The sequence below is a fragment of the Fistularia commersonii genome, chromosome 1, assembly GCF_037954325.1.
Source record: "Fistularia commersonii isolate RoL2024-O1a breed Wild chromosome 1, RoL_Fcom_v1.0, whole genome shotgun sequence".
NCBI classification, from domain to species: domain Eukaryota; kingdom Metazoa; phylum Chordata; class Actinopteri; order Syngnathiformes; family Fistulariidae; genus Fistularia; species Fistularia commersonii.
In genome coordinates, this window is record NC_141284.1 from 10585864 (window position 1) to 10657952 (window position 72089).

Here is a 72089-nt window from a genome sequence, read left to right on the forward strand (position 1 = left end):
TTGGAATGGGTGGAGAAAAGTTTCAGGGGTACTATGCCATACAAGACTATCAGCCATGCTGGAATTTGAGCTACCAGGCAGGAACTCTAGCGGAAGAAAAGAGAGAGACCAAGAGAAGATTTATAGACATAGTGAGAGGATATGAAGTTAGGTGGTGTTAGAGAGGAGGATACAGAGAATCGGGTTAGATTATTGCCTCTTTTACATATTTATATAAACAAACAAATAGCAGTTTCTATTCATGGTAACAACTTACTCAGTGCGAGCAGCTCTGGGTCCAGTGTCTGATTTAACACATCAAACTTCTGATGAACCAGGCAACACTCGTACCCATTAATCCAGTGGCAAAAATGGCTCGGCTGCGTAGTGTTTGTCTCAGTTTTTCAAGTGTTACTTGCTAGAACATATGCAAATTAGAGGAGAGTATTATTTAACAGAAAAGCTGATTATCCATCCATTATCTACCATATCTACCTTATCTACCGGACTCACTGTGGACCAGTTACCAGTTGATTGTAGGACCATATTTGGAGACTTACAGCCACTTACACATCTGGGCAATTTATTCAATTTTACCTCATGCATGTTTTGGGACTGTGGGAGGAAAACAGAGGACCTGGATGCAGACATAGGCAGGACATGCTAACGCCACACAGAAAGGCCCCCAGGGTCCTTCGTGCTGTGAGGCAGAAGTGTAGGCCATTGAGCCACTGTGATTATACCTAATGAATGCAAATGAAACTGTACATGTTAGCGTTAGTGCGCTACTAATTTGAATCAAATATTTGTTATCAAAAAAAATCTTTCAAAAAGCATTTGAAAATATTGGATAATGTCTCGTTTTACATGTAATGTTGAGGAGGAATTTTTCGAGTATTGTCACATTAATACACAAGAATTTAGGGCTGTGAACAAAAATAACTGGAATTTTTTACTGTAAGTTGTAAAATTTATGAGAAAGCTTTATTCATTTTGAATGCTGAAATGTGATTTGCTTCAAAGACACATATTAAGAAGTTATTACTCCCAGCAGTCAGCTTGACAAATGTGTTTTGAGTAATAACTCGGATTGTTTTTTTCACTCAATACGTCTTCATGAGCTGCCACCTTACCATGGTGGAGGGGTTTGCGTGTTCCAGTGATCCTGGAAGCCATGTTGTCGGGTGCTTTATGCCCATGGAAGGGTCACTCAAGGCAAACAGGTCCTCAGTGAGGGACCAGACACAGCATGGCTCAGAAGACCCCCATTAAGAAGAAAATCATTGGATCCTGTTTTCCCTTGCCTAGGCGCAAGTCACAGGGTTCCCCCCCGGTCTGTGGACGGGGCTTGGTGGCGAGTCCCTGGTGGACGGGTCTTTACTCATGGGGCTTGGCTGGACACAGCCGTAGGGAACGACATGGGTCCCTCTTCCCCTGGGCTCACCACCCACAGGAAGAGCCAAGGGGGTCGGACGCAGTGTGACCTGGGCGGTAGCCAGAGCGGGGTAACTTGGTGGTCAGACCCTTGGCTGCAGAAGCTGGCTCTTCGGACATGGAATAACACCTCTCTGCCCAAGCTGATGCGTGAGGCTGACAGATTCCGACTAGATATAGTCGGACTCACCTCGACACATATCGTGGGGTCTGGAACCAGGCATCTCAAGAAAGGCTGGACTCTTCTTTTTTTTTGGAGTTGCCCCGGTGAGAGGCGCCAGGCAGGTGTGAGCATTTTGATTATCCCTGTCTCGGCACCTGCACGAGGGGGTTCAACCTAGTGGATAAGAGGTAGCCTCCCTCCGCCTTCAGTTGGGGGGACGGGCTCTGACCCATCTCGGGGAGAACATGGAGACCGACTTCCTGTGGGCTTCGAGGAGATTCTAGTCCACAATCCGGCAGCTCAAGAGGGGGAAGCAGTGCCCCATCAATACTGTGTACAGTGGGAGCGAGGCCCTCCTGACCTCAACTTAAGATGTGACTCGGTGGCAGGAATACCTCAGGAATACCTCCTCAACCCTGTTGAAAGGCCTTCCAATTAAGAAGCAGAGTTGGGGGACTCTGGCATGGACACACCTATTTCTGGGGCTGAAATTGCTGAAGCAGTCAAAAAGCTTTTCAGTAGCAGGGCTCCAGGGCTGGGATAGGTCTGCCTGGTTTCCTCAGGGCTCTAGATGCTGTAGGGCTGTCCTGGCTGACACCCCTCTGCCGCATTGCGTGGATGTCGTGGACAGTGCTGCTGGACTGGCAGACCGGGGTGGTAATACCCCTTTTTAAAACGGGGGATCAGAGGGTGTGCTCCCACTACAGAGGGATCACACTCCTCAGCCTCCCTGGTAAGGTCTATTCAGTGGTGCTGGAGAGGAGGGTGTGTCGGGTCATTGAACCCTCGATCCAGGGGGAGCAGTATGGTCGTGGAACAGTGGCCCAGCTCTATACCCTTGGCAGGGTCCTCGAGGGGGCATGGGAGTTTGCCCAACCAGTCTACATGTGTTTTGTGGACCTGGAGAAAGCATTCGACCATGTCCCGCGGGAAATCCTGTGGGGGGTGCTCCGGGAGTATGAGGTACTGAACCACGTCGTATGGGCTGTTCGGTCCCTGTATGATTGGTATTGGAGCTTGGTCTGCTTGTATGTCGGACCCATTTCCGGGGAGAGTTGGACTCTCTTTGTCCCTTTGGCAGGGCTCCCCTTTGTCACCGATTCTTTTATGAACAGAATTTCTAGGCACAGCCAGGGTGTCGAGGGGATCCAGTTTGGTGGCAACAGGATCGAGTTTTGGCTTTTTGCAGATGATGCGGTTCTGTTGGCTTCACCAGGCAACTGGTCTGTTGTGGTGAAGAGGGAGCTGAGCCAAAAGGCGATTCTCTCAATTTACCAGTCCATCTACGTTCCCACTCTCACCTATGGTCATGAGCTGTGAGTAGTGACCGAAAGAACAAGACCACGGATACAAGTAGCCGAAATGAGTTTCCTCCACAGGGTGGCCGGACTCTCCCTTAGACATAGGGTGAAGAGTTCAGTCATCTGAAGCCGGTTCTCCTCTGCATAGAGAGGAGTCAGATGAGGTGGCTCGGGCATCTAGTCAGGATGCCTCTTGGACGCCTCCCTGGGGAGGTATTCTGGGCATGTCCATCTGGGAGGACACAGAGAAGACCCAGTACACACTGCCGATCGAACCGATCTCGGATCTTCTCGGTCTTGGCTCCTCAGTGGTGGAACGAACTCCTGGAAAAGATAAGAAAAGGTCGCTGCCCATCTTCCGCCGTGAGCTGAAAACATACCTCTTCACCTAGCACTACCCCACTAATCGCAATTTGCCCCTCCCCCCCCCCCCCCCCCCCCACACACACACAAAAAAAAAGAAGAAATTAATGTATGTATGTATGTATGTATGTATGTATATGGTTTTGAGATGGATATTTGGTACAGTGGTGACTTCTGAATAACGACTACTGGTACTTTGGATCTTTGATTATTGAATTGCAATTTTTGTAAGTCGCTTTGGATAAAAATGTCTGCTACATGACTGTAATGTAATGTAATGTAATGTAATGTAATGTAATGTAATGAAGAGAATCCAGGCTGGCCTGGGGACACCTTGGGGTCCCCCCAGAGGACCTGAACCATGTGGCGGGGAAGAGGGAGGTCTGGGCCATACTGCTCCTGCTGCTACCCTCGTGACCTGACTCCGATTAAGTGGGAGAAGATGGATGGATGGATAGTCTTTTATAAAGTGAAGACTTGTGAAGAAGGATGAGAAGGAAATTCTGTCTGAATGTGTGATTATCTTCCTTTGAATTGATTCAAATCAAAGCCCCTCAAGCTCCTATTATCGTGGTGGAGGGGTTTGCATGTCACAGTGATTCCCAGGAGCTATGTTGTCAGGAGCTTCATGCATCTAGTAGGGTCACCCAAGGCAAACAGGTCCTGGGTGAGGGACTAGACAAAGCATGGCTCAAGAAGACCTCAAAGGAGGAAAAAGTTAATTGGACTTGGTTATGACATGCCCAGGCGTGGGAGCCAGGCCTGGGGACGAACGGCTGATGGCTGGGCCTGCATCCATGGGGCTTGGCCGGGCTTGGCTTGACAGGGCAACTTGGGTCCCCCTTCCTTTGGGCCCTAGCAGGGGCCATGGGTATCAGGTGCAATGTCTGTTGGGTGGTGGCCGGAGCGGAGGACCTTGATAGTCCAATCCGTGGTTTGAGAAGCTGGCTCTAAGAACATGGAACATTACCTCTCTGGTAGGGAAGGAGACTGAGTTAGTGCAGGAGGCTGAGTGGTTTCTGGTGGTGACCTCAATCTGATGGTGGGGGAAGATGCTGGTCAGACCTGGCAGGCCCAAAGGCATTGTGAGAGTCCATTGGAAATGTTTGGTAGAGTCCTCTGCCAGAAAGAGTTTTAACTCACACCTCCAGCAGAGGATCCTAGGGAGGCAAGGGACATTGAGTCTGAGTGGGCCATGTTCCGTGCCTCCATTGTTGAGGGGGCAGACCAGAGCTGTGGCCGTAAGGTGGTCAAGGCGGTAATTCCCGAACCTGTTGGTGGACCCCAGTGGTGAGGGAAGCCATCAAGATGAAGAGGGAGTCTTACCGAGCCGTTCTAGCCTGTGGGGCTCTGGGGGCAGCTGACAGATACCAGCAGGCAAAGTGACATGAAGCTGTGGTGGTTGCCGAGGCAAAAAATCATGCGTGGGAGGAGTTTGGTGAGGCCATGGAGAACAAGTGGTCACTGGTTGAGTGGTCACGTCTGACTTTTGACTACTGGTAGTTCGGATCTTCGGTGACTGAATTGCACTTTTCGTAAGTCGCTTTGGATAAAAGCATCTGCCAAATGACTGTCATGTAATGTAATGTAATGTAATGACTTTTGAAAGGCACCAAGGAGAGTCTTGTCCTCATCCGGAAGCTCAGGAAGAGGAAGCAGTACTCCGTCAACACTGTGCACAGTGCCGACGGGTGGGCTACTGCCCTCGACTCAGGATATTGTGGATTGATGGAAAGAATACTTCCAAGGTCTCTTCAGTCCTGATGTCACCTTATCCAACAGGGAAGCAGAGTCAGGAGACTCTGGTATGGACTCTCCAATTTCAACGGCTGAAGGTGCAGGGGTAGTCAGAAAGCGCCTCGCTGGCGGGCCCTGAGGGTGAATGAGATCTTCCCTGGTTTCATTAAGGCTCAGGATTCTGTGGGGTTGTCCTGGTTGACATGCCTCTGCAGCATTGTTTGCAAGGCAGGGGCAGTGCCGCTGGCCTGGCAGACTGGGGGTGGTGATCCCCCTTCTTTAAAAGGGTATCACACTCCTCAGATTCCCTGGAAAAGTCGACTCAAAAGTCCTGGAGAGGAGGGTCCAGTGAGTTGTTTAACCTCAGATCCAGGAGGACCAATGTGGTTATTTTAGTCCTGGCCATGGAACAATGGACAAGCTCCACATCCTCAGCAGGGTCCTTGAGGTTGCATGGGAGTTTGCCAAACCAATCCTATCCTCCAAAGATAGGAGGATAAAGAGTGGAAAGGCAGTTGGTCCTGATGATATACCTGTGGAGGTGTGGAAGTGTCTAGGAGAGGCAGTGGTAGAGTTTCTGACAAGTTTATCAAGCAGGATCTTTGAGAGTGAGAAGATGCCTGAGGAATGGAGACGAAGTGAGATGGTGCCCATTCTTAAAAATAAGGGAGATGTGCAGAATTGCGGCAACTACAGAGGGACAAAGTTGATGGGCCATACCACAAAGTGGTATGGGAAAGAGGTGTTGAAACTAGAGTGAGAGCAGAAGTTAGCATTTGTGAACAGCAGTATAGCCTCATGCCTAGAGAGAGTACGACAGATGCAATATATGCTTTGAGAATGCTAATAGAGAAGTACAGGGAAGGCCGAAGGGAGCTGCATTGTGTTTTTGTAGACCGAGGAAAAGCGTATGACAGGTTGCCAAGTGTAGAGCTCTGGTATTGTATGAGGAAATCTAGAATGGCAGAGAAGTATGTTAGACTAGTGCAGGGCATGTATGCTAGCTGTGAGAAAGTGGTGCGGTGTGCTGTAGGGGTAACAGAGAAGTTCAAAGTGGAGGTAGGACTCCATCAGGGATTAGCTCTGAGCCCCTTCTTGTTTGCAGTTGTGATGGACAGGCTGACAGATGAGGTTCGACAAGAAGCTCCATGGACCACGATGTTTGCAGATGACATTGCGATCTGCAGTGAGAGCAGAGAACAGGTTGAGGAAAATCTAGAGAAGAGGAGGTATACGCTGGAAAGGAGAGGAATGAAAGTTATTTGTAGCAAGACAGAGTATACGTGTGTGAATGAGAGGAACTCGGGTGGAACGGTGAGGCTACAGGGGGTGGAGATCAAGAAGTTGGAGGATTTCAGGTACTTGGGGTCTACAGTCCAGAGCAGTGGAGAGTGTGGAAAAGAGGTGAAGAGACGGGTTCAAGAAGTGTCAGGGGTACTGTGCAATAGAAGACAATCAGCCAGAATGAAAGGAAAGGTGTACAAGACAGTGGTGAGACCAGCGATGGTGTATGGCCTAGAAACAGTTCCAATGACAAGAAGACAGTAGGCAGAGATAGAGGTTGCACAGATGAAAATGCTCAGGTTCTCTTTGGAAGTGGCCAGGATGGATAGGATTAGGAATGAGTCTTTCAGAGGGACAGCTCATGTTAGATGTTTTGGAGAGAAGGTCAGAGAAGCCAGACTGAGATCTTCGGTCATGTACAGAGGAGGGAGAGTGAATGTATTGGGAGACGGAAACTGGCATTAGAGCTGCCAGACAGGAGTTTGCGAGGAAGATCAAGGAGAAGATTTATGGACGTAGTGAGGGAGGATATGAAGGTAGTTGGTGTGAGAGAGGTGGATACAGAGAATAGGGTTGGATGAAGAAGGTTGATTCGCTGTGGCGACCCCTGAAGGGAAAAGCCGAAAGAGGGAGAAGAAGATCATGATTATCAAGATTCAAGATTTTACAAACTTGCCCCTCGTCATGCATCATATCTGTGGTCGCTGTCACTCAGTTATTACTTCAGTGACTTCTCTTTCCAGAAACATTGCACTGGCAGTGGCAGATTGTTCCACACAAACAACCTTTGTCAAGATGTCTGGGTTTCAGCCTGCACAGTGTGTGGCGACATGGAATCCCCACCCCCTCAAGTCCTCTCCATGTGGTTTCCTCAGTCCTCATATTGGCTGGTGCCAATAAATAAATAATGGGCCTGGTGATCACTTCAAATCATGATACTGCATGCTAAAACAGCTGCATCTGGGAGTGCCTAACTTACTAACAATGACACCAACAAGAAGTCAGACACACAACCAAGCACAGAGTAATGCCAAACTAGTAAAAGAGACCTCATTCTCAATACAGCTACATCTTTATACAACATCATCTGGATTCACTGCCCCATTGCTCTTTTTTTTCACACCAAGGTTGTGACAGTTCATAGCGTGCCATACAATACACTGCTATTTTGTTGACTTTTTCCATGGGGGTTGTCAATGCAGGTAGTGCCTGACTGGCCACCAACCTCATCAGATGTTTTTTGGTGAATGTGAGGTTTGATGTCTGGTGATGAAAATATGATGATTCTGAATTTTAGCATAGTTTTGAACTAGAATACTGACATCAGCATACTTTGAAATTTTGCTAGTTTCAATCTGCTTCATCCATTATAAAAATATATTTCTGACTTGACAGAGTAAGAAAACCGGTTCAGTCATGTGCAGCAACACAATCCTCAATTGATCAGAATTTGCATGTATTGATGGTGTAATTGTGATGGAATTAAAGAAAATATGTAATGGGTGTCTGGTGTCAATGCGTACCGATTTGCAATGTATCATGATATATCACAGGAAAACAGTCAAATACTCCCTGACCCACAAGGAGACACACACCCACACACACACACACACACACACACCGTGCATCTGACAGTCAAGTGTCCTTTAAGATTTTTAAAATCACATCGTTTTTTTTCTCATAGATGCCTGAACCCACAAAGGTGACGTTCATCTGCCATGTCACTATTTTGTTAAGTGTAGTATTACCCTAACTTTCCCATTTGTTGGACAGCAAATCGATTGTCTTTCTGATGATACATTTAAATCATTGGTAAAATCAAGAAAGCTATTGATATTAAATGACAAAAAAGAATCATACCCTTCATGCTATCCTTAATTTATAAGTACATTAACATCAAACAAGTATGTCAGATTCTGTAGTAGAAGTGAGACAGAATATGAATAAATGGAGGAATGAGGAAATGGTCAGTTTAGGGTGTGAATGAGTATTTAGGACATTTGACCTGGGGATGGAGCTTAAAATGGACTTCTAGGGCTTATCCTGAAGGCATACAGAACCATGGTGTTTGATTCAATGATGGCCACTTCATTATAAAAGTCTCCTCAAGTCCCACGCAGCATTCCACGTTTATGGGGAACATATGGGGAAGCCTGCAATTTTTAGACCACAAAATAAGCCCCTTCGCAGCTGGACGAACAACCGCATTGGGTCTTTTTTGCCTCCCGAGCCACACCCGAGAGGCGTAGGACCACTGACAGTGATTAAACCACCACAGTTTTCTCAGCAAAACAGGAGTTATATTAAGCTTAAATACAGGGGCTTGATAAACAAGGCCTGGGCACAAGAAAAAAAGAAACGAGTGTCTATATTTCCCCTCACACTCATAGGCAGTGCAGAGGCATGAGATACATTTCAAAACATGAAGCAGATGTGTACCAAGACAGAAAAGAGAAATTGAGGATTGAGAGAAAAAAGCCTTGACTTCACTGTTTTCTTGAGATGTCAAATTTGGATGACAATACAACGGAGCCAGCTCTCATTCTTGCACAATTCTGCGGGACGGTCTTGTGTTTGTTTTGCTTTTCTCATTCCCTCATTGAAAAATCCAGATGCAACATGTGTTTTTTCACAAGCTGACAAAAATAAGTTAACATTAATTTGAAACAGTGTCCCTCAATGAAGACAGCAAGCGACAAAATAGTCATCACTTAAATAAAATCCGAAAAACAATACGACATGAAATTTTACCGGCACAAATAGATAAGTAATCAAAACTGAAACAACCACAAATCCCTCCAGTGTAAAACATTTGAATGGGTGTGCTCTTGAGGATCTCCCTCTCTAAACAAGCTCATGTTAGGCCAGATTAGGCAGAGGACCTGAACTCTGTACCAGCCCTGGAGAAAAAAAGAGTCTTTGCTTATTTAGTTAACCAAAGTTGCAAAACTTCAGGGGTCGTTGTGTTATAAGCTTAAGAATTTACAGAAGCACAAAGTGGCCCTGTCTGTGGCCTGTTTTGAGCAACGTTACCCTTTGGACCTATGTGACAGAAGGTCTTCTTGTTCAACAGAGAAAGAGCTGCAATCTGTCCCTGGGCTGGCAGGCCATAGCGCCGGCCATGTGGAGAGGCAACAGAGGTGTGAGAAGAGGAAGCCTCACTGTGTGTGAGGTTAACTCAGAGGCCATGTGGACAGACTGATAAAAGATCTGGGGCCGCGGCTGTGGCCTCAGCATTCGGCCACACTTGCCAACACGCCATGTCATTTAGCCCATGCTGCCGCCTAACTCCACGGCAACTGCTCATTTGAAGGGCAGTGCGGGCTACCAGGAAGAGCAAAAACCTCTCTCTTACACACACTCAGATCCTGATACTATAGACACATACAAACACATGCTGTGGTCCATGCAACAGATTTGTTCACCAATTAGCAGAGGATGACGTGGGTTTACATCTGTATGCAAAACTATGTGAAAAAATATACAAAATGCAACACAGTTGCAGTTGCACAAGTCAGCGGCTTCCCATGAGTGACCAGACGGCAGTTTGGGTGTATTGTCTGTCCCCAGACATGGTCACAGAGACAGGAGGAAAGGGAGGGGAAGTGGGAATACCACAAATTAAGATGGGCTGATAATTTTGGTATTCTCATATACGCATTGCAAAGGCATATATACCATCAAAGTTCTATATGACTGTAGCAAAGAGTCAGTCGGTCTCAAGGCACACTTGCTCTTTTAATTATTAACCATTGTAAAAGAATACAATTCTGAGGACTTAAAAAATGTGTACAACCAAATTAAAAAAAGGGGAATAACCAATAACATCCATGCCATTGTAATATAAGCAATGCAAGTAGCCATAAATATGTTTTTTAAGTCAACACAGAAAGTGTTAAAGTGTGAAAACCACAATTGGGTTAAATGGTTATGCTTTGGTAGAGAGGGAGGAGATAGTAGGTCAGAGTTTTGTGTCAAACTACATGATGAAAAAAAAATCACGCTTCCACTTCAAAAATACCTGGGGAACAGACAGAGAAGTAGACACAGAATGTACGATGCAAAAGCGAAACAATTAAAATTAAAAAGTAAAAGAGAGATGAAAGAAGAGAATGAGCATTGGGAACTAATTCTTGTCGAAATCTTCTTGTTGTGGCAACTGGACTTTAATTTCTTGACTTGAAGAAATTCAAGTCCAGTTGCCACAAGAAGTTTCGACAAGAATTCACCCTGACCTGGATGACTGAGAACCTACACAGACATTGGGAACCAACAGCCACTGCTACTTCTAATGTGACCAAGATTAAGACACTATTAAATGGTAGGGGAAGTCGGAGGTTTTACTGGCCCCAAACCACCAGGTCCCACAAACACAGAAGAACTGTGACTCAAAATGAACTGAAACACTGGAGCATCCAGAAGACATAAATACACCCTCTAGCCCTTGACTTTTCTAACAGTGGCAACCATCACTACTACATCTCCTTTCCATGAACCTCATCATCTCATTTGCTGCTGTCTTTTAATCACTCCTTTTGTTTTTTTTTTATATGCCTTAATATTTTGCAATACTTCTTAAACTTTTTCTGCAGTTGTTTGAGGGCTCTGTGCAAACCTCAACAAGCCACAGTGGTGTGGGCTGCTGCCTGGTTTGAACTTAAAAGAAATTAAAATGTTTCCAAAAACTTGGACACCCACTGAAAAGTGAGAGTGAAGATGGCCAGATGGGTAAGGAGAGGCAGAAACTAAAACAGAGAAACAAGAAAAAAGCAAAGACGATACCATAGGAAAGGAAACGAGGGAGGGGAGGGAGAGGCCCGGTGACCTCACGTCACATGTGACATGGGCTCCACCACTCACGGAGGGGAGTGTGTGTGCCTCTGTGGAGGATGGCGAGGAGGATGCAGATACACTGTGGCTTTTAGCATTTTAATAGCACCGACGCTCTAGTCAAACCAACACCATTGTGGCAGAGTAAGAGACAAAAAAGACCCCGCTATCAGGCTAGCTTATTGACCTCAGACCCCTTGGCCTGCTGTGTGGCAAAGGACCACAACCTCCCTGCATCTAGCCTCCGTTCTGTGGACACACTCTCATCTACAGCCCTGGTGAGTCCAACTCAACAGTTGGCGAGACATACACTGCTCCCAACATCTTCCTTCTCAAGCGTTTCTTGTTCTTTTTCTTTGCTTTCCTCACTTTGACCTCTTCAAGTATCCTTCGGATCCCTTCTCCTGCATCTGCTCACACATGCCATTCTCTTCGGCTTGTGGCATGGGATTCCTGTGGCGGCTGCAAACCAAAAGATTCTTGGTTGCAAGCCGACTCCTGGAGTTTTGTCGTTTTCTGCTCTTCCTCTTGCTCTTCTGTTTTGTGCACAAAATCTTCTGAGACTTAATCCTCTCTCTCCTCCAAGGTTTGTGGTCATCAGCCAGAGCAAGGCTCCACACATTGCTTTGGCTTCCTTGACATGGCATCTAACAGCATCTTTGACTCCTTCTCCAACTACAGCAGCAGTCTACTCAGAGGTGAGTGCTACACCCCATCCGCCCAACTCACCCCCTGTTTAATTCCCAAGCCTACCACACCCCTTTGCTTTCTCCACATGCTTTGAATATTTAGGTTTGCCAAAGACATGGCAAATATGAATGGATATTAAGATGTTCAAGCGACTCTTTACTGCTTCTTAGAACATGCGTCTGCTTTTGTAACTGTAGCTGTATATAGATTGTGCAGTAGCCATGTTGTTGACTGATGTGGCCCCGAAAGGCCTTTGCTTCTTTGCTCCTGCATCATCTGCAGGCTTGATGGAGTAGCACCATTATGGGATTCTCACCACAGACATTCATTATCAAGTGAAACTCTGCTCTCTGTGAAAATACGTGCTCCATGTGACTGGGCCCTTTACTGGAACTCAGCATTACAATAAAAGAGCAAAGAAAAAACATATTAAGGGCTCGCACTTTGCTTTACTTCCAGGAGGTACTTTTGGTCTTTGTGGTGAGGTGAGTGCACTATATTTGGTGATGCTAAGCACTAACCTCAGTGAAGAACCCATTTGTTACCATGGTAATTCCAATCAAACAGCTTTTATATGCAAAGAAATGAAGCTCCTTTGTGCAGAAAGAAGAAAGAAGTTCTATCCGTTTTTAAACTTTGACCATTTTCTCCTGCATCATTGTAGCCTCTCGCACAACAGCAAAGGCAGCCACCAAGATACAACAGAAAAAAAGACAAAATCTCTTTCCCAATTAAGTCCTGGTTTCAGTTTTAATTAGAGACAGCCACAGGAAAAGCACTACCAGCTCCTAATTGTTTGGAGAGTATATCTTAAAATATCTGGTGCCTCACACGCATACATCCAAATTCCAGTCAGTCATAAAGACACACAGACACACACACATATGTGGCTCACATGAGCCCAATCCACTGATATCCTTAGTGGAACCACAGCGACAGCAGATGACGTTTTGGTGTTCTCACAGCTTCTACCCCCACCCCGACATGTATAACTTCCCGCTGTCAAGTCTCGGATCTTTGTACCATTTTTCTTCCATGAGCAGTAGGTCTGCATCATTATATCTTGTCGCCAGTTGCGGGCCGCTGATTTTGAGTTTCATCTCCACTGTCAATCAGCATTGGAGCCATTTTAACCTCAAACATGATATGCTTTTGAGTGCCTGATGTTGATTTTGAGCTTCACCAGAGCAGCAAGACAGGGAGGGAGACAGTAAAGTAGAAGAGGAGACAAGCATTTAAGCTGTCACCATTTGAAATCATAGGAAATACAGAATATGCAATATCCTTTTTCTATTGGTTCTGTCAGAAGTTTGAAATTTAACTGCAGCGAACAAAGGCCAAGAGTCATAAAATCATCAAGTTCAATCTGAAGCCATCTCAATTTAGGACAACCTCATGTAAATAAATTACCCCAGTGGTTAGTTTAATAACTTGCATTACACAAACAAGGTAATTGGGCAGAGTTTTTTTGCTTTTTGGAGTCATATCAAACTGAAAATATGAGGATCATGAGAGGTCGGACTTTTGCAAATTCGCAATGACATTCAGAGATCTAAGATATTCATTTCTGTAAGGGCAGGTGAAAAATGTGAGCAGCAATTCATTTGTTTGCTTATTGATCTTTGGTTCATTATCAGAGACTTATACTAAGTCATGCCTCTTTTTTTGATTTTCTGCACAATACCAATTTATCATAAATGTATCAGCAAAGTCCAAAAGTGAGTAAATAACATACATGCAAGAATATCTGTAAGTGTAGTGAGCACATGTAAGTATTTGATCAGCAATATCAGACGCGCTTCGCGTGAGAAGCGAGAGGACACCTCACCTCAGAAACCTCAGTCCTCCGATAAAACTCAGGGGCACACAGACATCTGAGCATATGACATGTGCAAGTCACTCAGAGAGCAGACAAAGCAGCTGCTGTTCTCATGGTGATCATCTCAAAGAGCATAAGACAAAGTTTAAAGTCTGACCGTTACTATGTTTTGTGAAAACAAGATGGAAAGTTTTGCACCGAAGAGGCGTTAATCTGATGCATTCTCAGAGTGCTTCTGCAGCTCACTGATAATAACCACAATGAGGCTACACCTGTTAACCCTCACACTGCACTACCACATTTATAATCATAAAGCAACCTTTTTTACTCCCTCACTGTTTTTTGAATCATTGGCTTCCAAAGATGTGAAGTTGAGAGAAAGCTTTCCATTACTCAACATGCAGTTAGGTGGGATACGGACTTTATAATGGGAGTAATTGTCATTGTTTGGGGTTGTTAGCTCAATTTCTGTCCTCGTATTTTTCTCTGCTTGGAAGGGCCACCGTGTTCTTTGCTGGCTGTGTTATACAGTGCTCCGTTTTAGAGTGTTATAGCCAACTCTCTTTGCGACTGACAAAAGAGCTCAGTTTACTAGAGTGGTGAGCATTTCATATATTTGGCTTATTGTACTGCTTGAATTTAAGCAACAGTTTTTGTGAGTTATGCTCTATGCTCGACAGTGGTATATGGGCTATTTAGATCAAGTTGGAAGTTGTTTGGCTTCTTCGACAAGTTTTTCAAAAGATCGAAGTTTGATGTGCCCGTGCACAGTGTGAGAAAAAACACTTCAGCAGCAGAGCTGCAGAGAGGGAACAAAACTCGAATCAATATCAAAGCTTGGAATAACTGACACATAGCAGTTTAAAAACAAGTACAAAAAAAACAAACAGAACAGAACATATAGCTGAGCCAATGTATTTACTGCACAATTACGAATTCCTATCTTAAATTAACATGTCTGATTGGAGACTACACAAAATCGTCTGAGTGTGACGCCCCTGGATGATGCCGAAACATAAAGACTGCATGCGCAAGCTGAAATCTGTAACACGATATTACAAGTTTCAATATTCTAAATTGAAAGCAAATAATAGAAAACTCATGACAGCAACAGAATGGTGAAACCCTGTCTCCAATTTAGCCCTGCGTAATATCTATTTATAAAACTCTGGAGACATAGGATAGAATAAACGTTCTGGACTTGATTAGGTCTGTAAACGTTTTGGAGGTACTTATTTACTTTTTGGTCTGTCTCGCCGTTTTCACCGTCTGTCAACACAACTTCATGGGGAACACTTTCAGGGGTTGCCAACAAGATGGCTTCCAGGTAGAACATGCAGAGCAGCGTGCTGATTATGTGGTTGACTAATCCCGAACTTGTCTCCACTCTTATAGGCTTTTGGCTCAAACCAGTATGTTCAGCATGGAGTTGGTCAAGGTTAAAGTCGTGCTAAGTGTAGTAGTAAATACAATTTTCTGGTGGTCGGCAAGCAACCACAGGGGCCAGATTCTTTGCAGCCAATCTGATAATAAAGATTTATGCTGTAAAGGTTTCTCTGACTGGGGAAACAGTTTTCTGAAGGGTGAACAACTTCTATCAACAAACATCCCTGGAAGGGGCAGCTGGGTGGGATGTGAGGCTGTATGTTTCTGTAATTCGACTGGAAAGTAAACTGGAGGTGCGTCCTGTGAGGAATGAATATGATCTAAGGCTGGTGATGAGCCAAGCAGGCAGGAAGAGTAATCTGCCTGCCTCGTGGCCCCCTTTTAACACAGTTCATTCAGAGTTAGTCTGCATGTAAGGCGAGGTGATATGATTCTGCTTGGCATCTGCAAAAGCAGTGAAGTCAGTCGGTGGATGTATGCAAAACACATTCACTGAGGTCACCCTCGGATGAAACAAAAATATAGCAAAGTGAAGATGTACTACAGTCATACATGATCATGATGCATGCAGAAAATATTTGGATTTAGGGACATGGATGGTGAAATATCAATTGATGATAGAGGAAATTATAATGTCTAGACCAGTTTGAGGAACAAAGTACATGTAGGCAGGAAAATATGCAGACTTCAAAAATGCTTTTATAATTGGATGACAACGTGGAAATTATTACAAAATAAAATTCTTTAGCTTGATTTCTAAAAAGTAAAGCCCGTTCCGGATGGGGCTTTTCTTATTCTATGACTCATTTTCTATGGTTAATTTACTTCACTTACAAGCTGATAATATTTCATGTAAAACCTTACATTAAAGAAATTAAATCCACATCGACATTATTAGACTGTTCATGACCTCATTGCTTGTGCATGGTGGACAACCAAATTAGGGAATTAAGTTTTCTGTGCCTTAATCTGGTTTAAAAACCTACGCCCTTTACCACAGGTCTGCCTCATAGCTTATTACACAGCAGGGCAGGGACTGCAAAAAAACAAGTGTTATTTTAAGATGATTTATGCATTATTAACACAAATGTATGACACATTCATGAATTAGCATTAAGAATTTGTATGCAATTTTTCAAAATCTTAAAAAAGACCCACAATAAAAAATGGTCTTAGTGAGTAAAAAAATTACAATTAAAAAAAGGTACAAGGCAACATTTCAACTACAAATAGAAAGTTTTGACCTGAATTTGACACAGATTAAGGCGTTGTTGAAACCCAAGAGACCCAACCTGTATTTTTAAAAACATGCTAAGGACATCCTCAATTGCAGGATGATAGGGGACTGCAAACTTTGCTATACATAAGCAACGTTAGTGAGTAAAGCACACTTTTGCTTTTAACATTTCAGTAGTATTCCAACCCACAAAGTACTTTAATAGATGGGCATGGGTCTGATCAGCAGCGAATAAAATGATTCAAATTTATGGAGATCCCACGTGTTTAAAAAAAATGAGCTATTACTTTTCTTTTTTAGATGAGACATCTGTGTAAAGTAGTATTTCATATTATCACGTGTGCAAGTTTTGTGACGATCTGAAGCCAAGAGGAAATTATTGTGTCCCCATCAAAGGGCTGAAATCAATTTCTTTCACAGACTAAAAGAAATCTAATCATTCAAGACTGAATGTTCAGTTTATCACAAGTAACTTTAATCAGACTCCAAACATCTTTAAAGTCTGCCCTTATACCCATTTGCAATAAAGTAAAACTTAATTACGGTGGAAGAAAACTGCAGATAATGATAGGATCTGCAAGGCCGCAGGCAATGAACCGTTTTCCTATTCTCTATTTTCCCAGATTTTCAGTTTTTTCCAAGTTTGTTTACATACAGCGAATTGTCACAACAGCAGTAAAACATAATGCTGGGTTACCTCTCTTCCCCCCCCCCAGGCAAAACTTTAACTACGGGTTAAATGAATACTTTTTAGACACAACATTTCAAATATAGAATTTGAAATTGGCTTCTTCATATTAGCATTTATTGTTGTGTTCGACTGTTGAGCATTAGAAGATACATCCATATGCTGTCTATTAGTCCAGTATTATGGAAGGTTTGACCAAAAATAAACTCCAGAAAGCCTGTACTTTCTCTACAGCTGCTCACTTCTGTATTAGCTAAGCAGGACACACCATGTCGGGGATTCCCCATCAGCTGCGCAGCAGAAGTGGGCCCCTCTGTCTGCTCTCTACAGTCTGTCTAGTATGAGGTCACGTTGTCTGTATGGTGTACGGTCTCAGACAGCAAATGTCACATATGTACACAGACGTACTTACACACAGATATTCACAGCCCAGTATTTTTCCCTGTGCCGAGTTGAAGAGGAGCGATGCAAGTCAGCATCATGACTGTGATGTTTTGCCGTCTAACCTGAGGAGGGCTCCACCATTTAAAAGCAAATGGGAAGAAATTAGAATTATATGGAAAGTGAGATTGCATTTCTACAAAAGTGCAGTGCATTCCAGAAGAGCAAATGATAACAGCAGCATCACATATTCCCTCTATAAGTCAAGTTCAGCTATTTCTATGGCTCACATATTCACACTTGTCACCAGATTTGGGATAATTTCTTTTCTTTGAACATAACATGCCAATAGTGCGTTATCTCAATTTATCATGAAATCATTTGTTGAAAGAACTTTTGGACTTTTTGAATTTTTCTTGATGAAATTTTTGCCCATTTGATCACAACATAAATAATGCCGATCAGTCCTTCTTTTCTTTTTGCTACAGACATCTCTATGGAGGATTGTAAAAAAAAAAGGTGAAACTCATGAAGGGCCCACCAGCTTCGGTATAAAATTGTATTTATTCAATTGTTCATTGTTTGTGCGTTTGTTAATTTATTTTTCTGTCTATTTATTTATCTATTCATTCATTTATTTTTTTTTTCAATTTATAAACTGTCCCTTTAAATAAATGCTGACCCTCGGGTTTTCTTCCCCGATCTTTGGACAATGACTGTCATAACATAGCTAACCTGACAAGGAGTGCTGGTGTGCCTCATGGACTAAAACAAACCTTCTCTTCTTTAATCAGCATTATGACATAAGAGACTGTCAGGCAGCCAGTCATCGAGTTGGTTTAGATTTTAATTGACCTAATCACAAAGCAGCCAGGTTCCCAGCTACTGATTGGATTTGCAAACTTTGCTTGTCATCACTGTGTCATTAGGTTTTTGTAAGCCATGGCCCCCCCTTGGAGTAGCGAAGTGCTGGGCCTAAACATTGCAATCAGGGGATTAGTGTGTAGCTCCAGAAAAGCCTCAATCTCCACTTCAGTCCCTGAGTTAGGAGGAAGAGTGTCCCGCCTCACCCACAGGGTGATAAGTGTAGATGAGCTATGCCATTACCGATTAGTGATTGAAATGATGAGAGGAAACATCCAGTCACTTCGAACATATGTTTGGTTTCCCGGACTCCAATTAAACCAAGTTCTTGACTTCTGCAATGATTTAGATGGAGGGGCTCCACTGAAAATAGGTTTTGGACTCACCACATTAGCCCTGCTTAAGAAACTCAGTTGTTTGACACTCACCACAGAGAGCCGTTAAGGCATGTGAAGATGGTTCTTTTTTTTTTTTTTAAATTACATATAACATTCAGATGGAATATATGCCAATAATCACTCACTGTAAAATTTTCAAAATTTGGGGCTTACAGTATTATGTGTTTGATAGCTCTCCTGAGCACCTTGAATTGCAGACTTAGAATTGCCACAACCTTGTTTCCTCACAGTGAAAGGCCACTAAGGTCAGCTGATTCTTTCCAGCATTTGTCTCACATCTGCAGCGGAAAGTTGCATGGACGTTTGTCAGGAAAGCGGTGCTGGGGTTCCTGCTGGAATCTGATTTGACTACAGTGAGTCAGATGGTGCTCTGGAAGTCAAACCCCTCTGAAAGGTGAAATGCATGTAAATTTAGTATTTGGGGTTCTTTGAAGTCCACTTGCACATAAATGAGTGCAACAGAACCTGGAATGATCCCTGTTGAAAGGGTTCCAAAACAGTGATGTGCAGAGTTCAAGAGGACAAGCACTTGTGTTTGTGAATGATTCAGATTCATGTGTTTACGCAAATTGTGAGTTAACCTGTGGATTGGTGCCACATATACACAACAAAAAAAATGTAGATCACATAATTGCTCTATGCAGCAAGGGACAATATAGCTGGACCAGTGGTTCCGTTGCAAAGTCCTCTATGATTCGCGTTTCATGCCATTCATTTCTTGCTTTCAGTACAAAAATAAAACATGTGTCTTTTGTTGCAGAGGGGAATGAACAACAGCATTCCCTGAACAACCACATCAAAGGGCCTCCTCACCATGTGGCTAAATGTGGGCAGATTGTCCAGATTGTCCCCTGTGACAGGCCAGTAATTAACACTAGATCAAAACTAACACTCTTCATTCATTTATGCTGCTGCATCTTCTTTTTTCATCCCACTTCTGCTGCCTGACTACTTGAGTTTTTAAAAGGTTCTCCAAGGTGTATAATTTGGTGTTGCTGGAAATTGAGCACACTTCCTAATATTGAACTCACATGCGATTCCATTTTGACGGAAGGCCATGCGGCAAAGCTTTGCCTTCATGAGAGCGGGACACCTCACAACTTATTTTCTGAACAGACATGCCCCCTTTCCCCCTCCCTGCTATTCACCCCCTCTTTCCCCTCTCTGTTGGCGCTACTATATTTGTGTGGCATCTTGAGCAATGGAAGACTAGACTCAGGCTGAATTGCCAGTCAAATGTGTTTGGGCTGTCAGACTGAATGGCTTCCAGCACTGCGATCTGTCTCCTCTCCTCGTCAGTGAGAGCTGTTTGATCTGACAGAGAAACTCCATTAAAGACACAGGGAAGTTCAACTGCAGGGAGGTTGGCTGGCTTCAGCAGTCAGAGTAGCAGCCTGGCAAGGAAAAGGTTTGCACACACAGTCTGGTTGCAATCTTGGTGTCTGTGCTTTGTATCCATAAACGTCTCTCAGCATTGCTTGTCATCGGTCAAGGTGTGTGGTTACATGTTAAAGAAACCGGTATAGAAAGGACGGTCTGTCATACTTTTGGGCTCAGTGGTGTGTAGTGGATAATAATGCAAACATAGGAAAAAAATAATTTAAAAAAATCATGAATGTGCTGTTAGCCTGTGATTTGTAAGAAGAAAAGAGAGAGAACAGATAGTTTGTTCCTGCAGTGTCATGAGCGGAGCAAACATGGGCATTCTTTAAAACACCATAGTTTTCACCACTGCCTGACAATAGCGTTGACCTCACAAACCTGCACTTAAATCCAATGGTATTTGCTAGTGTCAAAGGGGTGTGAGGGTAGACTTTGGTTTTATAAATATGTATCAATGGTTGAGCCGCAGACCATCACTACACTTAGTACATTTAACGCGTCTGCGATTTTCACAAATTTAAGAGAACAAATTATGAAATACTCCGACATGTTTTTTTTATAAGGAATGTTACAAATAGATTACTATAAAGAATGGGGGTAGTTTTATCTCTTCCCACTCTTGTCATATTACAACACCTAGTAAAGACATACAATCTGAAAGTTTGGCTGCCCGGCAGTTAAACTACTGCGAGTTTTACTTTTTTTGCAGATGGTGAATACAGCATGATAGCAGTACAGGATTGTGAGTAACACTTACCATTGCCAGATTTACACAAAATAAGGCAGATGATTGTCTGTGCTACTATATGTGACCCTCAGCAGCCATTGAAAGGAGTCATTTCAAAAGTTTGAGCTGGACACAAAATCATCATGAGTCAGGATATTGATATTGTTTGTGTGAGTGTGTGTGTGTGTGTGTGTGTGTGTGTGTGTGTGTGTGTGTGTGTGTGTGTGTGTGTGTGCATGTGTTTGCATCTGTGTGTGTGTTTAAATGTTGGGGGCAGGGGTGCTGTCACTTTGGCAACGCAAATGCACATATTGCAGCGATTACCACAGCGGAAAAATGTTTTTCTGCAACATGCAATTACTACAGATTACAGATTGCCTTCCTTGCATCAGAAGCTCTTGCCAGTTAAGAAGGAACACTGCATCTGTGTGTGTACATGTGTATGTGTGCGCACACACATTTGTGTCTGTTGCTGTGTAACGATTTATGCGTGTGTCATTACTCACAAATAGACAGACAGACACAGAGACAAAGAAAGACGAGAAATGATTATAGGTCACATTAAAAACCACAACTGAAAAAGGGGGAGTTGACATATTTATGGGACTCATTTAGATTTAGAATTTATATTGACTTACAGGGGTAAATAAAGACCTCAGAGAAGATGAGCAGGGGTTATTTTGCAGGCATACATCCATCATCAGTGTGGAGAAAATGTCCTCATGGAGAAAACATCCAAAAATGCCACAAGTCATACAAATTTTTGACTTTTCTTCCATGTTACAAATCACCCTCAATATCACAACGCTTTCTTCAGGTCACACTAAACAATATTACTTGCGGTTGTACCCCGCAGCAAAGCAGGGCCTTATTTACAAACCCACCAGATCAAAACTCAACCCAAAGAGTTCCGATAATAGCACTAGGGCCTTTTGGTGAGCTTACCATCCAATGCTACTTTTAGTGGGTTTCCAAAGAATAAACAGGCCTGGGAACCACATCATAGGCTGTTGACTGTCATCTTTGGGTGAGTGTACCGGACGGATGATGTGAGGGTGGAGCGACCATAACATCGGGGTTTACTATGAGTGTGTGCCACTGAACTGCCTCAGAAAAGTCTCACAATGTGCCTATCATAACCTCTTTTGTAAACACAAATGGTGGAGTACGGTGAATTGGGAGTCATCAGGAGGTAGAAAGCCATCATTTGATCTTGAAATAAAGCTGAAACAATGCATTACATGTGTCGTTATCCGTGGCAGGTTTATTCAGATTCAAATAACTGTAAATTAAATGAGCTGAGACCTGATGCTGCTACTAACATAATCTGGCTGACGGAGTAATGACGATGTTTAACCATAATGCACATCTCATCATGCCAGTTGCTCGCCAGTTACGAACGTGTGCTCTATGTATGTGCATGTCTGTACAAGCCCTTTCAAAAATAATGCATTATTATTATTGTTATCTTTGCCAGATAGCCTTTATAGACCATGTAACTGTGATAATGTACCTTTTAATTATCAGTTTCACCTGAGTAGTCACTGCAGTTGCAGTACTGCAGTTACTGCAGTCTCCATTATTCCCTGAAAGTGTAGAAATGAAGCAAAAAGCAGACAAAATCTGGTTTGAGAATATTGCAAGCTTTTGTGTGGACCATGGGAAACCATGCTACCATTGCAGTTTAACAGGGTTAATCTTGATCAGAAATACAATGATGTAGCCTTTCAGATCTTGTCAAACATCCCAAAATGTATCAAACATAAAGGTTCATACTGGTCATATGCAGGTGGCCATATTTAGACTGCCATGTCTTTAACAGTAAACCTACGGGCCTAATACTTTTGCTCAAGTGCACAGCAATTAATGGATGCCATTCCTGTAATTAAAAGGTTTTGCCACTGCATTGGATTTATTTCAAAAGTTACTGCTCCTAGGGGCTTGAAAGCAGATACCAAAACATCAATACACAGACAACTTGTCTTTGATAACCTTTAAATTGAACTGCCCCTAAATTAAACATATTATCATGGGTTTTACTGCCTATTTCATCTATTAAAGGCAGTCATGCTGAAGGCTTTTATCCACAGAAAAAAAGTAACACCCATAAATCCCCTCTAATTATTTCTGATGTAAATCACACGACTAACAACTTCCAATACGACATCTGGTAAAAAGTGTCAGATAAGCATATACATGCTTGGTTTGATTCTTTCTTGATATAGTCTTTAAGAAATCTATTTACATTTAACAGACTGAAATAAAACAGAACAGTTGTCCCCCAACAGCCATCATTCTGTTCAATTGATTCAGAGGGCTTTAATAAGCCCTTTGCTCCACTCTGCACCTTTCATAAAATGTAAGCACAGTATAAAAGATGCATGAGATGAAGCACTCTTTGTCTCCTCTAATGACTTCCCACATCTCAACCCATACGGCTTGTGTAGTAATGAGCATCTATATTTCAGATCGTTGTCGTCCTTGCCATCATTTTGATATGAATTCAAAGGTCTTAAGGGATCTGCAAGTACTGTTTTACATTTGTCATTAGTTACAAAATATATGCAGCCATAATTAGCAGAAAATGGTAGATATCCTATATATATTTCAATTTGGGCCAAAGGGAAGTTGAGCACATCAATGCATCACAGGAAAACTAACACAGACAGTCTTGGTGAGGAAAATATAACATGCAAAGGTATACAATCAGAATAATTCAAAGTGTTTGATATTTTCATGTCTGAAGATCAAAATGGAAAAAAGGCCACCAATTGTTATGTGTTGACACATTGTATAATCAAAGGAGAGTCCGAATAAGCCCCTGGAGCTGCTTGAGCCTGAAACCCAAACAGCTTGTACCCACTCACTGTTATATAAATGTTTCACCATATACTTGTGTATATAAACACTCCGATGCTAGAATATGATTTGGCTATGAGGAGATTGGCGCAAATGGCTATGGTGATTTATATCATGCTTGGGAGTCTAATCACAGACACTCTAGTCATATCAAGTAGAAAAAGTCCATTTCATAGCAAGCTACGTTTTGAAAAAAAAAGGGGGGGGCAGGGGTGGTAAACAAGTCTGACGTTCTGCACCCACCGCAGAATTCATCATTCATACAAAAAAATACCCCGAGCCCCAAAGTGGAGCTAATTTAATCCAAGAGGAATAAAACTCCATTTCATAGAATTCGTCCATTCAGAACACTCATATTTCCACTGAGCAGAAACCCCCAGCTGAAATTTGAGCAGACAGTTTTCGGAAGGAATGTATTCGGTGGGTTGCGGGCCAAAGCTTGCCCTGTAATTTGTGAATGTACAGAAATGTGTGACCACCACAGCTTCTCTAAAGATAGAAATCTCTGTCTTATGTCATCACTGAAACTATTTCTAATTGCCCCAATAGCCCCTTCTCTAAATGAATAGCTACCCATCCAAAGGTATATGTCTCCAAGTCTGAAAATAGCCCAGAAGTTAAATGACTATCGGAAAATATATTCAGTTAAAAAAAATTAAGACTAAGAAAATTTGAAGCGATCTCCAGCGATCTGACTGTCTGAGCGTTCAAAAACACTATTAAGTGGCACTAAAGCCGTGTGGGTGGCAAGTATAGTCAAGTATAGGTTTACAGACCCCAAACACTTTCAAGATTTTCCCTGCTAATAGAGATCATACTCATATTAGCCTTTACAATCTGGCTCATTAACCATAACCCAAAGTGAATGGGTTTTCCCTGTGTTTTTTTTTTTGCATGCTCAAGTGGAAGAGTCTGAGAGCTTGCCTTTTGGGGACTTCAAGGATTTTTAGAATTTGCTTAATTTCTCTAAAGTATAATAATGTTACGTTTCGCAGAAAGATTTTAAGGTATATTCAGAGCCAACAAAATCCTTTTGTGGGGACCCAATTTCACCAAGCGAGTACCTTCAGATTTCAGATTAAGGATGAGGTCACGATTGTTCTGAGGGGATATAGATCAAATGTCTCGTTATCTTTGAATGATACAAATTGTATATTCCAAGACCTTGGGTTGAGTTTGGGGTTTCCCACATCCCCCAGGACCTCTGTCTTGATTTCAGACACAAGCCACCCTGATCATTAAATATCATTCAGGGGCACAGTGGGCTCAGTGCTCAGTGTAGCTGTAACTGTAGAAACTAGATGTTGAAATGCAGAGCACTAAATGTGACAGGGCCTCTAAGCGAACATTACAAGCTGAGCTGGGTAAAACTTGGCTGTGTGGTCACATATAAATAATGAACTGGGGTGGGGGACGGGAGGGGCCACTGAAATATCACCGGCATTGTCATAGTCCCATTTGAGCTTTGCCCAAAATAGATGCGACACAATGATCTGATTGGAGATCCTTTTCCATAGTTAAGGTTGAGGGGATTTCATTGCTCCAAATTATACAGTAATTTTACTGCAACTGTATTGGATTTCTGTGATTCGAGGTTTCCCTATATTTTCACAACATCAAATTCCAACAGCAGAAAACATGGATTAAGTAAACTGTATTTTGGGGTTTTCATAAATTCAACTTCCTTCATGTAAATATTCTTGACAATAGTGGATGTGATCAAGTGGAGGACACATTTTGTGAGGAACCCACTTGAGTCACTGAGCACCTGTATCATCCAAATAACAAGCAGACACAAGCAAGGGGTTGCTGCAGCTCATGAAGAGAAAATATTCAAACAAAATACAAAATACATTTGCAAACTTATAGATATTTATTCTTAAATTTACTTTTCATATCTTATTTTACACCTGGCTTTCCAGGCAGTGTTTAATTATTTTTTGAATCTCATTTGATGCAGATTGATGTGGCGAGGCCATGTCATTTAGATTCTATAAAAAGTGCAAACGTTGAAATGATTGGTTTACACTTTCAATTTCATAAATCCGTTTTTCGGTTCGCATGAAGATCTACTTGCTGGTAAGAAATTCTTTGCTCCTCCTTTCCTGAACGTCTCAGTCTGAGCAGTAAATAGGATGCAAAAAGAAATACGGAGTCCCCTCAAACGGCTCTTTTGAGCACTGCCTTTTATTGGGCTTTGAATTTGCCATGGAAGTGAACGTGTTTTTTTGTTTTTTTTAATGAAGCGTCGATTATTCATTTTTAGAAGCGCGTCTAATAAGAATTGATGGACACGTCATGTTTAAACGACCCCCTTCGGATTAGATAAATTCTCGTTACGGGTTGTTTACTTTTAAAATGAATCGATAAAGAAAGATTCCCAATTTCTACAGCATAAGTTCATGCATGGAGTGAAGCGCTTAATAGGCCCGTTATAAAAACGAATGCAAATGACCCCGGCGGTCTAATACACGCTTCTCTTAAGGCCTCTAAAAATTATATTTTAATACGTGCTAACGCCCACAAATAAAAACGGCAACTATGATTTATGCAAATGCTTCAGCGTGCCATTATTAAACGAATAATTGTTTGTAAATGCATTATTGTCTCAATCTTAATCCCAGGCGATAATTCAGGTTATTGCTGTTCAGGCAAGAGACAAAAGATGACACGGGGTAAGGAGGGGGTGACAACTCATGAAATGGCGTACAAGATGAACGCAGGATACGACAGCGTTTTCGAACGGAGTAAACGTTAATCCAGATTTCCGACTGTCTCTGAATGAAGAGCAGAAGTTTTGCTTCCCGTCTCCGCAGACGAGATGCCACTCTCTGAGCTGACGGCCATTGAAAAGGCAAATGCGCCAACTAGTGTCTACAAGCAGCACGGCAGAGAGAATTGTGCTGTCACTGGCGTAAAATTCAGCATCTGGCGAACTTTTATGACATTGTTGTATTTTTGATGCGAAAAAAAAAACACGCACTCACTTGACACCACACATTCACACCCCCGGTATTTCCTTCCCATTCGTAGCGACGGGAATCATTGTGATCACTCTTACTCCCGTTATTTTCTTGGAGTGAAGATGCCGCAGCTGTAATTTCTCCTGGTGATCAGATTATAAATTCAAACACGCCTGGTTTCGTTGGATAAATGATGGCAGCTCAAATAATAATGTGCCTGAGCAGGTGCTGTGTTTATGTTACGCGGATCAAAGGATGAATGAGCACATCATTTGCCTGTGTGGTATCAAATCGGTAAATAAAATCATTCACTCTCTGAGCAATGGGCCACGGTCAACATAGACATGTCCCTGACTAAAAGTCATCCTATCTGGATAACTTCTACAACCACCCAGTTATTACAATTATATTACTCAGCTGTAAGGATTTTATAATCCAGTAATAATTATTATTTCTTTAACTGCTCTGGGGGATGCTGGTAATTATGATTTCTACATTTAAGTTTTCCCTGCTGGGTCAGAAATAGTTCTAGAAAGAATCTTTAAATAGAAGTAGGAATAAAATCTATACGCCAATAATTGGGCTTGTGTGTGTCACCAGCGGAGTACTGGGAGGGAGCGGGGGAGGGTTTGATTGGTCTACCGAACGCCCAACCCATGACATTCATTGGTGGAAATCATCCACACACTCCCAACCTCTAGACACTAAAATGACTGGAGAAAAATAAAATCGCAGCACTCGGCACCTCGTTCAGTCTCAAGACTCCCACGCGGTTATATCCCGGATAACCTGAAAGGAAATCACTTTGGAGTGACGGGACAGTCGCTATAAAATAAACTGTTTTTTTTTTTTTTGGAGGGGGGGGCGGTGGGTCCCCGAGGATAAAGTTTCACCAAGTTCTTTTTTGACGCAGGAGCTGATGCGACTTCACCTCAACTCTAAATATTCGGGCGAGAGCGACTTTGCCGGTGTTTTACGTAAAGAGCGGTAGGATCTGGTCTGGAAAAGCCAAATTCTGGCGCCTTAGTTGAGATATTTTATCGTTGTTGTTATTTCCAAAACAAAAAAAAAAAAAAAAAAAAAAAAGCTACTGGACTGTTTTACTGAGCGCCGCGGCTGGATTTTCCGATTACCGCCACCAGATTGTCACTAATCTGGAATACATAATTAGTGGGAGTCGTCGACTGATTCTAGTTTTGAGACTCCCAGCAAGATTTTTTTTTTCTTTTATATTTATTGGTCAAGGGCCGTCTAATTCACCTCGGCCACTGACGCGATAAAAAGCGCCAATCTAATGCGAACATTTCTTCCGTTTGTATTTTTTGCTGCTGAAGTAAAAGAAAGAAACATATAAATAGGACTAGACACATCCTGTGCCGGTGATCGGCGACGTTTAGGGCGTTTTTTTTCCCCCCAGTCAAACCTCGAAGCGCTCGCTACCATCAGCGGCAGACGCCCGGGGACACTTCAGCGTCTGGAGGAAGAGAAAGTGTTTTTTTTTTTTGTTTTTTTTTCCACCTCACAGACTCCCCGCTCGTCTCAAAACAGCCCACGCAGGTTGCACTGACCCAAGCAGTTGTGATGCATATTCCCGTAGAGCCGCCCACCACCAGACGGTTCACACCGCCCTCCACGTCCTTCACCTGCAGTAAGATTGGCGACGGCAACGGGGCCATGGCCACCCCGGGGCCCCTCAGGTCACGACCGGACGCAAGGACCGTGGTGGACGTCCTATCGGACCACGCCGGCGAGCTGGTCCGAACCGACAGCCCCAACTTCCTATGCTCCGTCCTCCCGTCTCACTGGAGGTGCAACAAGACGCTCCCCGTGGCTTTCAAGGCAAGAGATTCGGGGATTCGAACCTCCATCTAGAATCTTTCATATGAGTGACACGCAAACCGGGCTTTCAATTGCTGTCGATGAAGGACATCGCTTGTTTTTTTTTACTAAAAAGAACTTGACCGTTTAGCTCTTTAATGGTGTAATGTAATAATAGAAATTTGATTACCAATTTGGTGTAATAGTCTTTTTCTTATACATGCACTAAACACACTATCGATTTATTGGCCACATAACTAATCGGATTCTTAATCGGGCCTAAAACGTTTGAAGATGCAATGCTTTTGGGCAAAACTACATTTATAACATTCTAATTCTATATGTCATCTTGGATTAACAGATGTGGATTAAAACCGACAAGGGCAAAAAAAAAAAAAAAAGCTGGAGACACAGATCGAAATTTAACTGCGTGACACGCACACTTCCCCTCACTTGGAGCGTACATGTTAAACAACACGGTGGATGGGAGTGTGTGTGTGTGGGTGTGTGTGTGTGTGTGTGTGTGTGTGTGTGTGTGTGTGTGTCTTTTTCACAGAATTGTGAAAAATATTGGTGATCAATATAAGAGGAGCGGTTTCGCGTGCGCATTCCGTACGTCCGGTTTGGCGGACAGACAGTGACCCGCCGCCTTCCCTCTCCGGTGGTCTTTCAGGTCGTCGCTCTCGGTGACGTCCCGGACGGAACCCTGGTGACAGTTATGGCCGGGAATGACGAGAACTACTCCGCCGAGCTGAGGAACGCCTCAGCAGTGATGAAGAACCAGGTGGCCCGATTCAACGATTTGCGCTTCGTTGGAAGAAGCGGGCGAGGTGAGGTCTCCCTTTAACCCCTCTGTCGAACACACGCACGAACGCGGCAGACAAACTGATGTTTACATTTTTTTGGTATTAGGTAATATTTCTCCCCACGTGATCATTTATATAATGAGCACGTCACGCTGGGTGACAAAAACAAGTTATCAGTCGCATTACATACCTTACAAATGATTCTCGTTACATTCGGGCCCGGCCTCGGTTCTCTATGAAGCAGAGAAAGAGAGAGAGCTGCATTAAGCCCGAATCTGTAACCGTTACACGTCTGGGGGCCCAGACTTTTCCAAATGACGTTCACGGAGCCGTCAGACACACCTGGCGTGTTACGCGGTGAGCACCTGAGATGCGCATGGCATTTTCTTAATCCAAGGGGCGCGGCGGCGGTGCAAATCTGGAGAATGGAATTTAAAAAAAAAAAAAAAACATCCATCGATTTACAATGTAATTTATGTAACAATCCCTGCCATGCATTTAGAGTACGCAAAGCTTGGCTATCATGGGTATTGGGTTAATTGCCGCATAAATCCAAACCTGGCCTGTTTGCGCGGTATGTTGACGTGTGACGGATGCGTTTGAGAAAGGACTGATAAAACGCGAACCGTTATAAAATGTCATGCAAATATAAAAACAAGCTTCTTCGAGCCTGAGCCTACAAAGAAGCGATGGCTTTCTCACCCGCTGCAGATACTTTTTTACGGCCTCATTGTTGGCCTTTTTTATATCAGTTATTTTGAAAGGAATGCTTCAGATTATATTATATTATATTATACACACACATATATATATAAATATATATATTTCCTTTATTTCCTTCATTTCCTTTATATATATATATATATATAATTTATTCATTTACATGACGAAGCTGCCCACAAAAGAGAGGATTTTTTTTCTCTCCTCTTTGTAATCCTGCCTTTCAGGGTTTCTTTATCCCAGCCGGGAAGTGCAACTGAACCACTGCAGGATCCGCATCGTAAACTATTACGGCGAGCATTTTCGGACAATCTGGAACACATTCTCTCAATAATCCAAATCATACCAGCAGCGGGGCGACCAACTGTGGTGGTCCCTCGGCTTTTTTTCTCGTTTTGTATTTTTCCAATTTTCTAATCTTGCGGTAATATACAGTTGAACAAGTGATTCTTTGTCGGCCGCAGAATAAAGAATCGAAAAAGACCCTAATTGTGATTTAAGGAAAAGCTGTTGAGATACTACGCGAGTCCCAGCGAGAATCTGAAGAGAGTGATGCTCTCCGCAGGTAAGAGCTTCACTCTGACCATCACAGTGTTCACCGGACCGCCGCAAGTGGCCACTTACCACCGCGCCATTAAAGTCACCGTTGACGGGCCGCGGGAACCGCGAAGTGAGTACATGCACACGCACGCACGCACACACACATACAGATACACACACACACACACAGCAGCAGCACAGACGGATGCACACGCACCGTTGGAGTAACAAGGAGCCCATATGAAATGAGGTCTTCGTGTAAGATTGTTAGATGCGTATTATCCATTTACAACTCACTCAGGGTTTAAAAAAAAATCACACAATAAACCCTGGAATATTTAGAATGTGATTTTCTGTCATTTCAGAATTAATTTAGGACAGTGATGATGGTATGTGTGAGTGTCTGTATGTGCGTTTGTGTGTGCGTGTGTCTGTGGTAGGGATGGGCAGAGAACCAGTCGGAGGAAATTGTAAAGCTTATTAAGGCATAAACCAGGAGCACTTAGAGGAGCTAAGTGATTCTGTTTGCTGCATATGGCCTTTTTCAATAGGCCCTCCACTCTTTGCAATCCCCCTGCCTTCCCCAGTGCTCGTCAGAGGGGTCACACACTGCTATCCGTAAGTGAATAGCAGGTTTAACACAGGACAGAGTCCAACCAACCAAGCAGAGAGGTTCTTCATTCTGAAGCTGTTAGTACTACTGGTCGGCCACAGCCAAATTCTCATGTGATTTAATGCTGTTGCTCAGGAGAGTCCGTGTCTGTTGACATTAGCAGCCAACTCATGCAAGTGTCATGAAGCTATTTGTGCGTTCACTGTGGGATGGACAAGATTGGGAGGATCTCATGATCAGTCCTGAGGAGCAATCAAGTTTTTAATGGTTCTAGTGTGCATGGTTTCAGAGGTGTCCAAATCCAAATTGGGTGGATAGCTAAGGCTTCTGCTCATGTCTGCACAGGGAGATATTTGCGACTGAGTAGATTTAGCTCAGTCAAAACAGACCACAGAAAGAGTAGTATCAAGTGCCACATTTGCCGGGGGAGGGGGGTAATGCTGGGGCACTCAGAGGGGCATCACTCTCTGCACCCTTTTTAGTCTGGATGTTATTTGCAGAAGCATAAAAGAGAACAGAGACTGCAAAGTAGAGAGGGACTAGATAATAATAACCCCCCCATCTCTTTCTCTCTTGCTCCCTCTCTCTCTCTATGTGTGTGTGTGTGTGTGTGTGTGTGTGTGTGTGTGTGTGAAAGAGAGAGCGAATGAGTGCATATGTGTGCATGGTTTTCAAGTTTGATTGTCTTTGGTTTACAGAGGGGGGAAACGTGTGTCTGTGCATAAATGCCTACACATGTTCATCTGCAAGTGTCTCAGCTTGAAATAACTGTGGGCCATGGATGTCTCCTGCCTGTCTATCAAGCAGTTATGACCTGTTCAATATAGTGGAGGAGGAATTTAGTGGTTCAATAAAGTCTGTGTGTGTGTGTGTGGGGGGGGGGGGGATGACATAAAATACATTTGAAATTACATTGCATGGTTAAGGTGAGACTATATGCAGACTGCCTCCAATAAAGACCTCACTTGAAAAAGAAAACTGAAGCAGCTAATCATTGTTTCTATGATAATTATTTTAGATGCCATTATTTTTGCCTTAATTGGCCTAGATGAGTTTTTAGTTCTATTCATTCTATTATAGCTTCAAATAGAAGTAACTCACCAGATAGAAAGAGATTAAAAAGCCTCTCAAGTTTAAACAAGAAGCACATTCTGAGAATATAATATCAGTCATGTCCTTGTGCAGTCAAAGCATAGGAACACTCACTGCCATTCAGACATTATTAGGACCATAAAAATAATCAGATTCTTCTCCAGCCACAAGGAACCACATTATATCGGCTGTACAACTTTTTAAGCCAAGGGAGAGAGGCACATTTGCCAACTCATGAACCTAACTGCATTTCTTCATTACAACTCTTATCCTCAGGGACAGAAAAACATTCCAAAGCTGCTTTGCTCTAGTTTTTCTATTTTTCATCTACAGTGGCGCACAATGTTGCTGTACACGTTAGTATATAAATTCGTAGAGCTGCAGGGAACCTCACGCCAGACTTGGCTGTTCTGTGTTCACCTGTCCACAGGCAGGCGAGCTATGGGCAACCCTGCACCGAGCTTTACAGGCTGTTTGAGTAAGCCTGCATTTGCTTGGTTGCTGGCCAAACTGCAGCAGGACCTGGCATAGAGGGGGAGGAGTTTTTACATTAATGTTTGCTGATCCAGTAAGGAGAACCTGATAAACAAGGACTGCACACTCACCTGTGGTGAAATAACAGACGTCTTATCAGTTGAAACTACTTATATGTTTTCGTGTGTGTGTGTGTGTGTGTGTGTGTGTGTGTGTGTGTGTGTGTGCGTGCACGCGTATGTATGTGTCTGTGCGTGCGCATGTGTGTGTGTGTGCACGCGTGTGTGTGTGTGTGTATACACAAACAAATGAACACATGCTTACACTGTGTTACTATATTCTGTTCTTTATGCATTTAATCAACCCTAGCAAGAGTCCTTGAGACACCGACACAGCTGATGACCAGACAAATAACAGCTATGGCAGTAAATGTCACCTTTTTGACTAATTTTAAAACAAAGTGAGAAAAGAGGCAGGGGAATTTTAGCGATGATTGTCATCCGTTCAGTCATTCATTATTTTTGCACATCCAAATCATGTTGTCTTTTTTCTGGAGTCAAGCCCCCCTTGAGTTAGAAGATGACTTGAAAACAGACACACAGTTTTGGGAATGTGGGAGCCCATTGCAGGATGCTTAGTGGTCAGTGGTCAAAGCTGCAATATTTCACTTGAAAACACGATTTTCAGCCATTCTTAACTGCTCAACCAATCATATTCTGCTCATGTTTTCAAACTGTCACATTGGCATACAACTCTTATCACTGGCACACACATATACCAATAAATCACAAAAATGATATGATACTTCCATGCTGATATTTATTTGCTAGGGTGTGTTCATAGAGCTTCGGGAGGACAAATGTTGGGGTGGGGGATGCAGATAGTTCATCAGGCAGCAAGGGTGCATGTTAAAGTTGGCGGGTTGATTCTATTTGCATTTGGCATACAGACTGTACAAAGTATGCAAATAGACAAACAATGACTTTTTCTTGTGATATTGCAGTCTCTCTATAAGATGTGTTACTGTGCATGCATGCCTGTGTTTGTGCTCTGCATGTGTGTGTTTGTGTGTCAGCTCATACACCTGCCAGGTGCATCCATCTCTTCAAGTCAGCCACAGTGGGCCACGCCCATGGTCCACAAATCACATGAAAGACTCAGCCTTGATACAAATTGTTCTCCCAAAGGCAACTTTGAAGTTTGAAAATTGAGATGAGCGTCTTTGAAAGAAAGGCCTATGGGTGTCTCAGTGTTCAAGGGTGAATGCGGGGCAAACAGTATAGCCTCAACAATGAAACTCATGATCACCTAATCTATGATTTGGTCTCTAGGATAGCCTGCTGTAATCACACTCACAGGAGTGAGATGATGCCGATAAAGGGGAGATTTTATGTATTTTTGAAACAAATGACACTGAGTGGTATCTGCACTGACTGGAGGGAGACTAGAGATAAACCTGGTGAAATGTAAAATTAAATATTGAATAGGTTTGGTCTGATTTCAGAGGAACTTGCATTCTGGGCTGAAACATTCACCATAACAGGGGCTTGTGGGAGGCAGGTGAGGTCAGTGTCCTTAGTTTGTCTTTAAACACTGTAGGACTTTTTTTGTACATATAAATAAATGCAAGATTGTCACCGACAATAAAATGAGTAAAATGTAATGGAAAAACATGAAAGCATCTATAATGTAATCAAGTGTTGTCATGTGGGGTTAAATTAAGCCATGAGATGGAAGCACCTTAACAACATTTAGAAACTCTGAGAACAAATTCCATTTAGGTTACACACACACACACACACACACACACACACACACACACACACACACACACACACACACACACACACGCATACAAACAAACATGCACACAGGGAGACTAGCACTCACGCACAGCTATTAATAATAACTAATAATTATGCTTACCTGTGATAGCAGAGCTGATTATACAGCAAATTTACAAGACAACAAATGATAATATAATTATTACAATAGCTATTTTATTTTGTTCAATTCTCATTGCCTTCTATCATACTATTGTGCACTCCTTACCTCACTTGTTACTAAGACACTTATAGTTTTATCACTGCTTACTAAGACACTTTATAGTTTCACTGAAACACTTTATAGTTTATAGTTTATTTTTATTTCTAATTCTGCCTTTTTTTATTATTTATTACTGTTATATTTTCTGTAACTCTGGCACTGCAATTTCCTTCGGGATTAGTAAAGTTGTTCTTATTCTTATTCTTATTCTTATAAGTATATGTTGCTGCAGTTGCTACTAAAATCAAAGTATCCTGTAACATTTTCTGCAACAGTAAAACACCCAGTCATCGGGCTGGATGATGAGACACCTGGACACACTGATTTACCAAATTATTTACAGAGGCCTCAAACAATACTCTAAATTCATTGTGATGATGCAAGTAAGACTGAAAGAGAACATTTTCCTAGAATGACTGAGAGGCTTTGCCGAGTTTGCTTCTTCCTCGCTGTCTCTCCATCTAGTTACTACATACTCCCCTGTAAACTAACCGGCCAAGCATACTCCTGTTTACTTACCTATGAGGGGAAGTAAAATGCTTACTCTATGTGTGCTCTCTCTTCCTTATTTACACTGACCCACACAGGAGGGAGCCATTACAACCTTTCAGCCGTAATTCAACAAAAGTTACGATCTGCATTTAGAAAAATAAATGGCCCATGAGTGGAAGAACAGTTCCTCCCCTGCTGCATTGTGACAATAAACCGTTTTCTATGTTGGGGCATCGGGGGCAGGGGTGGAGTCACTCGTGGTTTGTGGAAAGAAGGCACCTGCTGGTTACTGGAAAATACACTGTGTACCACCACCCTGTGGTTTTGATATTTATTTCTTCAGAATTTAATGGTTTGGAACAGAGAGCAAATAATAGGTGTAGTGAGATATTTTTTTTCTTCCAGGAGTTCAGAAGGATGTAATCCTTTTGGTAAACAGAGGGAAGCCTTGGGTCTTAAAATGCACTGGAAACATCAGTGAGAAAGGTCATTTCTCTGACCTTTTCATTGCAGCAGTAGTTCATGGCAGCATTAACTGCAGGGTGATGATTAACATCAAACATGCATGCCTACATCATAGAAAATTCATACATTCAGATTCACATCATATTTTTGCTTTACAGAAAATGCCAGTTGTCAGTCTATGAAGGTGTTTAGAGAAAAAAATGCATTGAATGTTGTTTGTGCACAAGTATGCACTGAGGTGTGAGGTTTGAAGCTGTTTGACACATCTGCTGGTGTTGCATTGATGTGTCTGACAGCAGCAGCTCGCTTTCCTTTCCCACAGACCTGCAAGGCTTCACCTGCCCCTCCCTAGCCCCTTGCTGCCCCAAACAAGCTGACTACCACATTTACACAAACACGCACACTCACAAAGGGACAAACACCACCCCATTTACCATTAGAGCTGAAATAACACCCTCAAAGCAACTTATTGCTTTAATATGATTTGTCACCAGAACCCAGTAGGTCTTCTGTGCTCCACAAGTAAGCAGCCACACTGGGAAGTATATAGAGGTGGCAGGCAAGCAGCCAAAAAATCCTGAAAAACAGCCCAGATCATTTCATCCAAAACACCTTGAGTCTAAAGTAGAAGACAGTAACACACACGCACACACACACACACACACACACACACACACACACACACACACACACACACACACACACACACACACACACACACACACACACACACACACACACACACACACACATACACACACACACACACACACGCGCGTACACCAAAGGCTGTAAGGACAAAAGAGGGATGATTGCTCTGAAATGTGCTATGGGCCCAGTTGTGTTGTTAGGGAATCCGCATTCGTTTGGCAGACTCATTGCCTGCCTCAACCTGCCTCACTGTGGGGTTGTCATTGTTTGCCGCTGCTTCTATTTTTCATACACACACACACACACACACACACACACACACACACACACACACACACACACACACACACACACACACATACATACACAGACACATGCACAGAGTTGTATCCTCTTATCAGAAAAGGAAGGCTGCGCTTGCTGCTCATAGTCTCATGTAACATCCGTTGCTTGTGAGGGGGATTTCACACTTTGATGTCCCCTGAGACAAACTACTTGCATCTGCCTAAGGGAACAGAGTCCCTTGGGTCCTGCCAGAAAAAAGTAATATATAGATAAAAGCATGTGAAATCCTGCACCTTCCATTTAAAAAAATCTTTCCACAATAATGGTTCTGCATCATCTTTTGTTAAGTATAGACTCATATTTTATCTTAAGAATAGTGAATTAAATGTGACACTGGGACCGAAAATTTACAGTACAGCACAATAGAAAAACTGTTGTTAAAATGACAGTTAAAGTGTGTAATGTCTTCAGGGACTCATTCAGGCCCAGACATGAGAGCCACGATCACCAGCCATGGGTAAAAAGCCACATCCTCCCGGGTTACACTCAAAATGAGAACACTGATTCCCCCAATGTAAATACCCAAATGTTTGATTGGTAACCTTGTGAGACGCATGAGACATTATACCAACCGTAGTGCAGCAGAGATGCTTTCTCAGCCATGTGATGGTACGAGTAGCAATGCAAAAAGAGAAGTATGACAGAGAATAGTGAGAGGAAGAGGAAGACAGGTGTACAAGGCTTTGCTCAACAGATGTTGAAACGTTCTCTGTGTCTGTTGACGACAAACGGAAGTGTGCCGGCTGTCAAGTAGGCTTCGCTGCAGAATATGCTCAACTGTCAACCTACATTGCACGACAGGGTTTCAACATTTTGCAAATAATCCTGCTCTTGTGTTCACATCTTTTCAACATTTAGCTTAATCAACAATCTACATGGGATTTCCTGACCTAAAAGGAAAACCTCGATCCCTAAATGTTGTGGTAATACTGACTTGCCTCCACAGCAAGACAGACTATATACAAGTCCGCTATGTCCTAAAACTACTTCAACAAAAAACCTGCTGCTGCCAGGTTGTAGTCCTCATATTAGAATGTAATGCTTATTTCCATTATAACATTTATAGTCTCGACACCCTTTTGAGAAAAACTCTAACAAGCATGCACTACAAAATCAATTCTAGTCTGTTGTCAGGGGCCTATCAAGTCCATTTATCTTGCAAATACAAATATTTACACTTCAGATATATTCAGTGTTGGCTTGGGACAGAGCCAAAGCACGTATTGCCCTTTGCTGTACAGCTAGAGTTTCAGTTTGCCCCTGAAAAAGTGCCCAGCCCTGTACTAAAAAGGGCTTGTGTTTAATGTGTCTCCCTTCAGACAGGAGCACATGTTTATTTCTTTCAGCTGAGACGGACAAAAGGAGTTGAAGAAAAGAAAAAAATGGGGGATGAAGGAAGGAAACAGGTCGTGTTAGGCGATCATTCAGCTGTGGCCGACAGTTTTAAAGGCCTGACTGTCACCTTACTAAGCAAACACTGTCTCTGCGTTGAACTGATACGGGCTTTGTGAAGAGAAGGCTGGGCAAGACTTGTTCAAGTTTGCAGTCTATGTGGTCTACTCTTGAAACTTCAGGTGCAATTTTGTGAAAAAGTGCGTCACACTTTTCGCATCTTTTGTACTTGAACTTGTGTGCGCTTCAAAGGATAGAGTTAAAAGAGCAGAAAAACATGGAAGGCATGAAGCAATAAAGAAGAGGAAATGAAAAGATAGACACATTTGCACGCTCTAGCAAAACAAAGCAGGGTTGAATATGGCGCACCCATTGCTTCAAAACAGAGTACAGTACATCGTTAATACCAGACATTTTATATCAAGCATTTTATTTGTTCTTCATAGACTTCCATAATGCTTTCAGATGATGTGACCACTACTCTGAGAGGAGGCTTGTAAATCGACAACCTTTAGCATCCATTTCGACTCCGGGTGCATAATGAGCACTGCTGTTTAGGCCTCATTTGTGCATTGGGCCCATCTCCCAGCTCTATCTTGTGGTTATGATATCATAGCAAGAAAAACATGGCATTCTCTCCTAAGTGCACCCTGACACATTAAATATTCATTCAACCACAAAACCCTTCTGAAATGGGGCCGATGTGAAGCTCTTGCACCCCTTTTGGGCCCAGGCCGATAGGGTCAAATGTTGGCAGCTGGAACAAACACACTATGGCTGCAGTCATGGTCAACAGTTGGCTAGTGCATTAACACTGATGTCAAACTGTGAGATGCAGACTGAGCGCTACATTTTAAAGATCGTAATTATTTGGACACCCACATTGAAGCTGTCCTTTGAACAAATTGAGCAGATAACTTGCAATTTAAAAAAAGTGTAATAAATGTTAATGTTCATGAAATAGAAACCCTGCTACAACATATGGGATTTTGTGAATTAATTGAATCGGGTAAAATGAATAATGGCGGGCACTGCAAAACATTAATCATCATGCCTATCCTGTACTACATTTAAAGTGGAGTGTGCTTGTGTCATTGCATCCCGTGAAGTATTTTCAAAAGCCAGAAGAGCCTTGTGAAATTCACAGGGGTGATTGATAGATGATGGGAATGTTCATGGTAGGCAGCAAGTTTGGTGTGAGTGCTTGACCAAGAAGGGGAGAAAGAATTTTTTAAGCTGCCTTCCAATTGATCAGTGGTGTTAACAGCAAGTGTGGGGCCTGAGTTAAGAAGACACAGGTCTGACTCTTATGGACCCTCTGCTCCCCGAAATGCCTAATAAACCCCCTTCCACTAGAAGTGTAAGGCAGTATGTTGCCAAAAGCAATGTTGTGGTGAGCATGAACCAGGCCAGAGAATCCAGAACTAGGTTCTAGTTTGTATGTGTATATTTTAGGGTAACTGAATTATCACTTTCATGCTTAAAAAGCAAGTAAATTCATCTTAGATCCACTATTGGCAGCAGGAAATGTGACTAATTGTCTTTTTTGCCTTCCTGCCTTTTTTTCCAACAAGTGAGCAATGGGATGTATCATTTCCCTGACCTCAGCCGTTTGACGTGGTGTAAATCTCTTAATAACTACACAAGGACACATATAGGAGCTATATTTGGAGGACCTCTTCCCCTGGCTGCCCCTGCTTTGGCCTGGCACAGACAGTAGCCACACTGTCTGTGTGAGAGACTGACTTGGCGCTCTGTATATATATGTGTGTGTGTGTGTGTGTGTGTGTGTGTGTGTGTGTGTGAGTGAGTGAGTGAATGAGATTGTGTGAACTCTGGCCTTCATTCCTTCCATCGTGGTTTAAAGAGAAGGCAAGCTTGCAGTATGTGTGCATGAATAAAAAGTTATTATAGTGAGTGTCCTCCCAGAACATGTTCCCGAGTAATGGCACAGGCCTTACCGCTGGGCTGGTGGGTGAAATCTCACACACACAGTCTTTTTCTTTGGCATCCTTTAATGTGGGAAATCAAACAATACAGCAGCAAGAGAACCTGTGCCTCCACTCACACAGCTTAGTCATAACTGGGTTTTTTTGCACACAGGTTCACACATGTATGGTGCAATGTAATTGTTGATCAGTGGGAAGGAATGAGGAGGTCTCTGCAATCTTTTGAAGTTGGATGAGCAGTGACTGGAAGTCAAGATCTATAAAGAATTTTTGCTAAACTTTCTTCAGACATTGCATCTGTATATATGACCACTTTGAAGTTTGGTGTCAAAGAATTATATTTCTATATTGTTTGAAAAGATAGGACGGAATGAGATGGTGGGCACAAACAAATGGACAGAGCAGTAAATATGAGGAAACTTTACCCATGGGTCAGCCTCCAAGTGAAGATATATTGCCCATGGGTCAGTGGAGAGAAACTATGGGCAAAATCCATATTGGTCTGTCTGCCTTGCCCCTTTATATAGTGATAAAATATTCAAATCCAGCCATTACTTCACATTAGGCTACTCTGTAGAGATGCCAGGGAGAAAACCACAGAATGTATACATGGTGGTTCACGCAGAGTTTTGGTGCATTGATAGTTACATTAAAATCTCTTCCTCCCATTAGAGAAATAACCCTCATCCGGACTCCGAACATCCGAACATTTAAGGTGTGTCCACATGTAGAGCATGTACATGTTGGTTTGTGTGTGTTTGTGTGTGGGCGTGTGGACATGTGTGCGTTGATACATATAAGCATACATTCGAGTGCCATTCAAGAAGTGATCAAAGGGATTTTTTCACCATCAAGGCGATAAGGGTGGTGATTAGTTTTCCAGGTCCGGATAAAAGAGATGCAGGAGAAATGCTTGACTAGTCTTATTGAATTCTGCCCTCCCACATTCAATGATAAACACACATAAACAGACACGCAGATAGAAAGGACATTCGCTCTCTCTCTCTCTTTTACTCACACACTCCATTTTTCTTTCCCCCTCCTTTATGTTGATATTTTTACAAAAAATGAGCATATAGTCTAGAAGACTTCCTAGAGTGTTTCTTTCAAATGCAGCCATTGCTGCGTCTGACAGGCGTGGTGATACGAGAAAGTGGGAGGAAGGAAAAGATGCAGATTTTAATCTTTAAATCGAATAGGGATCAAGTCACAAAGTGATGAAATAACTCAACAGTCATGAGACAGGAAACTCAGAAGTTATCTCTAAATTATGTTCCCCAAGTAGATGAATGGACACGAATAAGAAGTCAGTTTCATTTTTTACCTTTTTTATAGGATGGTTCTTGATTTTATGACTTAAACAGTTTTTGTTTGTTCTATGAAAAAGTGGAAAATTGCAGATTTTTTTTGATTGATATAAGTATTGTTATGTTCCCTTAAGTAGTCTTTTGTGGACCCATTTGATTATAGCAATGTGTCTAGAACAGCAGTGTTCAATATTTTTGATACCACATTTTCACAAGATTTCTTTTGTTCAGGTCTCACTAAAGGGAACAAAATATCAGAGAAAGCAAAGGAAAAAATTGAAAAGATGTATGAAGAGAATTTTAAGAAATATTAAATCCTTAATATTATTTTTCAAAATGACATTGAAAAAGCTTCTTTTCTTTAAAGAACCCAATATACCTCTTTTTGTGTTTAAATAGCTCTTGAGACTTTTGTCTATGGCAGCTCACAATTCATTATTACATATTCTTAAGATACAGGGAAAACAATATTCGTCACGTAATTATTTTCAACTATGGACATAGCTCTTATCAGGGGATGATGCAGAAGCAGATGAGCTGCGGTAACACTTTGTGTCTAGCCAATATTTCAAGGTCTGCCAGCATTCTAATAATTTTTTGTATTTGGAAGCTGAAAACATGATGACAGTGCCCTCCCCCCTCTATATAATTTGCTTCAGTGTGATTCAATTAAAGTGGAAGACATTAATGGTCTTCAATGTCAGAATCAATTATTCATTCATAACAATTAAAGCAGGCACATAAACCTGCCTGACTCCATTAGCAAATTAGGAATAGCGAAGGCCCTTATTATTTTTGGCAACTTTGTTGCAACACTTGTAATGAAAAGTTTTGTGTATTTTTCCAAGATGTGTTGCAGGCAAAGGAGCAGTCCAACATATAACTGTTGCTAATCTTCTCTCTCAGGGCACAGAGTGAAGATAGAGGACCCTCAGAAGATTCAGTTCTCTGACAGGCTTTCAGAGATTGAGCGCTACCAGCGGACTATGCGGATAGGCCCTGTGAACAATAACCCACGGCCCATTCATCAAACACACCTCAGCACCACACCAGGTGAGAATCTCTGATATATACACAGTAACATCCCAGTGACAAAATCAACACTCCGAGAGGAAGCTACTGGATATGGTCACATCATCGCTTTGAGGTAAAAATCCCCTCATAGAAAAACAAACATCTTTTGTGTGTTTTGGTCAAAAGGTAAGTGATCTCAGATGCAAATATGTTACATGTCAATACAGTACGTGCTGCTCACCTGGTATTAAACGAAGCAAAGCGCCAAATTCTTGTGCATTTCCTCTACATTGGTGGGAGGTTAGTTCTCCTCTACTAATATGGAATCTTTTAGATGTGCTGGCTTTCCAATGGGAAGCGTGTGTCAGCTATGTCCCTGGATACCCTGCGTTGGTGGGTCCAGACCCCACAGCGTGAAGGGTTGAGTCTGGCCAGGTGGCATGGCGGATGCCGCCAACCAAGCTTGGCCCGGCTGCTGAAGCTGGCCTCCGCACACCACAGCCTCAGGAATGTAACAGCTGCCTGCTACCTTGGCAATCACGTCACTCTCAGACTGGTCGAATGTGCGGGGGATTTGGAAGGGGGGTAAAGGATTGATACCCAAGTCCTTTTTACATTTTCTGTACAACTCTTGAGGTGGTGTAATGGAGGGTAAAGTTTGTTTCATTTTTGCTGTGAGTCTTCGTGTGGGTGCTGCTTTAAGCAGAGATGATTGTTCACTCTTTGTCAAATGTCAATTTTTTTTTTTACTACAGTGCAATGTCATGCAGACTAAACACACAGTTTAGCTCCTCTCTCTTCCCTACTCTCTAGTTCCCATGGTCGCTAATTCATCTCTTTACCTTTGTATCAGTATGTTTCAGCGTGGGTGGAACAAGATCAGCGTGTATGAAAAGCACACACCACTGTTCAGCCTTGCTCTTAGCTTAGCCCATGCTGATTCACTAATAAAAAAACAATCTAACAGCTGACTGAGGATAACACAGGGACTTTTACCCAACTCCCCAATGTTGCTATGGTGTCGGTATTGATTTAGTTTCTTCGCACAGCTTGTACTGAGCAGAAAACATACAGCCATTTTAGAAACACTGCTGACGGGTTATGCTGAAAATAAACAGTGTGGAGCATCAACACAATACAGCCACTGTGATGATAATTTTCAGATAATTTAGAGTTTGGCATGAGCTCTGCAGGTTGTATGCCAATAAAAAGCCCCCTGGAGCTAAGCTTATACAGGGAGCTTTACGTTTCTGAGGCCTGAGTTGAAGTGAGGGGGAAGGTGTGGGGGTTGGTCGAGACAGTAGATAAGGAGCAGATCTTTGCTCTGTTCTTGTCTGCCTCACACAGGATTAGGCCAGGAATTAGAGAGTCATAGGCTTGTCAGGCTTCAAAGGGTTTCAATGTTGCAACTCACACATGTACAGTTCATAGACTATGAGCCGACATAAAACATTAACATCAGATGGAACTGTCAGAGACACTGAAGGGCTTTGGCTTCACATTACAACTGCCAGTGACTGGACTCTTTTAAGAGGTGTGTGTGTGTGTGTGTGTGTGTGTGTGTGTGTGTGTGTGTGTGTGTGTGTGTGTGTGCGTGAGAGAGAGACAGGGAAGGGCAGCAAAACCACACACCTCAATCTGTGGTATACCATCATGATGGTATATTTATAATGTTGGTGTACCTCAGGGCAAGATTGGTAAAATAATTAGATAATAAAATTACAGTGGAGGGCACTTTTCTCCCCTGCCTTGTCTATTTGCTGGAGTGGCTAATTAGTGAGTGGAGAGGTATGTAACAGCGTAAGCTCTCCTGTATGCGCTGTAAACATGCGCTGACATTGACACGGCAGTGATATGAGAGCAGCGGGAATAAAAACAGGCCTGTTGTAATTACTACAATTCAAAGACCGAGAGATGTTTACATATAAACAGCGCAAAACTCCAGTTTTTGCTGCTCTGCCAGACAATGTTGCAATATGCAGAGGCTTTAAACCTTGAGGACTCTTTGACAGATGATAGATTACCCATCAACAGAGAATAATTAAAGAATCCCATGTCTTTGTTCCAAAGGTGTTTTCCAGTGTTCTCAGCTAAAGCTTTTTCCCTTGAAGGCAGCTAAATAAAAATTAAAGGAATACAGTGCCATCTCCTCCCAAAGGACCTACTGCTTTGTTTTGTTGTCTAAGTCATAAAATGCTGTCTGTTTTGCTGTAAACAGAACATGTCTCCAGACATCAGCAAATTCTTAACATCAAGCGCACGCATGACTGTGCGCATGCATTAACACACAAACACCATCACACCATAGAGTCAAAAACAAAAGGCTGAAAAAACAAAAGTCATACATACAAAGTTATGCGCTAGTATTGCAATCACTGTGCTACTGCTACAGACAGAAAGGGTAATTAAGAGCTCATTACAGTGCATGCAGGGACAGGATTCTTGCACACTGACAGACTGTGCGCTCACTGCTTGTGTTTACTCTTCTGTGGCCACAGGTAAGCCTGTAGACATGTAGAATCATTCTCACCAAAGGGTGGAGGGAGTGTGTTAGTGGTTGAAAATGTGCTCTACTCATGCACTTGGGCAAATCTGACACTCAGACAATCAAGAAGTAAATTGTTTTACTAGTTTCGAAACCTCAGATGAGGTACAAGTGTAGACTATGTATCTGTGGGTGGCTGCCTTCTTTGTTACTCTGATGCAGAGGTTAATCTATTAACATTAACAGTGATGTTGCCTGCCTAAGCACAGTTCACATCACAGTTGGAAATTTAAATTCATCCAAAATTTTATCATCCAAAAAAGAAAGAACTGAAATTTGAAATTGTATCATTTAACATGTTGTTTGTTGTGACACCCATAAAATCCTGTCAAAATGTGAATATCAGGTATTATACCAACTTCTCATCATCAAATCAACAGGCCATTGTTTTAATGACAACCCAACTGTGTCTGTTTGTTATTTAACTGTAGCTTGTCTTTCTAAATGATGATACATGTGCTGATGATATTAAAACATTTTGGTGAATTTTGGGCACTCTTAAAACCATTTCCCAACATTAATCGTTCATATTCTATATCAGAGAGAAGTAAACATCATTACCCTTTCACAAATGTCTCTACCCTTGGTTTCTCCAACACAACTGGCACACATCTGCTCCAGCTGTGCTTGAGCCCTCTTGTTCAATATGTTCAGGCTGTTGCCTCTGGACTCGATTTAACTTGAATAAGTTATGTGTGACGGAGCCCTATGTAGCCATACCCCACCCGCCTCGTCCACAGTGACCACAGTGTTTACTCCACATAAACAAGCTGGCTGGCCCCCCCAGGTTCGATGTGGCACTCTGCTTCTGCTGCAGCCAAGAGGCTTAGACTAATTCCCACACCAGGAGTGACATGATCAGCCAATTAGAAGCAAAAGTAGGCCAGGAAACTAGCACCGTCAGGTAGCTGTGGTGTGAACTTTGAAGCTAGCCCAACAGTGGTTGGGCGTAACACTAAATTCGGCCAAACCCCAGCAGGAAGGTGGTGCTTTGAAGCCAATATAACCAAAACTAGCAAGAACATGGACCAATTCTTTAGAAACTTGGTTTTATTTCTACACTTCACTATTTACATAATATGTAAATGGCCATCAGAGTTTATTTGTTATGGTGCCTGAAAGCTTCACTTGTGGTTACTCTCTTTGTGTGGCCCTGGGATGAATAATTCAAACTGAAAATGTATCTGTTCTTTAGCAATAAAAAATAACTGTTTTAACTCTTGGTTTGAAATCAGAAAGAAAATGGGGAAGTGAGAGCAAGTTTTTTTTTTTTTTAACCAGACTCAACTGTTTGTGTAAGTTATAATTTCACATCATAGTCAGGCTGAGTTTTACATTTCAGCAATTACAGAAACTACATGTGTGCCATGAACAGTCTCTATTGAGTCTGGGGTGGAGGAGAAAGGCGGGGGACGATGTGCGCTCAAAGAGAACATGGGATTTTTTAGCCCATGTGTTTGTTTTTGCTCAAGTTTTAACTGAGGGCTCAAAAGAGGTATCAAATGTCCCACATAGCTGAGCCAAGGCCGCGTTTCCCCCCTCTCTAACATGCTCTCTCTCTCTCCCGCTCCCCTTCTCTTGCTGGCGTCTTTCTTTCTCTCCCACTTGCTCTCACACATTCTCTCCCTGTTGAGACGCCTAAGGCCTAAGTGAAACAGGAAGCCAGCACAAGGGCCAGCATTCACTGTGTCTCAATGACACGCTTCATTACAGCAAGAGCATTTCATGTCTCAGAGGCGTTACTGAGTCTGGAGTCACGAGAATGGAAGCCATTTTGGCCCAAACATCTTCTCAGCCAACCTTTTCATCTCCACATGCACTTCAAAAAACAGCACATGTGTTTATTTGTGTCCTCCCCAAAATGTCATTGGCACCATACCAGAGTTGGCTACTAGTGACGCAGTCGCCTCTTCTTCCCATTTCAAGTCCTGCCTGCCTCAGTCCTTAGCTCCACCCAGGGGCTAGTGTGCTTATTAAAAGGGGTAATCTGTGCCTCTCATATTGACGTTGTCTGCTGGCCAATCAAAATATTTGAAGGAAATGTTTATTTTCTTCTGCAAATCACACCAGCTGCTTGCAAGCCCCTCTGAATAAGGCCATTTATATGTAAGAATTTACCATTGTGAGGCATAGTGCAGGACCGCTCAGTGACTGAGTGCTGATTTGGGCCTTTGCACAGGAAGTGAAGGAGTTCCAGGGGAAGCACAGATCTTACACATGCTGTGTGTAGTGTAGGTATAGGTAAACAACCAGGCCCAGCCCTTTCTCTAATTCTAGCATCCTGCTCAATCCATATTGGCATTTCAGGAGGTTGGGAGTTTATTAGACAGGAGTATCGCGACAGCGAAAAGCAGAGTCTCTGGGGCTGCCGATATGATAAAAAGACCAATTAAGACAAAATGGTTGGTTGAAGTAGTCTGTTTGTGTGATCAAAATATACAGCAATCCAAGGCATGTGGGCGAGATGTTTGCACCGTCCAGGGGATGAGATATCCTCAGTGCCCCTTGCAAGTTGTCTTGTAACAACTGCACCGTTTCAGACCCAGAGCAAACAGCCCCTGTTTGTGTCAGGCCTCTTGTGGCGTAGCCGTTGAGTGTGAAGCAGGGTCCCACGCGTTGGGCCAGTAGGACTTTGACCTTCCCTCAATTCCTGACAACATGGCTGTACAGGCTACCAAGTGTCCTTCATTTCACAGGTCTCCTCTGCTCCTCCAGTGTCTCGCCTGAGACTCCCAAAAATATCTGCCATGCACCCATCAAGCATGTTTTTCTAAGCCTGGTCTCACTCTGGTGAGAAAACCATCCCTCCTCTTCCCAGTCCTCACTGCTCAGTCAGCAAAGGCCAACCTGTGACAGGAAGAGTCACAAACCACCAGATGTCAAGACAATTTTGACAAGTCAGATATGAAGAGGTTTTTGGAAAACGATTTTATTTCTATTGAACCGGTATTGACTTCCTCACCCTGTTTACATATATAATCCACAAGTTATCTGCTCTCTCCAGGATACAAAAATAGTACATTTTTTATTAAATAAAAAAAAAAAAAATTCCACTCCTGATATTATCTCAAATATCCTATCATTGATACTTTGTGTTTCAGCAGCCCTGTGGCAGGAGCAAATGGACAGTCCTGCCCTGAAAACATGCAAGGTAGAAGAGGACCTCAGACCATGGCCAGGTAGGACTCTTCTATGACATAAGCCCTTCTCATGGTTTCACCATGACATACAAACCCCTGTAGCCTTTATCCTTGCCTGATCACTGTTTTATTGTTTCTTTGATTCCCAAGTATAAGATTGCAAAGTCATTGAAAGAACTAAATTGTGTTACACTGCAAAAGTTTGCTCATAACATAAAAATGGTTTACCTTTAAGAACATTAGAACAAAGAGATGTCTAAAATCGACTATATTTTAATATGTAGTCGATTCGACAACCGTTCACTTTGAAGCACTCAGTAATGAAGATGAGAAGCTAGAAAGGGTGTGCCACTGTCTGTGACAATTTTGGAGCCCATTTTGTTCTGCCCGTAGGGCTCTACTACATCCCAGAACATTCCTGGGACGCCACCACCCTGCCTGCCATCTGCTTCTTGTCCTCCCATTCCTTTTTCTTTCATTTGATTCTTGACAATTTTTATTTATTTTGCTTCTCCTATCAGTACCAACAGATCACTTAGAATGTGCTGATTATCTGGCCATTTTGTGAAAAGGAATCAAAATTAAACGCAGTATCAGGAAGCAAACAATTACTCCAAGAATTGTTTTTTTTCAACCACTCTTTATTCTGTATGTCAATTCAATTATGTTATGCTATAGACAAAATATAGAAATGTGTGTAGAGAAAATGACAGTTACCCTTTCACTGTCACATCTCATCAGGACTGAAAGATTAAGGGCACATGTGGGAAACCTTATTCCAGGAAGAAACTCCAGTAAAGAAAATGCAAGGGAAATAAAAAAAAAAAAAAACATTCTACTGCCAAGTGAGCACACATCATAAAATGTTTTGCACAACATACAAACTCATCATTGTCACATGCTGATTGTTAGATTATGAAAATGTCATCATTGCTTGCTTTGCCTTGTTATTTTCGCACGCCACAAGTTAGGAATATGCAAAAACTCTTGCGGTCTTATGACCAAATGCCAGGCATGGAAGATTTTCTTGACCGGGATGCAACATTACGAAAGTGATTTTAATATGCATTTGGCATGATGCTCTGGTCCATATTTCTTAAATACACATCCAGAGACCATTTGTATTCATCCGGAGGTAGTACGTTTTCAGCATATGCTGCAGTAGCGACTGCTATAATTTGCCTTGTTGTCATCATCCTTGTATCAGCAGTATCTATCATCCTCATGTCTTCAAAGGATCAAATTATCAAAACAGATCCGTAACTCAATGAGAATCGCCTCCAACAGAAGTATTGCCAGTGGGGCCCAGTGGGGGATTTCTGTTAAATTCAAGATATATGACGGGTTGAGTTTAGCTAAAAGAGCCTAGACTTTCTTCTTCTCTTGCCCTCCCTCCACTCATTTGCCTGTGACACCATTCCCTTGGTGCTGGCCATCACAGTTTGCATCGAGCTTGAGTAAACATTTCACAGGTGAGCGCCTGGATTTGCATCTTCTCTTCACTAGCTACCACATGCGCTTGCACAAGCATAAACACACACAACCTCTGCATATACACACTCAGAGTCATGACCGGCCGAAACTAGCCCCTATGTTAACAATCAAAATCAGTTTGTCATTTAAGCAAATGAAGCAAACCTCTTGTCATATCGGGGCTGCATGCTTGACTGTGAACTAGTGGACTTCTTGAGCAGAACAGAAAGGAGGATGACTCCACCCTTTGTGTTGTTGAATTAAATAAGTGTGTCGTGCTATATTTCAGAGCTGGAGGAAGAAAGTGAGTAGTGGAACACTATGTTCTCTATAAAAGCACTGATACCCACTTCACGGACAAGGAACATCACAGATGCCAGACTGTGTCAGCTAGCCCTCTGGGGTCCATCCCCTCTCCTGTCCCTGCAATTTAGTCAACACATTTCAGATGAGACTAATAGAGATCATGTGTGGTTCTGGGATGCAGGCAGCTACTACTTGTCTCAGTAAGGAAGATCCTCTCTTTCCAAGATACACCACTGTTACCATAGCCACAGTAGCAAAACCTGTACTTGTACTGGATGGGGGAAGGCGGGGATGCAGTAAGGTACGCAACATGGTAAAAAAGGAAAAGTAGGCCGCTTAATTGCTTCTCATTACAAATATAATTATTCCGAAATCTCCTCCAGAGGGAGCTACTGTACAGCAGAGGGCGGAGGTGATAGCAGGTTTCCCCTGGACCAGAGCCAAGAGGCTGATACTGCACAAGCGCATTAAGGTGTTGTGATAAGTGTCCAATCCAGTTTTTCCTGAAAGAACACAGGAGTCAGGGGCCACCACAGTTTAGCCAACACATTTCCACCAACTCTAATTAACTAAAAGATCATGTATGTGGTGGACTGCAGCAGCCAGTCATCAAGTCCCCACGCCACATGTCACACAACGCTCCACTGCTCTGCCCTGCAAACTAAAATTAGCACACTGAAATGGAACTATGAAAGAAAAGAGAGGGAGAAAAAGAGAGAGCACAGGCTTTTTGGGAGTCCAGTGCGAATTAGTGGGCCAACTCCACTTCACCCGAATCAACAGCAGCTGAGGGCTTGAATTTTCCTTGCGTGAAATCAGATATGGGCTCTGGTGCCTGGTAGACTCTGGAAAAAGAAACAGCCCCCCCACCACCGCCACCATCGAACTCCCTCATCTCAAAAAGAAAAGAAAATTCAACTGCATAAGTCTGTTGTTGAAAAAAGAGAAGGCGTATAGCAATGGAAATTGCAAAGAAATAGAATTTTTTTGTAGCTGAAAATGGACCCAGCTCTCCAGACACAGGGAAAAGACATTTCAACAAGACTGTGGCACGCAACTTTGGCTTTTTTCCCCCTCGGGGCTATGGCGTGCAAGCGCTTGCTATTTCACAAACACAAGTTCTCTTTTCTCTGCCATCCAAATCCACATTTTACACTTACAGTCATGTGGGCACATTGGATCCATGAAAGCCACATGTAGATAAACAAATAACCATGGATTGAGGTGTTATTGTGCGTGCATGTGTGCACATGTATGTGCATACTGTAGGTAGGAGGTATGACAGTGCATGTGGGTGTACAAAATTCAGTAGTGCAGCATATAGATATAGGACACACCTACACCAAATATGAGGCACTCACTCCAGTTGCTTGGTTAGAGCGTTGATACTTAAAGAGTTTCAGTCTGGCCAACAGCCACAAGAATCAGGATGAGCTGTGCTTTATGTCGTGCAAGACTTTGGTTTCATTAAGCTAGTGAACCCTCAGTTGAAAAATTAGTCCCTCTACCAGAGCTCAAATATTTTGAGCTCTGGTATATTTTGTGCAAATACACATCAGGTAGCAACAAGCAATGTATAGGCATAACACTGAAGGCTGCCTATGTGAAGCTTTGAATGTCATGTGACCCAATTTTCATTCAAACAAGACAAGCAATATGTTGTTGTACAGGAAATACTGTATACAGTGAAAGAAGCAGCCCAAAATCTCAGAGATGAGGACTGCAAAGACAATCTTCCTTGGCCAGATTTTCACTTCCTCCTTTGTCAGCTGAATAAAAGGTGAATAGAGTAGAATAGGAGGTGTTCAGTAAAGATTTCAAGTCTTAACAGCTGGGGTTCACTTCATTTGACACGGTGAATATGTCCTGGGATGTGATTCCTTCAGTGGATACCCCATACCATAAACACAGTTTGCTTGCCTTCAATTTTTTCTTTCTTTTACCCTTGCTTTGTCTGTCTCATTGTGACCGCCTGCCCCTTTTTCGTAAAAGATGATTTATAGTAAATTGTGCAACAATGTAACCAATCATGCATATGCAATGAGACCCTCAGCACTCACAATGCATTTTTCCATTCTTATGGGAAAGTCACAATACTGTATGTTATTCTCGTTACAAAAGGGTTGGTAGAAGGGCCAAGTTGAGGAGGCCTTCTCATAACTTCAGTCTTGTGCATGGGGCTGTGGGATGATTTGCTGTCAGTACCTGATGACTGTTGTTAAGCAAAAAAATGTATCAGTTCATTACTTCTAGCAAACATTTCCATAGACAAGGCATATCGAAAGAAACCTGAGCTTGTGGTTTTGAAAGTTTTTGGTAGTCAAGAGACGTCGTTCATTTTTTAAAATGTTTTCAATTTTTTTTAATGATAGAAAATGAGACTTCTCTGAGCCCCATGTTTCAACACCACAACAGCAGCTTTCATTCATAGCTGAAGTTCACTGACTGTTTCTGCCGACAGGGACTACAGAACTCTTCCCGCAGAGGACCACCTTCCCATCTCTGTCACCGCTGACCGACCCTCGCTTCTCAGATCCCCGAATGCACTACCCAGGGGCGTTCCCATACTCAGCCAATACTTCCAGCACTGGCATCAGTGGCCTCAGCATGTCAGCCTCATCAAGATACCACACCTACCTGCCGCCACCCTACTCAAACAATCAGACCCAGAACTTTCAGTCCAATTCCTACTTATATTATGGAACGGGCTCCGGGTCTTACCAGTTCTCCATGGTGGCATCAGGAAACACTGGGGGTGAGCGATCCCCCACCCGCCTGCTGTCATGCTCAGGAGCCACGGGTACCGGAGGCACCAACAGCCTGATGAACCCGGGCCTGAACACTCAGAGCGAAGGTGTGGAGGCAGATGGGAGCCACAGCAACTCCCCTACAGCCATGAGTGCCCCAGGCCGTTTGGATGAGTCTGTCTGGAGGCCTTATTGACTGACAGATAACTAGACAATCCAAGGGTGCTGAAACCAGGGTTTGGGAAGCATTTAGCAAAGAGAATCGTGAACAAAATATTGAACTGAGAAAAATTACCAAAAAAGAGAAATGGTGCATGTTTGTCCCTTGTGCTTAAGACTTTTTGTATCTGTCGAGATTTCCATGTATTTTGTGCATTTTGAATGAACTCTTGCACTGTGCTAAGATACATACTCTTTCAGGACTAGCCTATAGAAGCCATATAAGTTGAGACGAAGATGAAACTGTAACACAAACAAGGGCAAAACTGGAGAAGCCATAGTCAAGTTTCAGGATTAGGAGAAAAACAAAAGACAATGGGTGTAGGATCAACCAGTCTGGCTGATGATCTGAAAACACACAGCAGAGAGCTGACAAACAGCCCCTTCGACCACTTGCTAGATGGAAAGGAGCAACCAGGTTGTTCTTGCTCAACAAGTGACTCAGATATCCCTGCAAGGCATGGCTGCACTGCTGTAGCAATCAGTCCTTTTAAGCTTTAAATAGTTGTGAAAGCATCCTCAGTTGCAACCAGGCCTGTTTCATGTACTTACAGTACTTAAGCAGAATGTTTTTTGACTTATTTATTAACCATGTGGACACAAGATCTTTGTTGATACTCTATGCAGTGGTTGTTTTGACACAATTTCTGCAAATCTGACCATTAATCCTGTCATGACTCACATTTTGAAAGAGATTCATTTTTCTCTGCTGTGTCATCAGTGAAACATGTTTCAACGGGACAATGAAAGTGAACAATGTATGAGGAATGTAAAAGACTTGAGTGGAGGAGAGTTTATTGGAGGCGTGATTAAATCCTGATGGGTCCATCCTTTAACTTTTAATTACATTTCGACTTTAAGCCCTTTTCAGGAAAAGATCCCTCTCTAGTATTTTAAACTGGATAATTACAGTTTACTTATATTTATTTGAGCCAAATTTTGAGGAGATATACATATACTCCAGCCTTGAAGCATTTCACTCTTCCCCCACATATATATGTATGTATACATATATATATATATATATATATATATATATATATATATATATGTGTGTATATTCTCACAATATACTATGTTTTATTGTTAAGTATGAATTTGGAATTTGTATAATATATTGCGACTAAATTATAAAAAACTAAAAACTTTTAATGTAATTATTTTGTTTTTCCAATGTAGCTTTGATGCACTAAGAATCTTTATACCATATGAACCATAACCAACAGCTTTGGTTAGTGGTTGGATGGTTTGGATTCCAAAGCTGCAATATTTTAAACAAACTTCATATTGCCTTCTTGCGCTGAATAAGCCTTTCGCTTAATTTTTGCACTATGTTTGAGCTTTCATTTCTGTTTCACTTACATATCTACAAGTATCTGAAATTCTGCTGAATTAAATATTGATAGATATTGTAAATATTTGTATAAGACAATTAAACGCTTCCCTTGCCGTAAGAAGTTGTGCACACAGAATCATTAAAATTTTACAATTAGTGTCTCATACACATTCCTGCACCCCAGGTTTGTGCACACATTTCTACCCGCTCACCTCGCAGGCACACATTCTACTAATATCCCAGGATATCGGTAGAATCTGATGATAAAGGGATAGGAGCTGGAGATGGGGCCAATGTGAAATCTGATTACTGATAAGGGCAATTTCTCAAATATTCGAAAAAGCCTCCCCGTGCTATGCATTTGCCCATGTATTCTATATAATCAAGAGCTTTCCAGTTTTATGACCGTGATCATTTTCTTTAATGTTTTACTGATAATCCGTGCCAGGGGCTATTGGTTCTGCCAAAATTCTTAAGTCTGCACAAACTGTCTTGGTTTAGGTCTCACCTAGGCATTCACAGCACATATCAGGTGTCTAATATGAACAAGGAACTTCTTCCTTCTGATGATTAACATTCATGACTCTTAAATGAGAGGGGGTGTATTCACTACATCAGTGAGATTTGTTTTCAAAGTGAAAAAAAGCTATAATTTGCTGCTCAGGTGACATAAGTTATGCAAGGTGTTTTGTAGTTCCCACATGGAGACATGTTGCCTTCTTGCCTTTAACAATCGGTACAAATATTCATTCCTGTCTCTCAGCACTTTCACTTCTGCCCTTTGCAGCCTTTATCTGTCTGAAGACCTTTTGTATGTACAAACCCATCATGCAGCTAAAGAATCCATGCTTTAATTTATATTTTTGTGTTTCCTTCAAACCAAACAAAACCAAAACCAACAAAACAAAAAGATACAATTTGGAGAGATAAGCAAGTGATGTATCGGCTGACCACCAATGTCTTTTACAATGTAAAACTAGGAAGCGAAACTGTAGAAGTGAATGGTATTTTATTGTAGAAAGGATTCAAGAGCAAAATGTTACTTTTTCCTTTTGGTTCTCTTTAAAAGAATTCCACTTCTCTTTTCATATGCTAAAATTTTATTAAATGTGCTTTGCTCATTTCTCTGTATGCTCAAAGCATGTACATGATATGTTAATTTAAAAATCCTTTTATCTAATAATGCCATTATTGCTTCAATGAGTGCTTGTAAAGTTTGCAGATAATGTAGTTTTTAATCATTTTAATTAAAAACGTGTTTCAATTTTTCTTCACATTTTATGTTTATTTTAAAATTTGATTGTTCATTCAACAATGGCAGTTAAACTCTTTGTAATTCTGGGAGTGTCGTGGCAAAATATGTTGTTTTTCATGTCTACTGATTTGGGAAAACACATGTACATTTATATTTATGTACAAATTCTTGAACTTTTTTTGGTAGTACTATGGTCCTCTATTTAAAATTAGACACAATCAGCTCTGGGTTGTGATTTTGAAGCGAGGCCTAATGAAGCGATTGTTGGCAACAGAGGATCAGGAGGAAATTCATCCCCTCAGCAAATGAAGAACAGAGAGTTAGCACATTCTGATCCAGCAAATTCTCACCTTGTACCGTCTTCATCCTGAAGGGTATGAATCCTGCTACCGCCTCCTTTTCATAAGCTTGAAAGCTCATGATTTGACTTTATAATTCTGTTATAATTATCCCCAAATGTACCTTATTGAGATCATTATTTCTGAAAGTCCTCATGGGATTGAAATCAATTGTCAGCATGGCAGTACTCTGCGTAAATAAAGAGCAGCTCAGGAATCCAACGCCTCTTGCCTCCATGTTAGCACACTGACAAGTTGCCACATGCTTGGACCAATGCAAGTGAAGTTAGGAATGTCCGCTGTATTTTTTTTAATCAAACCATGTTAATTTATCAACTGCTGATGGTATCTGTTTGGCCCATTTGAAGTCTCGCCACCAGATTAAACACTCTCAATGTTACCTTTTGGGGTGGACTGACTTCAGCTTTCTTGTGTGGTTAACTTGAAATTCAATAGCCAATATTCCTAACTCTGAAAACTAATGCCACCTGTTGATTTTCCCTGAAAGGGCTGTCACTTCTAACTGCTTTGATTTTCTTTGTCCTAAAGTTTTTCCCGCTTGTATAGTCTTTGTTCGTACTCTATGTATTTTCCTCCTTTATTCTCTCCCGCTATAATTTTCTATCATTGCTTTCCCCACAGCTTTGTACTGTGTGTGTGTGTGTGTGTGTGTGTGTGTGTGTGTGTGTGTGTGTGCGTTTATGCGTGCGTAAGTGTGTGTCAGGCCTTCTACAGGGGCAGTGTTGGCAGAGCAACAAAGCCTCAGGACACACACATACTGCCTTGATCCACACTGTATTCAATTAACTATGCACACAAAAAGCATTGGTACACACGCTAAAGAGTCCCACACACATATATGGTCCTCTGTTGACAGATCTCACACAACCCTACACCCAGACAGTTTGAACTCCACATCGCAGCATGCCTGTATGACAGATTCGCACTGTCTTCCTCTCTTTTCTCCAGGTCTCATCATTGACTTACTCTCCACAATCCCCCACCACTCGGGGACCACAAAGAGATGATGATAAGCTTTCAATTAGACCAGGCTCAGGGGAATTTTCCAGCTGTCTTCACACACTTTGAGACCAGACCCTTATCCACATGTAGGGAGCAGAGCAGAGAAAGCCCTCAATCTGGCCTTGTATTTGTATACTGTTCCCACTATGCTGGTCCTCTAAAATTTTAACTATCCAGGAAGAATGGAAACAATTGTCTGTTTGAAGTAGCCTGACTGTATGTGATTCTCGTGAAACGCACAATAAGCGGAATTGCTTTTTAAGTGGATGAATTTTCAAGTGGACGGGAAAGAACTGCAGATGAAGTCAATCTATGAGAATCAGTGAGGTGAGAGTAAAAAGAATCTCTTTAATAATATCTTCCTCAGAGGCACATAATCTTTAGATTTTTTTCTGATGAAATATGTACTTCCCCAGCTCCTTCACATGACTTAATCTTCAATAAACCATTGCACATTTTGGGAAAGATTTATGATTACTATGTAAATGCTAAGTGGTAAGTAAACACACAGAAAGAGATGCTGAAGACAGGGAGAAAAAAAAAGAGGGAGTGTTTTGGAAAGAGCTCAGAATCGTTAAAACTCTCTCATTTCTCATGAATATAATATCCCGTGTTGCTTCTGTGGTACCTGCATACGAAACCCATTAGGGCCTTTTCTGCAGTTACTGACCTCTCCTCCCCGAACCCGTGAGAAGAACCAGCTTGGACTGGGTGCCTGGTACACGCCACAAATCTATTTTCTAACCAGTCTGGTGGTGGGAACGAGGGCTGCCATCCAAAATCAGGGTTCCCACAGAATGACCAAGAAACACAGGGGCCAGGGGCTAAGAAACCACGAGAGCTGTGATGCAACTGTTCTCACACTGATGACTAGTACTGTTTCAAAAACAGCGAGTGGGATATGGAAGGACAGATGAAGGAAGGGGGGAAAAGAGGGTTCCCCAAGTTCAGAGGGATCCCACTGAAGGTAGTTTCTCATCCATTTTGGGTCTACAGAGACTGTTGTGCGTTACGATACACCAAGCAACTGCTAGTTCCCACAGTGGAGCACTTCTCTGTGGGTTCGAATTCAGACCCAATGGAGCAGTGAAAATGCATGAAGCACATCTGCAGAAACGGCCTTATCAGGCCAATCTGGAGAACTGTTCTAACTGTTATAACTTTAAGGTCACAGCAAAGTTAGGGATTTAGATGTGACCCATGACATTGGATCATTTCAGGGAGGATATAAGTGTTAATTCAGGGAATGGTTTTTCCAGTTTATTCTGTGTCTTTTTTGCATGCAACAGTATTGGCTTTTGAAAATTGCTGGTACTATATTATTAGCTTATTAGCATATGTCCTGACGGGGTTTAGAGAGGTGTGAGCCAGCACCAGCTTTACTGTCAAATAAATGTTCAAGTTTAATGGTAAATGAGCAAGCATATTCATCCTTTGCAGAGGTGAAGAAGGAAATGACAAATAGAATTATCTATTCAGTAAGTGCATTCATTATACTAAAGAACAGCAACATATATTGCCCACATCCAAATTCTATGCAGCACATACTATCCTTAATCTTACCTACAAATTATAGCATTATGGTACATACTGTATTATCCAAAGTATAAAAGTATACTATTCAAACTCCACAATAACAATAGCACACTGTCTGTTCCACAATACCTGACATAGTCTTTGTAAAAAAGCCAAAACATATGGGAGCACACCGATGTTAAATCAGCTCCAACAATATCATCAAAGTAACTCACAGCACAGTAGGACAGAACCGCACAGCTCGTTGAATCTCAACCTTCTCACACAATAAACCTTTAAAATGCCTAACAAAGCAACACAAAGTAACATTTTCATGATTATGTATGGCAGCATGCTGGATAGCCCAGTTGCCATGACATAAAAGTCCAGCAAATAAGGCAATGATTGGGGTTCTCTTATTAAGCACTTGGTATCCTGTGCAAGTCCCGCAAAGCTTGACGTGAAATCTCTGACTAACCAAAGGCTCTTTTTCTAAATGAACAGGACATGTCTAGAGACCACCCTGGCTGATCACAGTGAGTTACTCTTTGTTGATTAATTCAGAAAAGATCTGGTTGAATCATGGTAGATTTTGTGAACACTCTTGTGATTCCCTGGTTTGCATATCATATTCCTTAAAAATGTTACCGTGATGGTGCACATGTTTTTTTGTCACGTAGTATAAGAGATTGTTTTTAGAACATTTCAACAAGCTCTAATGAGCACTTGCATACCACTTCAAGCCAAGACATTTGTGGAATAAATTCATCAAAATAGAATTTTGAGTTGTGAATCCACAAAGAGATATATTATCTCTTATAGTGCCTCCAGCTTTGCTTAAGTAGACGTTCAAAACATGTTCAAAAACATTGCCAGACACTCAGTCTAATTCTCGGTCAACTTGATATTTGTGGATATTGACTAAACAATAAATCCCCCCAAACTAAACCTTAAGATCAGTCCACGTAGAATTATTTCATTAATTAATCAAGCACTATTTGTTGTTTGTGATTTTTCTATACAATTAATTTTGCACAGAAAAAGGTTGAAATCAGATACTTTAATAATTTATTTGTCGGCATTAATAGCTCAATCGGGGCACATTATGACAGTTTGCATGATGCTTGCATCTGCAACCATAACCAGAATCCGAAAGTCATCATTGCTGCCCGCCCTTGAAAATGTCTTTTTCAGATGAAAGTATTTCAAACATATTTAGGAAGTCCTAAAATTATTCCGTCTTCATTCAAGAGAGATCAAGGAAAAGTGGTGTCCAAAGTCTGGAGAGGGAGTTATAAATATGTAAAATGATATACAAAATTAATTTACAATATTGTGGCCTGTTTTGATTACCATTTGTTTTGAAGTCTGAGAGGTTCAACATTTTGAGGCTATGCAACTAAAGAATTGACTTTCCGTGTTTACTTATTTGTTTGGTTTGGTTCGCTCTTCTGGGGAAATCAGAATCAGAATACTTTATTGATCACCCAAAATTGCTTGTCATTGAAAGCAGCTTCTGCGACTGAGTCAAGTGGGAAGGATCGGAATAGAACTCTATGTAAAAATAAGAATAAAAATAATGAATAATAAAAAAGAATATAGAAAGAACAGTGAAGATTAAAATAAATAAAAATAAGTTTATCAATATATATATATTTTTTTTTTTTTTCAAGATGGTGTCGGACAACGGCAGCCTTTCACAGTAGCTCCTATTATCTTTTACTCTATCTCCTTATTTTCTTCAGTTATTCATTTACCTGACCACTCTTCTTTTGTGAGTGGGACTATTTACCATTTTCCGGTGCACTGTGTTCTTCCCCGTGCCAATACTGAGGAGAATGATAAAATACACCCAGGAGGAACTTCTCCAAATGAGAAAAGGACCCAGACTCCCCACAGCATGCATCTCAGAGGAGCTATGGCGGAGCACCCGGCGGGGGAGGAAAGCCAGCCCCAAAGTGAAGGAGCGGACCGAGACACACCGTTGGCAGATGGAAAACACCAGGTCTCTGAAGATCTGGTCCAAAGCCACAGAGAAAGTATTGCAGGAGTGTTTCGATGTCACTGACTGGAGCCATTTTGAAAAGTAATTTGGTGACAACATCGAGGGCCTCTCCCATTGTATAACAGACTGCATCAAATTCTATGAGGACAACATGGCCCCGTCAAAAAAGGTCAGTTGTTGCAATAACAACAAGCCATGGACCAACAAGGACATCAAAGGCGTTCTTAGCAAGAAGAAAAGAGCCTTCATGGCTTAGGATCACCAGACACTCAGGGCCAACCAGGAGGAACTGAGGAGGAAAGTGAAGGAGGCAAAACTCAACTATAAGGAGAAAGTTGAGTTCATGATGGAGTAGACTAAAACAGGGGAGGTTTGGAGGGAGGTGAGGAAGATAACAGTCTGTGGAAAAAGCACAGTTGGAGCCAAAGGTGGCCCTAATTTTGCTGCGGAGCTAAACCTTTTCTTCGATAGGTTTGACACCCGAGTGAGCTCTGGGCACCCATTCCCCTCCTCCTCACCCCCTGACACCTCTGCTGGATGCTCTGCCCCCCACCCCCACCCCCATCAACAACACCCCCCCCCCCCCCCTCCCACCAGCAGCAGCTTCTAAGGACAGCCCCCTATCACCCGAACTCACCATTTCCTCAAATTCTGACCAAACCACTACCTGCCCGCCCCCCCCTGCGCAACTGCCTTCGACACCCCCCTCCTCCACCACACCATCCACCAACCCACCCACCAGGAACTTCCACACATAGCCCCAACTCCCTCCTCCTGCCAAACAGAATTAGCTTCTAAGGACAGCCCTCCCTCACCATGCCTCCCCATTTCGTCAAACCCGGACACAAACCACAACCCCGGACAACCCTACTGTCACCACCACCAACCCATCCCATCCCCCCAAGTACAAACATGGTCACCCCCCACCCCAACCCACCCCCACTGCCCACCAGAAACTTCCACAGACAGACCCCTACTACATCCATGGGAACATTAAGAAACATAATAACTACGCCCCCCCCCGCCCCTCAGTAGTTCCCTTGGTCAGCATCCTCCCACATTACCCCCACCACTCCCCCCGCATAGTGATGCAGACACTCCCCAACCACAGCCACACCCTCACCTCCTGCCAGGTGCAGAGGGAGCTTTCAAAGTTGAGGCAGAGCAAAGTCAGTGGGCCGGACAACATCTGTCCCGACATCTGTGTGGGTGCACATGGGTGTGGAGGATACAATCATCGTCCTCACTCACAGGGCCCTATTCCACCTTGGAGGTGCAGGAAGCACTGTGAGAGTCACCGTCTTTGACTTCTCCAGTGCTTTCAACCGCATCCAACCCACCCTCCTCAAGGACAAGCTGCAGAGCTGCAGAGTATGAAACATCACCCTGACATTACTGCCTGGAACCTGGACTAACTCACAGGACAGCCGCAGTATGTTAGGGTGTATGGTTGTGTCTCTGAGGCCATGGCATGCAGCACAGGAGTGCCCCAAGGTACTATCCCATCTCCATTCCTCTTCACCCTCTTCACCTCCCACTTTCGGTACAACTCCAGTTCCTTCCACCTCCAGAAGTTCTCTGGAGGTTCCATCATTGCATGCATCAGCCATGACAATGAGAAGGAATATAGAGATCAGATCCCAAGTTCTGTTGAGAGGGGCAACAAAAACCACCTCCTACTCAACATCTCCATCAGACTGTACAACAGCAGTCTGGACAGCACACAACTCTGACTCTGAGGTGCACCTGTGCTGCTTCCACATTCTCACTACTTTACCCCATTCACTACCTAACCCATCCACATGTCATGCCCTAACTCTGCTGTTTCTTATCCTTTTGGTCCCAGTCTTCCCAGTCTTGCTATCATCTGTCTCTCTATTTATATCCATATTTATTTCATTTTATTTCATTCTTGACATTACTGACATTACTGTCATAACAAAGGAATGTCCCCTATGGTTGATCAATAAAGTCCTCTTATGTTTTATAAAAATATATGTAATGTATATACATGTGTATTTACAAGTTCATGTATATTACTTGTAGTAATTTTGTGTAGAAGTAGGGGTTGTTGTACAGTAAAACGTTTATTGCACAGAAGACACTGAGTGTCTGACACACTCACTGAGTGAGGAGTGATACAGCCTGATGGCTGCCGGCAGGAATGATTTCCTATGGTGCTCGGTGGTGCATCGTGGTAGGATCAGTCTCGAGCTGAAAGAACTCCTGTGCCTGGCCAGCGAGTCATGGAGTGGGTTGGTCACAGAATCCAGGATGACTTTCACCTTGTGAAGCAATCTCCGATCTGATACCACCATTAGAGGGTCCAGCTTCACTCTCACACTATCACTGGCCCTGCAGATCAGCCTGTTCAGTCTGTTGGCATCCACTATGCTCAGCCTGCTGCCCCAGCACACCGTAGCATAGAAGATAGCACTGGCTACCACAGACTCATAGAACATTTTAAGCATGGTCCTCCAGATTTTTAAGAACTTCAGTCGCCTCAGCAGACAGAGGCAGCTCTGGCCCTTCTAGTACAGGACGTCAGTGTTCTTTCCCCAGTCCAATTTGTTATCAGTGACTACCCCCAGATCCTTGTAGTCAGTCACAATGTCCTTCCTGACCCCCTTGATGAAGACACGAGTCAACAGCTCCTTGGTCCTTCTACGGGTCCACCACAAGTTCCTTAGTCTATAGTACACTGAGGTAGACGGTTCAGCTCACACCATGTGACAAAGTACTAAACCTCATTACCCTGGCTGATACATCCGACCACTGCTGAGTCATCAGAATACTTCTGAAGATGACAAGACTCTGTGCTGTACCTGAAATCCGTGGTGTAGAGCACAAAGGAGAGGGGAGAGAGAACAGTCCCCTGTGGGGCCCCGGTGTAGTTAACCACTGTCTGACACACAGTGCTGCAGGTTCACAATTCTGCGATCTGCCAGTCAGGCAGTCAGTAATCCAGAAAATGAGAGGTGAATCCCAAGGTGTTTCACTGGCAAGCTTAGAGACATCGTCCCTGTGTTCTTGGTCTTTCTCGGGGCCACCTCCAGGCTGGTTTTTGTCACCAGATAGGTGTCCGGGATGCATCCTTACCAGATATCAGAGTCACCTCATCTGGCTCCTATCAATGCAGTGGAGCAGCAGCTCTACTCTGAGCCCCTCCCGGATAACCAAGCTTCTCACCCTGTCTCTGAGGGAGAGCCAAGACACCCTGCGGATGAGACTAATTTTGGGCGCCTTTATTCGTGCACTCATTCTTTTCGTCACAACCTACAGCTTGGGGGGGAACACAGACTGATTGGTAAAACCTTCTTCATGACCACAGACAGATGGAGAGTCTTCATCATTGCTGATGGTGCTTCAATCCGCCTGTCAATCTCCCGCCCCATTCTTCCCTCCCTCATGAAAGAGAGCCTAAAATACATGCGGCTCTCCTCTCTCCTCTGCTAAGAGAAGGCTCTCATCCCTGACCAGAAGAGTGCACATTGGCCTTTTCCAGCTGAGGACCATGGCCTTGGATATTGAGGTGCTGATTCTCAACACAACTGTTTCAAACTCAGCTGTGAACTACTCCAGTAAGAATTTAAGATCACAGTTACATAAGGTCAACAGAACCCCATCATCTGCAAAAAGTAGATATCCAGTTCTTCAATAGCCAAACCAAATTCCCCTCAGTGCTCTGGCTGCGCTTTGAATTTCTGTCTATCAAATGCCCTCTCCAGGTCTACACTTCACATGAAGCCTGGTTGAGCAAACACCTATGTGCCACGGACCCTGCTGAGGGAGTTGGTCAACTGTTTTGCTTTCAGTACGAATACCACAATGTTCCCCTGGAATGTAAGGCTCAACTATCTGATGGACGCCCCTCCCCAGTACCTTACCTGGGAAGCTGTGGAGCGTAATCCACTTGTGGTTCGAACACACCCTCCATTCACCCTATTTAAAGAGGGGGACCACTACCCTGTCCTTCGATCCACAGGCACTGTCCCCGATGTCTATGTAATCTTGCAGAGGTGTGCCAACCAAGACAGCCCCACAACACCCCGGGCCCATCCACTGAGTAACTTGATAACCAACTCATCAGTCAACAACTTTAGCCAGAGTAATGGGACAGCCCACCCCCATGTCCCCAGACTCTTTTTCCACATTGGAAGGCATGAAGGAATTAAAAAGGATCTCAAAGTATTCCCTCCACTTCTTGAATCAAGGGTCAGCAAAACCATATCACAACTATACATTGTGCTGACAGTGCACTGTTTCCCCTCATGAGCCAGTGGATGTTGTCAGAGAATCTCCTGGAGGCCGTCTGGAAGTCATTCTCCATGGCTTCACCAAACCCCTCCCCCACCTAAGGTTTTGCCTTGGCGAATGCCCAATCCACATTCTGCTAGCTGCCTCAATAACTAAATAGCACTTATACAGAGAAGTGTCCTGATAGTCAATTAGGAAAGGTCAACATTTTGAACAATTTTCTACACTTGGCCTGAGTCATTGGTCACATGTCATCATAAGAAAGTAAAATGCAGTATGTAAATGAGTCAAAACCAGAATGCAGCAGACCAGAACAGGGTAGACCAGTGGTCCAGACCTTGGTGATAGAGTGCACCAGTTCAGACCACAGTGGCTTTCATTTAGACATTTTAAGGGCTGGGTTTTAAATTGTCTGTACATAATACCCACAGCTGTATGTCCCACCAATTTACTCTCAATTAGATTAGTTAAATGGAGAAAAAGGATGAACATTTGATATAAAAGGATAAGAGTTTTTATTTTCGTTGGATTTTTAATGAAATTACATGCTTTCGGTGTTTGGACTTGCACTTGCAGTATGTTTTTTCTAAGACACTAGGTCAGATTCCCAGAAACAATGGAATTTGTTTCCCATACAGATTCATGAGAAATGACACCATCTTTCTTTTCTTTTCTTTTTCACTAACAAAAAAAAAATCAGAATAACGATTTGTACATGTGGACTCTGCTTTTCTATGAAACAGGAAATTAACATACAAACGCATTAGACCACATACAGTAGGCTCCTGCCAGGCTTCCCCCTCTTACAGTGGGGTCCCTACTGTTTGTGTGTCGTTGGTGGGGGAGTGAAAAGGCGAGAACGGGAAACAGTGATCCCTGTGGACTAGGTCTCTGTTCACTTCCTGCATGGGGCCAGGGAACACACTAAATTACAGTTCACACACACACACACACACACACACACACACAGACTATCTTTCTATCTCCCTTACTTTTTCATCCATGCCCGCAAACAAGCAGCGAAATGGGAATGATTGAAGGAGTCTGTTTTGGATCACATGGGAATGTGAACAGCCATTAAAAGCTTGTATCATTCTAATTCCCAGTATCTAGCTTAGAATGCTGGTTAAACCCATGTCTTAAATTGTCTGTTGCCAATTATGTTTCTGATAAACTGTACTTGTACAAGTAATGATCACCTCTACCAATGGTGGTTGGAATAGCTATATAGAAATCAGTGAAAACCACTTAAGGACCACAGACTTGCAGGCTTCTAAAACTCATAAAAATATCAGATACCAACCATAGCAACAACATTAACAACAGCTTTACATCATTCTCTCAAGTTTCACTAAGCAGAACTTAGCTAGAGCTGGATTCTTTTCACGTCATCATTGCTTCTGCTCCCGTCAGTTTTATTATGGTTACTGTTTTTGCACATAGATGCAAACATTGTCATAAAGAACATCAAATGTGGGCCCAAATAAGCCGCGAACCCTCAATAGCACGTCAGGTATTTGTACAAGCCAAGTGACTGTACAAGTGACTCTGTCTCCAATCTATGAGGTGTTTGACAGCGTTACAAATTTCATATTGCACCACACACGTGTGTGTGCTTTTGTGTGTTCATGTGTGCCAATGAAACTAACAACAGTACTTACCTAGGTGTGGAGACCAAAATTAAATTGGTGAGTTACATTTATTTGAATTTAAAGGCCTGGGTCAGGACTCGGGTTTTTTGCCAAATTAGTTACGTTTTGGAGTTATAAAAGTAACGTCTCTAGGACCCAAATGTACATGATTGCAGTTCTTGTATTATCTTTCCCTTTTTGTTTTCACTCATGAGGCATGGAAGTAGACGAAGGAAGAAATTTGTCTGGAGACGTCTGCTCAGAACATTTATATTTGGGAATAATTGCTTTAAAGTCCTGAGATGTAACAGCCAAATGGGCCATGGAACAAAGAAGGCTTTGGGGGATGGAAAATGAAGCATCTACATTAATGGCTTGGTAATGAGGGGGTTTTCCTGAGAGAAGACAATAAGAAGGAGGATCAGAGGGAAAGTGAGGTAGAGTGGAGAGACTACTTAAAATCAGGGGGTGGAAACTAAAGCAATGATCCCAGACAGGATTTTTGGCAGCAATGATTAACTCAAAAAGTTACAAACTGTTACAAACTGCACATGTAAATGAGTATTATATCCTTCCTGTAGCTTGGGTTTTGGGGTTTTTGAGGGGGGCTCCATACTATACACACAGCAGTTGGGGTTCTGCTGTGGTGGTGTGAGCCAAAGATAATTTGGGCTCTTGGACATCTTGACACATGAGGGTGCAGACTTCTGGCAGGCCACTTGCGGCTGGGTGCAGCAAACCTGAGCAGTCTTTAAAGGCCATCATCAAACAGTCAGATTTCAGATGGACAAATAACCTGATTATTGTGGTCACAGCAAGAAAGCTATATAAAGCTATATAAGCTATAGATGCAAAGTGTGGTAGAGTGCATGCTTCATATATATGAGGTCCACTGTAAGTCGCTTTGGATAAAAGTGTCTGCCAATTGACTGTATTCTAAACTACTGTATATAGTTGTATTTGGCAGATTTGAAGGATTAAAATAGAAATATTCAATAACAAAACAAAAAGCCAAACAATACAGTGCCAGCCCTATCCCCTCCTCGGTGTTGTCAAAGAGACTGGCCCCCTAGTTTTTCTTTTTTTTGTGGTTTCTGAAAATGCCCCCACTTTCCGGCCCTGCTCCAATTTTCTTCAAATACAACTGTAATTGGTTTGATTTCCTACCTCTGGCACACGCATGTGTGTTTGTGTGTGTGCGTGTGTGTGTGTGTGTGTGTGTGTGTGTGTGTGTGTTGGGGAAGGGGTGTTTAAGAGTAGTGGTTGGAACAAGTGAAAAGGGAACCACAGCCCACAGCTAGCAATCGGCATGCTTGGGTGGCAATACAGCTCAGTCCTCATCGCCAGCTCTGCTATTTCCTACTTAAATATAATTTATGGGCAGGTCCTGGAAGCTCATGACAGAAAATGAGCAGAAATTAGCATAACCTAACACGCTCAACTACATATCACAAAGATATGTGTCTGATAATGATAGATACATACATACACACAGAAACACTGTGTCTACATCTGGTCACTAGTGGATGAACAATTTTTTTTTCTCCAAGTTTTGCACATGCATCCATCTAATCTCTGTATACTAAATTTTGTGATGTCACCAAAGGGGGTTAAAGATTACCAAAAAAGTTTGAAATGATTTATCTTCAGACCTAGAAAACAAGTTACCTAGGGCGGTCACAAGTATTAGATGTAGTATTTTCTTGCCTGCTTTCCTACTTGGTTATTCATTCAAAGAAAACACACGTCAATAGAAGTCCATTGAGATTCCCTGCTGATTTAAGATCTCTAAGGCTACGAGACGCCTCCAAAAGCGATTGGGTTTAACACTATATACATACCCCTCCTGATACCTGAGCAGGCCAAGTGCATGTGGCAGTAACTAGATCTGCGTATTGAAAAGTCTCAGTCTGGGGCAGGAGAGGTGTTGATTTTTGCTGTAACCAGCGGCAACCCAGAAGAAATGTGTTATGGTAAGTCCAAGGCCAAAGTAGTCATTTAAACTAGGATGGGGAGACAGTGGAGGACTTTGCCTTCTTTATGATGTCTGGAAAAAAGAGACAAATTTCCAACCAAAGCATGATTCTGGGGTATGTGGGCTAGCCACAGATGAAATGGACCCAGAAGGCTTCCGTAGCTTGAGCACTGGTGCAGAGAGAATGCAGGGACTTTTCCACAAATGGCACTGGTGCACACACACACACATACGCAGGATGTGCAGCTTTCCCGGCAAGTGACAGTCATCTTGGTGGAAAAATATGGTAACCAATGCATTAATGCAGTACATTGAGGGATTGCAGGGACACAGCGTCATGAAAGACAGACAGCGTTGTGGGAAATACACATAAAATCCAGAAAGCAACGGAGTTTGTCAGGCAAAGTGGGCTCGTCCAGCAGTATACGCCCTTTGGGTTCTGGTGACAGGATTAATCTGTTGGGATATGACCATTCTATAATAATAAAGGATATGTGTGTATTTCGATCCATTTGTGTCAACCCATTCACATAGACACAAGCAGTCATTCTGGATATCATATGCCAGTACGTGCCCCTTGAAAGCCAGACCTACCCAATAATTACAGTGATCTGAAACAGTGTAAACCACAGCGCTTTTTTCTGCAAAAAAGAGAGGACACAAGTTTTATAAAAACAAGATGGCTTTAGAAGCAGAACCAGAAGGCAGCTTAACAACAAAAAGACTCCCCAAAACCATAACTGGGCTGCCTTTCATGTTGGTCAAGGCCTGTGGTTGTGTTGGCAAATAACACTAACCAATTCACTTTAACCCCTTCCCAACTGTCACTTTTGTAGTTACAGGGCAATAGTTCGCTCCTTGTTGAAACACAAAATGTTTAGAGCTTATGCTTCTCAGTGTTAGACTGCTAAAGCACATGTGTCATTTGTGAGGGACATTAGTGAGTTTAAGGAGTGGGTGAACCACAGCCTTCACTGCTCAATCTCAACAATTCTCAGAAGTCTAAAACTTAATTAACATGGCTAAGGCTTCGCCAAAAACACAAACACAGCCAAACTAACACTTAGGATGATGACAGTAAACCAGTCTTTCGGCCTTGTGATCTCAACTTGTGCTTGCCTGATGGGCTGACAGGCAGGAGCAGTAACACTGACTGTCTTATTAATGCTTAAAGCATTCTGACAGTCTTTTGTTACTTACTTAAACCGCGCTGCCTGCAAAGACCTAATGGAAGTTTAAAAGCCATTAGGCTAGAGGGCTTAGCCAACACAAACCATGCGCACAGGCTTTGAAGGAGCAACACGGGGCAATCAATATGTCTCCCCTTATCCTCCTCCTCTTTTCTCCAAATGTCATAGCATCCTCAATGGCTGCTGGCAAGTAAATGAGACACTTTGGTGTTGTTTAGAGAGAAACTTGGGATCACCAGCGAATACCTGCAATATGTGCAGAGATCAAACACTTCCATTAACCTTGACAGCAACGTAATTGCCTATCACTCAAGGCTTTTTTTTTACACAGTTTTTACAGTGCAGTTTTTACTGCACTAATGTATACTTGAGCATTAACTTAATACAAAATAAAAGGCATCAAGAGAATCAAAATTGCGTCAAATATCGCTGTCTGGGGCACATTAGTGTGCTCTGACACAGACATATTATGGAGGAGCCAGTTTGGGCATTTCTTTTTTTACAAGACTGGGCCCAAATGAACATAAATACAGTGACCTGGAAACCAGAACCAAAAGTTCAGAGACCTCCTCTACCATAGACGTGCCGTGTTTCTTTTTTAAGTGTCTGTTAGTTCCCTGGTAGTTCACTTATCAGCAAATTCTGCAGACATTTCTTGATTCCTTACGAGCTTGCTTTACAAGCCACAAGAGGAGTATAGTTCTGGTATTCGGTATTACACGCATCCACAGCTGTTGACACAGCAGCCATTCTCCAAATACTAGACCGACATCTGTCAGAGGTCTGACACAGTAAAGAAGCATAAAGAACAAGGTAAACGTCCTGTGTGGACCTCAGGTGTATGTGTGTGTGTAGGGGGGTCTTTACTTACTCTTTCCTCACAGACAGAGCACAACAGGCCACTATTTTGGTCTCACGGCACCCAAACAAAGGCCCCAACATTGTACACATGACATCACAAGAGCAAAGCTGACACAGACACCAACCTCATTTTGGTCTTGATAACCACTTGCTGTACCACCCACATATTTTAACGCCCATGTCGACAATAAATCTTCTCTAATTTGCTCTCTGTGAAAAAGCCCAGGGCAGGTGAGAAGAACAGAACTCCCAATAAAGAATTCTCTGGCAACTTTGAGTTCACCAAATTTCAGCTTACTGTTGTTGATTGCTCTCTAGTGGTGGTTAAGATGAATGGCGGTTGGTGAACCCTTTCCAGCCAACTGCCGCCGTTAACCACATGTCTGCCACAGGGTATGATTGCAGGATCCACATGGGGTGAGCGGCAAGCCAGGAAGGGGGTGAGGCAACTTTTGTGGGCTGCCCACGGGGGTCCACCACAGTCCCCTATCTCCCTACCACAGCAGCCACCAGGCCAAGGAGAGAAAAAGCCACCTCACCACAATTTAATGAGGGCAAAAATAAACAATGTGAGCACACAAAACCCACCCTGACTGGTTCACTGGAGGCACTGGGGCACAGAAGATAAACTAGGCAGTTACTTGGTGGTTTGGGAATAGATTGGTTGGGGTTCCATGATAAACTTCACTAACATACAGTAACTAGTTGTATGGTTCAGCTTACTCACCTAATAAAGAAATACTCTCGTGAAGTTTACAGACAGAATAAAATAATATGCTTGTGGCTGCTGTTGTGTATAATATCCAGAGCTAGAAACATAAGTTTGTGCTTGATTTTTTTCGTCTTGAAAATTTCTAGCTACCATTGAAGGGTCCAGTAGCAGTAACTTCAAAAAGCTGGAGGGTGTCATGGGGTTACTGGAATAATATGTTGTTTGTTTGTTTCAAGGGAAGCAACCATTCATAAATATATGTTTTATGACACATGCACAATTTATTCAAGACTTGCCAACATCCATCCATCCATCCATCCATCCATCCATTTTCTCCTGCTTATCTGGAGTCAGGTTGCGGGGGCAGCAGCCGGAGCAGTGAGGCACAGAGCCCCCTTTACCCTGCCACATGGTCCAGCTCCTCTGGGGGGACCCAAAAGCGTTCCCAGTACAGCCTGGAGACATAGTCTCTCCAGTGTGTCCTGGGTCTTCCTTGTGGTCTCCTTCCAGATGGACATGCCCGGAATACATCCCCTGGGAGGCATCCAGGAGGCATCCTGGCCAGATGCCCAAGCCACCTCATCTGACTCCTCTATATGCAGAGGTGTAGCGGCTCTACTCCCAGCTCATCCCAGATGACAGAACTTCTCACCCTATCTCTAAGGGACAGTCCGGCCACCCTGCGAGGGAACTCATTTCGGCCGCTTGTATCCGCAATCTCGTTCTTTCAGTCACTACCCACAGCTCATGACCTTAGGTAGGGGTGAGAACGTGGATCGACCGGTAAATTGAGAGTTTCTTCTTTTGGCTAACGTCCCTCTTCCCCATGACAGACAGAGACAGAGCCATGACAGAGTCCGCATCGCTGCAGATACCGCACTGATCTGCCTGTGGATCTCTCGCTCGATCCCTCCATCACTAGTGAACAAGACCCCGAGATACTTGAACTCCTCCACTTGGGGCAGACCTCCTCCCCAACCCAGAGTGGGCATTCCACCCATTTCCGGTTGAGCACCATGGTCTCTGATTTTGAGGTGCTGATCCTCATCCCGGCTACTTCACACCCGGCTGTGAACCGTTCCAGTGAGAGCTGGAGATCATGGCCTGATAAAGCCAACAGAACCACATCATCTGCAAAAAGCAGAGACTCGTTCCTGCGGCTACGAAACCAGATCCTCTCGACGCCCTGGCCGCGCATAGAAATTCTGTCCATAAAAGTTATGAACAGAATCGCTGACGAAGAGCAGCCCTGGCAGAGTCCAACCCTCACCGGAAACGGGTCTGACTTATAATTGGCAATGCGGACCAAGCTCCGACACGATTATACAGGGACTGAACAGCTCGTACGAAG

At 42.8% G+C, this 72089-nt stretch overlaps 1 protein-coding gene across 1 annotated transcript; it reads left to right on the top strand.

Moving 5' to 3' along the window:
* Positions 1-27324: 27324 nt before the first annotated feature.
* Positions 27325-52759, top strand: runx3 (RUNX family transcription factor 3). Its single transcript, XM_086147283.1, has 6 exons — positions 27325-28325; positions 28978-29134; positions 30396-30500; positions 42103-42249; positions 47857-47934; positions 52136-52759. The coding sequence occupies exons 1-6, from the start codon at positions 28068-28070 to the stop codon at positions 52615-52617; spliced, it is 1227 nt and encodes a 408-aa protein (XP_086003409.1). The 5' UTR covers positions 27325-28067; the 3' UTR covers positions 52618-52759.
* Positions 52760-72089: the final 19330 nt, after the last annotated feature.

What these genes read in the sequence shown, in the direction of transcription:
- runx3 (XM_086147283.1), top strand. Translation starts at nt 28,068, where the DNA reads ATGCATATTCCCGTAGAGCCGCCCACCACCAGACGGTTCACACCGCCC. An exon ending in CGCTCCCCGTGGCTTTCAAG is followed by an intron (nt 28,326 to 28,977) that starts GCAAGAGATTCG and finishes GTGGTCTTTCAG; the next exon opens with GTCGTCGCTCTCGGTGACGT. An exon ending in GGACCTCAGACCATGGCCAG is followed by an intron (nt 47,935 to 52,135) that starts GTAGGACTCTTC and finishes TTCTGCCGACAG; the next exon opens with GGACTACAGAACTCTTCCCG.